Here is a 72089-nt window from a genome sequence, read left to right on the forward strand (position 1 = left end):
TTCGATGTTTGAATTTTCAATGGCTCTCCTGTCGTGCAACAATAAGGCTCCAGGGTTAGATAGAATAAAATTCAACCTGTTGAAGAATCTACCCGCCTCTGCAAAAAGACGCTTGTTGAATTTGTTCAACAAGTTTCTTGAGCTAAATATTGTTCCGCATGACTGGAGGGAGGTAAAAGTCATTGCTATTCGGAAACCCGGGAAACCCGCCTCTTGCCTCCGGAAATTAATGGAGAAAATGATCCTCTTACGATTAGACAAATGGGTCGAAACAAACGGTTTACTTTCAGATACTCAATTTGGCTTTCGCCGGGGCAAAGGGACGAACGATTGCCTAGCGTTGCTTTCTACTGAAATTCAACTCGCATTTGCTCGAAAATAGCAAATGGCTTCTGCGTTCTTGGATATTAAGGGGGCTTTTGACTCTGTCTCTGTAGAAGTTTTAAGCGCGAAACTTCATTCGCAGGGACTTTCACCAAATTTGAATAACTTTTTGCTCAATTTATTGTCAGAAAAGCATATGTATTTCTCACATGGCGATTCGACAACTTCCCGAATTAGTTGCCTGGGCCTTCCCCAGGGCTCATGTTTAAGTCCTCTCTTATATAATTTTTACGTCAATGACATCGATGAATGTCTTGCAAATTCATGCACGCTAAGGCAACTTGCAGACGATAGCGTTGTATCCATTACTGGTAGCGAGGCTAGCGATCTGCAAGGACCATTGCAAGATACCTTAGACAATTTGTCTGAATGGGCTCTTAAGCTGGGTATCGAATTCTCTCCGGAGAAAACTGAGCTGGTCGTTTTTTCTAGGAAGCATAACCCAGCTCAGCTGCAGCTCCTACTAACGGGTAAAACGATCTCTCAGGTTTTAGTCGCTAAATATCTCGGGGTCTGGTTCGACTCTAAATGCACCTGGGCTTGTCATATTAGGTATCTGACACGAAAATGCCAACAGAGGATTAATTTTCTTCGTACGATTACCGGAACCTGGTGGGGTGCCCACCCAGGAGACCTTCTAAGGTTATACCAAACAACGATATTGTCAGTTCTTGAATAAGGTTGTTTCTGATTTCGCTCCGCAGCGAACACGCACATTATAAAATTGGAGAGAATACAATATCGTTGTTTGCGTATTGCCTTGGGCTGCATGCAGTCGACCCATACGATGAGTCTTGAAGTGCTAGCGGGTATCCTTCCGTTGAAACATCGTTTTTGGAATCTCTCTTACCGGTTGCTAATTCGATGCACAGTTATGAACCCATTAGTAATTGAAAATTTCGAGAGGTTGGTCGACCTTCAATCTCAATCCAGCTTTATGACTTTATATTTTGACTATATGGCTCAAGATATTAACCCTTCTTCATACGTTCCTTTCAACGTCGCACTTTTGGATACTTCTGATAATGCTATATTCTTCGACACCACCATGAAAGAAGACATTACTGGTATCCCGGATCAATTGCGACCCCAAGAGATCCCTAAGATTTTTTCCAATAAGTTTAAACATGTTAGTTATGATAAAAGGTTTTACACTGACGGATCTAATCTAGATGAGTCCACTGGCTTCGGTGTTTTCCACGAAAATTTTACCGCCTCCTACAAACTCGATGCTCCTGCTTCCGTGTACGTCGCAGAACTTGCTGCCATTCAGTACTCTCTTGGTATCATCGAAACCATGCCCATAGACCACTACTTCATCTTCACAGACAGTCTCAGTGCCATTGAGGCTCTGCGATCGATGAAGACTGTGAAGCACACCCCGTATTTCCTGGGGAAAATACGGCGGTTTTTAAGTGCTTTAACAGATAAAAATTACCGGGTTACCTTAGCGTGGGTCCCTTCTCATTGTTCCATTCCAGGCAATGAAAAGGCTGACGCTTTAGCTAAGGTGGGTGCTATTGATGGCGATATTTATGTAAGACCAATTGCTTATGATGAATTTTATAGCATTTTGCGTCAGAGAACACTCAACAGTTGGCAATTATCATGGAACTCAGATGAACTGGGACGGTGGCTACATTCCATTTTTCCTAAGGTATTGACGAAAGCATGGTTCAAGGGGTTGGATGTAGGTCGGGACTTCATTCGCGTGATGTCCAGACTTATGTCCAATCACTACACGTTAAACACGCATCTCTTTCGTATAGGGCTTGTAGACAGTAATCACTGCGTTTGTGGCGATGGCTACCATGACATCGAGCATGTTGTTCGGTCGTGTTTTGGCCCGAGGAAAACAACCGAACGTACCCGTTAGAGACATTCTGGGAAGCGGTGATCTCCAGTACATGACACAGCTGTACGGGTTTATAAAAAATGCTGGAATTTAAATTTGATGTTTTTTTATCTATTTGTTAGATTACAATTCCCGTCATAAACTGAATGAAAATGATACACCATGTTGGAGACACTAAAACGAAGACTCGGCATCTTCATGTTCACGCAGACACCTCAGACCAAAACTGCTCAAATGGAACATCACTGCTTAGCCATGTACAAATAAATGAATCCTGTAACTCAATATAGTTAAAATCAAAATTGTAACTCCCCTCCTCTCACCTTAAATCCCCACTAGCTCGTAGTCGGCAGCGAGATATAAAAAATGTGCCTCCCTCTTTTCCCTGCTAACTTAGAATTAAAAAAAAAACATGTACTTGGCTCAGTTAAACATAATTTGTATCGTGCCGTGTCATATAAACTATTTTTAAACTAAAAAAAAACCGCGTGCGAAATTGTTGTATCATTGCCCAGAACAATAAAAAACATTGTTTTTGCCATTTTTACCATGAAAAAGGGGGGTTGTTATGTATCTTAACAGCATTTTTTCAGGCACTTTTCCCATACATTTAGAAGTCACTGACAATGTTTGTCATAGTAAAATTATTGTCGGCGGTAGATTCAACAACAAAAAACGTTGTTAAAACATGGAAATAACAAAAAACGTGCGCAAGCTTACAGTAAAAATACCATGTTTTTTATGGTTACAATAAAAACCATTGTGCATTTACTGTTCTCACCGCAAAATACATCGTAAATTTTTTTTCGGGTGTCTGTATGTACTGAAACCAATGGCTGAATCTGAGCAAACATTACTCAAAGTCCTAGCACAATGGATACGTTTGCCCTGCGTTGACGTTAGTTGGACAGAACATTTATGGGTTTGCTTTGATTGCTACAGGAAATTGGATAAGACGATATCCATAAATTACGTAACGCAAAACCACAATTTTTGGACCCCCACCCCCCTATGTAACGAAACGTAACGCCAACGCCAACCTCCCATAAAAATTACGTAACGCTGTAGAAGTTGTTTAACTAAAATGCTTGCTTTTGAAAAGTCTCTGCAGAGTTTTTTTTGTTACGTAACGCTGATCTTACCTGCCCCCCTCTCCCGTATGTAACAAATAGTAACGCTCATGGATACTCCCCCCCCATGAGCGTTACGTAATTTATGGATACCGCCTAATAGACAAGAATCTTCGAAATTTGGTCATTATTGCTAGTTTTGCTGGTCATCCTGAAGAGACATTCGTTCGGACGGATTTCGTTATAAAAAAAAACATTCAGAGGTACAAATTAAGGTGAAACGGTATTGAAGCCACAAACGGCCGACTTTGAGTCCATACTTCGAATTTTCAGACTCGCAAATAGATAATGCGGTTTCCTGTGAAAACGCTATTTTAAGTTTGCTTCGCCGTTTTCATAGGTGACGCAATAACTATTACCCAGAGTCTATGTTCATAATATAAAGTCGCGCAAATTGGAACCAAAGGAACCAATTCAACGTAAAACAAGGGTACCAATCGAGCAATGTAAATAAACAAGATGATAATGTTAGGAGTGGATGAAATGTGTTGTAATTGAGTATGATATAGAATATGAGTTTTTCCGAGATTTCAAATACACATTTGAATTCCAATATTAACCTTGTACACCGGTTCAGTGACATCACATCTGTTCAACTGAAGAACCAAAAACGAGAAAAAATCTCTTTCTTTTAAGTATCGACATCTAGCGGTGGAGAGAACGCATTTTACACTCGAAATTTCATTACGCTTATATTCCATTTATTCAACAAAAGGACTGTAAGAGCTCGCCGCTTTTTCATTGAGAGAACCAGTGCTGATAAAAGTCATTTTCCTCAGCAAAATTCTTCGAAAATTACAGCCAATCATTTTCAATTTTCACTTCCAATGATCGCAGCACTCTTTCAGATACACTAGATTTTCGTCCTTGTAACGTGCTGTTATACTCAGATGAAATAGATCGCGCACATCGTTCACGATTACGGAATAAAATTTGAGGACAAATCCAACCAAATGATCTTCACTTCAAAGCGAAAAAAAAACAAATAGTCCACTCAACCAAATTAACCTCACCGAAACACTTTTTCACTGTCACTGACCGATGCCTTGACAATCTTCGTTAACTGATGAACTGATTTTGTTGTCTTGCTTTCATCGCATGAAATATAATGAGGTGTTTTGACAGTTCACTTCCATGCAAGAAGCGGGAAGGGAGAACTCTGAAAGGATTGTAAAAAAATAACGTTTATGAATGCTTTTTTTTCACTTTCACTCAAGAGTGTCATCAAATATCAACCCTGGAGAGAACCCTTTGTTCTCCCCGGTACTGATATAGCGAGGGTGCCTTTTCATAATAAACGTACAGTACCGCCCGCATACGTGCAACGGTTTTTATGTAGATATATTTTTAATGAATTTTATTGTTGCCCAAGTTGAAAACTGAATATCTTGACTATCGACAATCATTTGTTTACATTGTACCTAATGTCGTAAGCAGTGCTGGTACAGCGCGTCTGATATGCATTTCTAGCAATGTTAGGTATAAAAAACGGTACGAGAAAAAAATATTGTCGTTGATCGAGAAATTCGGTTTCCAAGTTCAACGAAAATATTCAAGTAAATCTACTAACAGGTTAAAATAGTTTTAACAGTCATGAGGTGTACGATCCAAGAAAATTTGTCAGACAATGTTTGAATGATTGAAAGATTTTTAGTTTAATTGGTTTTATTGACGTTGATTGTGAATTGTTACTGAATTTCCACTTTAAAGATCTCTTGAATGCGATCCTGTCTTAACTTGATTTTGATAGACTATTCAAGATCACCTTTGTATTCGCACAGTGTATTCAAAGCGAGAAACACACGGCAAAACTATTTTTTCAAGTCCTATGTTATCGATATCTTCTAGAAAATTACTTCGTTTACTGCTGTCCTTTATATGCTTTATTGGAATCTAGAGAGCGCCACACTTAACTTTTGAACGTGACTTGATAGACGAATAGTTTCTTCTGCAAATTTGTGCAGAATTGTATTACAAAACTGTTTGCTGAGTAAATCGAACCTCTAGAATCAATCAAACGCAGTAATAATGACAGCTTCAAGCGTGTTTTTGGAGATTTAGTTGCATTTCGAACATAAATGAAAGGAATTATTGTGGTAAAAATTGCTTTATATTTTATTATTCGGTTGCGAATGCTAAAAGTTCATACCAATGAGTAATGTTTTATTATAAAACAGGAACTATGTAATTTGGCCTCGTCACTATTCGTGGTATAAATTAATAAGTTAAACTCTAACTAACACTAATGAGACAAATCACACATTTTCTTCTTAATCGAGCAGAATTGCAATTGCTTGTTTGATACAGAACTAGTCCATCAACACCATTTGCTGTACGGTTTCCTCTGCGTATGAGTCTTACACACTATTTTTAGCCAAGTGATAAATTCACTTCCACAGTAGTTCTTTCAGAACTAAATATTCATCTAATACTAAACCATTCAGTTTAAAGCCGTCTCCAGGAAAATATCAAGTGAAAACACCTATAAAATCCTTCCCGCGAAGTTAATGGCACACCTAACGGCATTTCTTCAGTTGAAGCTAATCAATTTTTGCTTCTGTTTCCCATTGCTAACGTAATCTCGTCAATGCTCTTTCCTCGAGTCTCCGGAATGAAGAACGCATTGAAGAAAACTCCAAACATACAGCATCCAGCGAAGGTCCACATGCAACCGTGCATTCCAAGAACTTCTACTAACACCGGAAAATATTTGATCACAACGAAACTGACCACCCACAAGAAGGTGGTGCATAGTGATCCGCCGAAACTCCGGAGCTGTGAATAGAGACCAAAGTTTATTATTTGTTTTGAAACGATTCTCTGCAGTGTGTCGACAAACCTTGTGCGGTAGGATCTCGGACAATATTACAAAAGTCAGCGGAAGCAATCCCACGGAAGCGATGAATATCACAAATGACAAGCTAGCCACGGGTACCCAGCTGATCATACTGACATCGAATCCAACCCCTTTGAGATAGGCATGCACTCCCATGGCCGATAAACCAAAAGCTGAACCGAACGCAGTGATAATGTACAGTACCTTTCGATGATAAAAATTAATATTATTAGAAACACTTTCGGTAAAGGTGAACTTTTACGCAAACCTTTCTTCGGCAGCGATCCACGACCAGCGTAGATACGTAAGAACCAGCTATCTGAATGGCACCAACAATAATGGCAGCAATGTTGGGATCCAGTTCAGAACCAGCGTCTGCGAAGATTTGCGCTGTATAGTTGATGAGAGCGAAACATCCAGAGAACTGGTTCAAGGTGACCAGAACCATTCCGATGATGATTGCTTTTTTGGTGGAAAACGGAGCTGAAATTGGTAATGAAAGATAAAAAGAATTCATTCATGGAATCAGAGCTCTCGTGATATAATTACCGAAATCCGCCCACTTGATAGACGACTCGTCGTTAGAATCCTTTCCCCGGATTGCGATCTGACTCATCAACTTGTCCATCTCTTCCTTAAGCATTCCGGCATGTTCCGTTGATGATGTGTACCCACGCAAGTACTTCAGTGAGTTTTCGGCAGCTTCAATTTTGTTGCAACGAATCAAATGCTGAGGCGTTTCAGGAAATTGCATAAAACAAAGTAGGAACAAAATTGGGAGGAATATCAAGATGTACGAGGTGATATGGTACGACAGATATGTTCCCACGACGAACGAAACCAACGTTCCCATGTTGATGAACAGGATGAAGAACGTCCCAAGTGTTCCACGTATTCTACAATGAAATAAAAATGACCCCTAATTAGCCTGTAATGTTAATTTTAATTCTTTTGCATCAACAAACCTATCCTCCGCTATTTCAGTAACGTACAGCGGCACTAGCAAGAAAACTCCCGCAGCACCTAAGCCCGCCAAGACCCGTCCTGCATAGAGAATCTCCACGTGGCCTCCAAAAGCGATACATGCCCAGAAGCCAACCAGGGGTAGGGCGGCTATGCAGAGGGAAAACTTTCGGCCGAACTTATCGGCAGACCAGCCAAAAATCACTGTTCCGAAAATGGCTCCTACACACAGCAGTGACGCAATCCAGGTAGCTTGAATATCTGTTACCGGCCCGGAGCTGAGCGGGGAATCGGTTGAGATGAGCAGCGGTAAAAACGGCGACAACCATCCGATTGCCGTACCTTGGGCAAGGGAGATTATGTTTACTGTGGATGACAAAAAATGCAGATTTGATGAGATTAAATTAATTTCTAGACAAATTTTTGCATTTTTGTTCATTAAACATCAAGTACTCAACGAATATAGCTATCTTTCATGTATGAGTATCTTGTCGCGTGTGTCAAAAACAATTGTGGGAAACTATTTCTATTGTTATGTTGTAGAACGTGCTCATATTCCGAAGCTTTCATCCGCTTGAGCAAAGTAATAATCAGTGCAATTATCGTGTTTTCCTTGAACTTGGTATTAATTTTGCAGACGTTCTGAGAGCTACTGACGTCAGTCTGCAAAAGTACAAACGGATCCGATATATTGTAAGCACGTGTCGCAAAATCTTTGCAAAACACCCTGCAAAAACATTCCATTCGACAGAAGTGCTAATGTGCTCTAATTGGCATTGAATCTTCGTGAAAAATATTTGGGCAAAATGAAGCAAAACCAGCGTACTTATTATTCACAGTCTAGCAAACAACTTTTGAGCTTTATCATTTCTGTTGTTGATTTAAGGTGTTTGTTTATTTTTCCAGTTGTTTACAGAATACCCAGTAACAGCTTTCGCTCAAAAAAGCTTTCTCCTATCACATTTGATAAAGCTTCAATAGCTGATCGAACTTGGTGGAACTATTCGACTATCTCTGTAAAATATTTTTACGAATATTTGCAAAGTGAATCGAATAATCATAAGCCAGTAACGTTTGACTATTCCTTTGCAAAAAGTACTGCCGAAAATTTTGTAAAACATATAGGGTAGGGAACATATTTTAAGCAGTCTTAGGAACCGCTTGTGTATTCAGACGAAGTACACGAAATGTGTTGGGTGAAACTCAAACAGTAGTAAATCAATCTGTTCGCTATCGTGTTCTCTACCAGAACTTGTTTTCAGATTGTGAAACTAAGTTAGCAAACTTTGACAATCGTCAATCAAAGTTACGAATCGAGGGACACTATTCCAATCACCCCGAACCTATTTTAAGCAGTTTCCATCTGTTTTGCAGGCGTTTTTTTCAGCACCCGAAGTGGCTCCTGAATAGCTGCAATATAGGTCGATTTGTTACAATTGCAATTGTTCACAGATTTCTTTATGATTAACGGTATTACTTATATTCGTAAGGCAGCTAGACAATCAAAGTTTTCGTTTCCATCATTGAAATTGTCGATATTGATCAAAATGCAGGAGTTTGAGGCCTGTTTTCTTCGACTGATTAAAATAGGCGCTACTGCTTAAGCCGTTCCTTACCCTACCTAGCTGATTTTTCTCCTGTAGAGATATCCTCTATAAGCATTTTATGGTAATATTTCTGATTCTATCCCACTTCAAGCAAACTTTGTCCATTTCGACGGTTTCCTTACAGTTATGGACTCAAATTGTTTTTGTTTTCACACATAAGTTGACAATTACATATGAGAATTCGCGTAGGTGCGAACAGCTCTTTTACTTGTGTCAGGGCCAATAGCTATGGATGGGAACATTTTTTAAGGCACAGTTCAATAGTTATTGATTATTGCAATATATTGTGATGCAATTACGACATCAACGAAACATTTGGGCAAAATAAAAAAGAATTGAACTAGTGGAGAAAAAGATTTTTACAAAATGTTCAAACAGATTTATGGCGATATCGAGACAATACCAAAATTCACTCGACTTTTTTTGCCTAATTTGCATCGGCCTACTCCCGCCGCTATCGTGCTAATAATTGTTTTCCAGAGAGTGCTGATCCTGGCAGGACTCTAATTCACGATCCGTTAACAAATGGCCGGTTTGAAAAAAATAATATTAAAATTGAAAATTGATGATGCTTGTCTCTATTCAATCTCTGTTTCTTATTTTCCTTTCTTCTTTTCATTATCTCTCTCTCTCTCTTTCTTGGTGTCTCACTTCCACTTGGTCAGCCTTAACCCATTATTTCCATCATCTCTTCATCACAACCCTACGCTCCGCCAACTATTTATTCACAGCCCTTTGTGAGATGCAGAAGCGGGTAATCGGATGGCGGCTGGTTAACCCCAGAATGTGCAGGTTAAGAATCAAGGGCCGATCTTTAACATTAGCATTATGAACGTGCACAGCCCTCACCTCGGAAGTACTGATGATGACAAAGACGAATTCCACGCGCAGTTGGAACGTGAATACTATTGCTGCCCAAAACATGATGTTAAGATTGTCATCGGGGATAACAACGCTCAGTTCGGTAAGGAGGAGGAAATTAGACCGGTAATTGGACGATTCAGCGAACACCGGCTGACAAATGAAAATGGCCTAAGACTAATTGACTTGGCCGCCTTCAAAAACATGCCCAAGTAACACACAAAACATGATAGAAAGTAAGTTACAATGATAGTAGTCATACAAGTGTACTACAAGCGCATTTCGAAAACAAGCTCGTTTTTGCTGGTTTTGGAGATATTTTCAATGACATGAGTTCAACAATAACAATATCCTCACCACGGCTTTTCGTAAGACATTGCACCATCTAATAATAACACTACGTACCTGTATAGGGCTTTTACTTGGGACAAAGATCGTAGTATTCAGCAGCCAACATAAAATTACTTGATCAAATTAATATTTGAATTATTTGAAGGATTCATATACTTATTCGAAGCGGGTCAAAATGCGCCATAGAGTTCTCCAAGCGAAAATTCACGAACACTACGACACGGCCCGCTTTACACTGTATATTGAAATTTGTGAGAGTGTGAATCAAACTCGGTAGTTTTTTATTCACTCTTTTAGATGACAGTTCTCACAGGTGACAAAAAATTCTTACAGCTAACAAAGAAAAAACCGAATACATCGCACTAATACAAGCACGCCTGGAGAACTCTTTTAGATGACAAACAAAACGCTTGCAGTTTAACCAATATCACTCCAACTCTTGTCTTCGTATATCTAACAACATTTTTTAGTTTTTTTAGATTTTATATCCAGTTAGATCCAGATAACGTTGAAACTATGCGAAAACAATTTCAATATTCAAACGACAAAAAAAAACTCAATTTTTAAGGGTTGAATTTTATTTTATATCATCAAGTTATAATCAATTAAAACTGGTGGCAGTATAAAAACTATAGTCGATCTAGTTGCACTGCGCACACAATTGCGCATGCGCTGTTTAGCAGTTGTCATAGCAACAGATTTGCGCATTGCCGTAGGTTAGTACTCGAGATGTATTTTGTCACTTCATTGTATCAAGTTGGCTTGCTTTCATATATCATCGGTACTTGTTCTATAGCAGCCTACAATTTTCACGCTTTTCTGGTGATAGAGATGTCATGGAATAGGTAACGTCAACTATTCTAGCAGATTTTGTGCATTTCTAAGAGATTTGATATCAACCGAAATTTAGATTCCGAAACTCCAAGAACTACTTTTGTGCGTTTTTTCGTTGGTCAAAAAAGTGAGTGAGACCACTGTAAGTGGAGTCTTACCAGAAGTTCGATTAAACCTAAATTTTGGATGGAAACTTTTGTCGAGAAGACAAATTTGTTAAGCCCTCACGTTCGAATTAAAAAAGTGCCAAAAATTATCGATTTTTCGTGGGTTAACCTTTACACGCGCTGACGAAACTACTAATGCAGCATAAACAATAGTAGCCCATGCAGCAGAAAAATTGCGCTCGAACTGTAACGGCACCCGCGGTTTTTGGGTTTTAGTCCCACAGGGTTCCGTCACATTAGGTGGCGTATTTAGAACCCGGAAAGAAGTCGGTTCTCTACCGGATTCTTCGTATGTTGACATAGCTTTCAGCTGTGCATGAAAGCTGGTCAGAACTTGCTTACAGTTGATGCCACGTCTTCCGCTTGGCTTGGGTGACGAAAACCGCCACCCGTAAGCACAATTAATTAAACAAGCACCCGCGACACGGTACTTGATGGGCCGGTAACTCGTCGCCGCATGCATGAGGGTGAGTAACCGGTGTTGTTTACAAACACGACGGAGCGGCAGAGCGCACGGCTCACCACTCTCGGTAGAATTAGACTAAGTGGGATTAAACCCACGAATTAATGTATTTAAATAGAGAAAGGCCGAGGAAAGGTCATGAGGGTAACAAGGATAGATGGTGGATTCGCGAGGGGAAATTGTCTCTCGCGGATTCACTCCAGGGCTAGCGGTAAGGTAATTGTCGTTAATTAAATCAATCGTTGAGTAAATAAGATTCCGCGCGGACTAACTCGGCGCGTACAGGATTTTAGTGGTTTTCTTCTGGTTACAAGTCCTGGTAGGTCCTCGGAAAGGACCTACGCAAAACATTAAACGTAATGGTGAAAATAGTGAAGCTACTTTGTTCAGAAGTCTGCGCGTTCAAAGAGCGATACCCCGCCGAGTGCTATACGGACATCGTGCGACATTTTGTAGACGCCTTATACGCCAGTTCCGGCATCTACAACATTTTCGCACTATTGGACAACAATCGGAGCATCGAACGAAAGCCCGGTTCCGGACGGCCGACGACTCTGAACGACAAAAAGCTTTAAAGGATGCTGAAGAGGATGACCGAGGGAAAAGTGGATACATCGCTGCGTGCGCTTGGCCGTATGGTCGGTGCAACCGGCCAAACAGTAAAAAAGTACCTGTCGAACATGGACATACAGCGGCAATCCCGTCCAGGTGTCGGAGCTGCAGGCGGCAGCGGCTGAATAATATGGTCTAGTCGATTTTCCCAGCGAATCACAACGTGGTGGTGGTGATGAACGTTGAAACCAATCTCACCCTGAATGGCAACGACTGGCAGAGCACTTCGTATCCAATTTTTTCCTATACATTCCATTAACATCTTATTGTTGATCCCTTGGCAACGCCTTGGGTACACCGGAGATCACCTAACCAAACAGAAACTCAAATCGACCACGTTTTGATAGATGGTCGGCTAACATCGATTTGGACCACTACCTAGTGATAGTGTAGACACGCCAAAAACTATCCGTTGTGAACAACTTACGGTACCGTTGTCCGCCAAGGTATAATCTCACGCGGCTGAAGCAACCCGAAGTCGCCGAAAACTACGCGCTTTCTCTCGAAGCTGCACTGCCGGAAGAGCCCCTCTAGAGGTCTGCTGGAATACCGTCAAGTCAGCCGTCAGCAGTGTAGTGGAGAACGTCTTAGGTCGCGAAGTATCGTAACGAATGGTTTGACAAGGAATGTCGGCAGATATTGGATGAAAATAACGCAGCGCGGGCAGTAATAATGCGAAGAGCCACACGTCAGAACGTTGAGCGGTACAAACAGAAACGGAGACAGCAAACCCAACTCTTTCAGGAAAACCTGAATCAATCCACCTAGTGGTGCAGAAACCTTTGTTATACTAACTAGGGTAACGGGGGTATTTTGGCCAGCTTTGGGAAGTGTTCGCATAGTTCATTAAAAACAAATACAATTTTTCAACATAAATACCTACTCTATTATACCATTGTTAAAAGCTAAGTGTCTATTTTAATATACACCGTTCAACAATGCAATATATTGAAAAATATCCTAGAAATATCAAAATTTCTACGAAGTACTAAATACATATTTTGGTCCACTAAATTTTGACTTTGGCCCACCACTGTATTTACAGACGTGTATGGAAATAGTTCGGACTAATTATATTTAAGATCATCATCGGTATTTTTAGAGCAAAAATAGTGGGTTTGAGGAGAACACCCTTCTGCTGTGAATTTCTGTTAATTTTAGGCATCTAAAAATGAAATGATTTGGCTTATAGCGGTTTGACAGGCATTCTCAACCAATTTCATATCGTTAAATGTGATAAATTAAGAAGTAATTACCTGTAAATTGTCACAAGCTGCTTCTTTGTTCACGTGCAACGGCCGAACGGTAATCAAAGAGGTGTCAAAACTTGGCATGGTCAAAATATGTTTGCTTCAGAAAGAGGCAAACATATCTCGACAATACGTTTAACCACTTTTTCGATTTTTTCCAACATGTTAGAGTATACAAACTGTTTCTATGACATTCTCTTGATGTTACTACAACAACGAATTGATTCTAAAGCATACATATTTGTTACAATAGCTTCCGGACGTTGACTTGTATATTACCACTTCCTCTTGACTTTGGGTTGACTCAGTCATGACTTTGAATATGTATGAACTAATTCCAAAATAACACTACCTAGAGCCAGTTTTTCGCCGAAAATTATAGTGTAGTATGATTCTTAGGTGTATTATTCAATGTTGCATGCATATTTTTCTAATATTCATTGAATTTATCAGAAAAAATGCGTAAAATGTTACCGGGTGGGCCAAAATATGCATGTGGGCCAAAATACCCCCGTTACCCTACCTATTACTTTATACTTATCAGACCAGTAAACCACAAATCGTATACCAACGTAAGTCCAATTTCAATGAAGAATAAAAAGAATTTAAAGGATAGTTTTCAGAGGGTGAACCAAAAACGATCAATGAATTAAAGCTTGACGTGGGTTTCGCAAATATTATGGATGTTGTCACTGGAGTATATGAGTGTTAATTTTTCGATCACAAACCAATTTTTAAATGCTGGCTAGAAGCAACTCAAATTTTTTCTTGAAATAATCGAACGTGAGGAAACAGTAATAGATAACAATGATACTGATTTCATACTAGAACAGCAAATATGTATGTTAGTTTAATGCAGTTTTTTTTAAATCCCCATAAACAAGGTTTGAATATTACTTTCGCTCTATTTTTAGAAATTGCAGAACCTAGATTTATGAATCAGCATCTTATATTTTTTACGAATTGAAGCAAATTTCTAAAAACCTGTTTTTGAAAAATTATAGTTCAGAATTATACAGAAAAAAAAACTATTCATGAAAGTTGTCAACTTAGTTCTATCTCAAATGCATTATCTGAAAATGAAGGTTTTGTACGACATTTGTGAATTTTGGATTTTCAGAGTGTAGTCGAGAACATTATTCTTTTCGAAGGTCTAGGCTGTATGATAAAATTCGAAATGAAGACTTTACAAAACTTGCTGCGATAACGAGAAGCGGAATAACATGGATACTCTGTTTGCACTTAGTCCTAAATTAGAAAGCAATATTTATATCTTACATGAGAATAGTGTATCATATCATAGAGGTAAGTAACTTTTCACCTGCGCACACTAGTAAACGTGTATAGCCATGTACCATGTTTGCTTCAGTTTCACCCAAACTGTAAATCATAGCATCTCGATGTTCACAATTTCTCAAAACTTTTTCCTTATTTTGCCAATTACGTTCACCATCAACTGTAGATTCCTGTAGAGTTTTGGTAAAGCTTTTCAAAATATCTGCAATTGTGTTACATCTGAACACTGTGAGATCAGGTTTTGCTACAATGTTTGGCTGTAGCTGTAGAAAATTCTTATTCTTAAATCTGGGTTCAATGTACAATTTAATATATATATATATATATATATATATATATATATATATATATATATATATATATATATATATATATATATATATATATATATATATATATATATATATATATATATATATATATATATATATATATATTAAAAAGAAAGTGAGGACGGAAGCTTCTCAAGGCAGAAAAGGAGCTAAGTTAGCGTTGCGGTTTCCTCCAAAATCTAATTCAAATTTTTAAGAAAAAGATAAAGGGTAATATTTTTACACCAATAAAGACGCACTACGAAGAGTGTAAAAATTATGCAAAGTTGTCGAAGATTGTTGTTTTCTTTTGAGAAATAAATAGTGATACGAGAAAAAAAGACATAGAGGGATAGAGAAGAAGAGAGAGCAGGGAGAGAGATGAATCATCCAAAAAGTAAAATATCCCATGTCTGAAATATACTTCGGTCAAATTTTTACAGTTCAAGCTACACTTAGTATCATTTTTAAAGAGCTCTAGGGCGTTCATTTAAGCATGCGAACATTGAAATCGGAATATGCGTTCTGTAAAATGAGCGCTTATCTTGTCATTTTTTTGTTTCGAGTTGATTATACTATACATATAAACAACATATTTACACATACATACATACAGGCACACATTCACATACATACAGAAATTGTTCAGTTCGTCGATCTGAGTCGATTGGTGTATAACACATGGCTCTCCATGCCATTCATTTTGCCTTAAAAGTTAAATATCTTATGTAAAAAATACTCTTTGATCAATATTTCGAGAACTAAGCCAATAATCAAAAATCCACTCGGTAGCATTCTTGGGGAGCACAGTAGCTTTCATTTGCATATAAAATCATCAAATTCGGATATTGCGTTCTATAAGAAAGGTGCGTTAGTATTTTGCGGCACATACATACAGACAACATACATACACACACACACACACACATACACACACACATACACACGAACAGACATTGCTCAGGTCGTCGAGCTGAATCGAATGGTGTATACGGTTCGGCCCTCCGTGCCTTGGATCTATTTTGCGTTTTTCGACCGATTTTATAACCTTTGTTTAGTATAACAAAGGTAATAGTATAACAAAGGTAAAAAGGAGGAGGAAGAGTGCGAAGAACTACAACAGCTACCGCTTTCATGAGACACGAAAGTTCTATCAGAGATTCAACGCATCCCGCAAAGGCCTTGTTCCGCGAGCCGAAATATGCAGGGATGAGGAGGGGAATATCTTGACGGATGATCGTGGTGATCAAAAGGGGGAGACAGCACTTCGATGAACATCTGAATGGCAGCTTAAGAACAACAAGGCAGCTGGAAAGGACGGTATCGGAGTGGAGCTTCTCAAGATGGGCCCGGGCAAATTGGCCCGTTATCTGAATCAGCTGATTGTTAAGACTTGGGTAACGGAATGCCTACCGGAGGAGTAGAAGGATGGTGTTATTTGACCCATGTACAAGAAAGGCGACAAGCTAGATTGTAAAAACTACCGAGCGATCACTTTCCTGAATGCCGCCAACAAAGTGATATTCCAAATAATTTTCCAGTGGCTGTCACCACTAACCAACAGATTCGTGAGAAGTTACCAGGCCGGCTTCATGGAAGGTCGGTCCACAACGGACAATATCTTTACTCTGCGGCCGATCATTTTAAAAAAATGTCGCGAATAAAGAGTCCCTACGCATAATCTCTTCATCGACTTCAAAGTCGCTTATGACACGATTAATCGTGAAGAGTTATGGAGGATACTCGACGAAAACGGCTCCTCCGGGACAGATAAAAGCTATGATGGAGGATGTGTTAGGATTTCGGGTGGTCTATCCGGCCATTCGGATCCCGCAGGTGACTTCGACAAGGTGATGGTCTTTCCAGCCTGCTGTTCAATATTGCGCTAGAAGATGTTGTGAGACGAGCGGGAATAGACACGCGGGGCACGATTTTCGTTAAATCCGGTCTATTAATTTGCTTTGCGGATGACGTGGACACTGTTGGCAGAACATTTGAGGCGGTGGCAGATCAGTCCACTAGACTAAAATGAAAAGCAGAGAAGATTGGACTGAAGATAAATACGTCTAAAACGAAGTAAATGCTAGTGGGTGGTGCTAAACGCGACAGGACACGCCTAGTTAGTGTTGTGATAATTGACGGTGATGAGTTTGAGGTAGTCCACGAGGTCGTGTAGCTTGGTTCAATGGTAACTGAAAACAACGATACCAGCCGTGAGATTAGGAGGCGAATCATCAGTGGGAGTCGTGTCTACTATGCACGCAAAAGTTGAAGTCTTGTACAATCCTTGTGTCTTCCCGATTCGCACAAATGTTGCACAGAAATCGCACAATAAATGTGTGAAACGCATAACGCAACAGTTGTACTGCGAATACATCGACATAGAATGAAATCAGAATATGTATCATATACCGACACTTTATTTCTCACGACGAGTGTATTAGTGACTAGACTAGACACATCACATACAATTTGCAGGTTGCTCTTTCGCTTCTCTTTCGGTTCGGATTGCGACGCGCAAGGCGATAATTCGTTGCTTCACGAAATGAGCGAGACACCCGTGCTGTACATACTTGATACCATAGTGTTGTTAGTCTCACTCATACTGTCGGTGCGTGCTTGCTGCTATTCAGAGGAATGCATGAAGAAGAAAAAGTATCTTGAAAGCGTGTGTGCAAAAGACTTGAAAAGCGTAGCATATGTCTCGTCCTCAAGCAGAAAGGAGGAGAATGGTTTTGCTTCTCGCTCGCTTTGCAATGCTGCTTGATACCAGTTGCCCAACACGCAATCATTGTACTGGTTCCGAATTACATCAACAATTGCGCTAAAAACGCACAATTTTGTACTGGTTTCGCACCATCCAACTTTTGCGTGTGGGTTCCACAAAAAAAACTGTCGAAACGGCTAAGCTTCCGCGCAAAGTGCACCTTGTACAAAACGCTTATTAGACCAATTGTTGTCTGCGGACATGAGACGTGGACAATGCTTGAAGAGGACCTGTGAGTGCTCGGAGTTTTAGAACGACGGGTGTTAAGAACCATCTTTGGCGGTGTGCAGGAGAACGGAGTGTGGAGACGGACAATGAACCATGAGCTCGCGCAACTCTACGGTGAATCCAGCATCCAGAAGGTGGCCAAATCTGGACAGATACGTTGCGCAGGGCACGTGGCGAGGATAACGGACAGTTACCCAGCCAAATTGGTTCTCACCTCGAATCCAGTTGGTACGAGACGAAGAGGAGCACAAAGAGCAAGGTGGTTAGACCAGGTGGAGCATGATCTGGCAAGTACGTAGTGCCCGCGGGATCGAAGGCGGGCAGCCATAGATCGATCAAGTTGGCGGAACTATGTTGTGCATGCCATGTCTTAGGACGTACGGCCATTTCAGTAAATAAGTAAGTAAGTAACGAAGAGTTTGAATTCTTAGATTCATTCGTCTCCGGTTTTCGTAACACTTTTTCACCTCACCTCAAATAGATTTCAAATTCAAGGGTACTTCCCCTCATAAGCGTAACGCAGTTTATGGATGCCGCCTTATGTTTTTCGATCGGTGTGTTCGATCAAATTTTTATTCGGTAATAATTCAGCTCCAACAATTTCTTAGAACGTACTCTCCGTTATCAAATTACGCAAGAAATGTGTCATTAAATGTGTTAAATAATATTAATATTTCACTCGCTGACTCTCCCAGAATTATGAGCCAGAGTTCATATTTTTGTTTCGAAGACAAAGATATTTTTTTCAAGTAATTCCGATAAAGAGGTTAACGATATAATAATAATATTAAATCAATTGAATTAATACATTATTACGTCTTTTTAAACAGGTTTTTTTTCAAAATTTTAGTTTTTCTTATGCTTTGAAAATTTATATGTTTTGACAGTAGGGATCTTATAACTCAGTTGGTAAGAGTACAGCATTCCAAGCTGGAAGGCAATAGTTCGATTCCCGAGACAGTCAAATATCTTTTCTCGTTCGGTTGTAGCGGTTTCTAATAACTGGTAACTTTTGTTCCCAAACTACGGACTAGACTTCGAAACAAAACCGAAATGTAGTCGAATCTGGCCGGACTTAGTACGCTTCCGATGTCTACAGATAATTTAAAATAAAACCAAATTTTTAATCTATTCATTTTCTCAATGAAAACAGAAACAGTTTTGGATCGATTTTAATCGAAACTGGACTTCAGATGAACGCACTGAAAATCGCGCCTCCCCTATATTCTAAACTACTGACTTTCTCGTTGGAAACGTATTTCAATACGCTGTGTTTTAATAATCTATCAGTATGCAAATTGCACTGAGAGAGTAATTACAGACCAGACAGAAATTGTGAATGTATTATAATTGAAACCTTACTGTTTCGCTAAGAAGACTTCGATTTTAAAAATAGATAAACTTTAAAATGATAGGTTATCTGATTAGAATCAAAACGTTAAAACTAGTAAACTAAACTAATAAAAATAATACACTAACACAATATACATTAAAATACGATTGATCATAAACCATTTTATTCGCCGGATCATAACCAGTCTGAACAAGTTCAATGGCGAGAACGATCTTCCGCGAGAGTGTTCGTATCTGTGTCGCGAATGTTACGAGCTATCAGCTAGATTTCACGCCCAATTCAAATTTCTCGGGGCCATTCATAAGAATACTCGATTGCTTCATTCAGCCAACGGAGCGCTTTGTTCGCCTCGAATGCACTTCAAGAGCATTGCGCTGGTTATGTATTCCGTACAATTCCGTGTAATAATTCCGTACATTCTTCGTCGGAGTCCAACCCAATATACAGATTAGTTGAGGCATGATATAATAACCTTATTAGTTGCATCAATGTCATCGCACCGTTTTGCACAATGGCTCTGCTGAACGAGTTTGATACAACTTTGTCGTATATAATGTGGCTTTGTGAAATGGTATCGTGCCGCGGAAATGTCACAGTCACCACTAATGAAGTGATAAGCAAACCAGTCAATGGAAGGCATTAAAAATAATATATTTTCTGTAGTACAACCCGATGAAAACAATACCTGGCTAAACAATTTTGATTTTAACAAGATATACGGTTCTAATAAGAATGGCCAAGAATTAATTGTGCAATGCAGAACATCATCAATTTCCGTTGTGCGCGCGCTAAAAAGAACACAGCAGGGCTGCCATGGTCATCTTCAACATCTATCTTCAAACGAAGCAATGAGCTTCGCTAATTTGCACTTAATTTGTTCAAGTGTGGTGATTGCGAAAACTACATTCGCGTAAAATTCTACTATCATCATAATCAATTGTGACAAATGTTTCGATAAAAATAGCGTCCGTATGACGTCACATTAGCCAATTTTTCGGACGGCCATAAAAATCATACCGCATTAAGCCCGGCCGTTCAATTGGTGCTCGGATTAGTCTAAATCCGTGAATGGCCTTTTGTGCTGCTGTTGGAGATTCCTCAGTCGCGGCGGGAGGAGAGGTTGATTGCGCGCTACTGTTTTCTCAAAGCATTGTGATTCGTAATTGAATTTACCCCCGGCGTCCGTCATTTCCGAGCGTGTTGAGGTTCACAGTTTCTTAGCATTGAACTTGCAGCTCAGAATTTAAGCATATCATCGCACGTTCCGCGCTCGGCCGTTTGATAGCGATCGTCATGAATACAGCATTTCGTGTTTGCATTTGTATCTACACTGCAGCAGGCAGGCAGCGGTGAGCTAGAAATAAATCGTTTATGCTTTTCGATCACCAAACAAAACACTGTGAACAGGTGTTGCTGACAGCGCAGTATGGTGGAAGCGGGTGGGGAGGGAATCGTTTTCGGTAGAGTTTTGGCTTAACTGAAGTTTCGGCTAGCGGTCCAACAAGCTTTTTTGCTCTGAAAGAACAGCGTGTGACACGTGTTATTTGTTTAGCTTCGATAGTAAAGAGCGATTTGTGATCTCCAGTAGAGTAGATCAGCTATAAATATCTGCTTATAAATTGAAACTGCAAATTCATTCCTAAACTAGCCTTTGAAGCTATTTAAAAAAATGCACATCATTGTGCATCCAGATTATACAGAACACAATTTCAACAATTTTTGTACGACGTAATAACTCCCTTGAAAGCGTTGCTGAGACTCAAGGATATGTGCTATGGTTTCTGAAAAAAATCTGTGCATACAACATTATCGGCATTTATAGTTCTACCTTGAAATAGTACTGAAGTTAGAAGGTCAACTTTAAATTTATTATTAAAATTGACATTCAAACATAAAACGCTACTTAAAGTCTGACGAGTGTGGTTCTAGCGCTGTTGAGCTTAGTAGCACAGCAGTTTTTGGTAGAAAAATACAGTGAGGTTGAAATAGATTCTAATGAGGATAAATTTCGTAGAGATTTAGAGGCACTTCTGGTTATACTTGGTTACTCAGAGCTACGGTTTAATTGTCGAAAAATAAAAATGGAAAAAAAGTTTTCTGAATCAACACTTTCACACAGTCACACAGTGATCTCATTGCAATAACTGTTAAATATACTAGGTTGAATGAATGAAGAACATATCTGTCGCGAATTCTCATTAAAATACAGAAATGTTACACAGTGGGTAGTGTAACATCAATGCCACACAGTAACTTTAATCAATCATTCTTTGTTACAATTGTGTTTACATGCCAGTAGCAATTCAAGAAATCTTATTACATTGTCACTAGTCGACTTATATGCAATATACATGTTTTGAAAGGTTTCATTGCAGATTTGTTTTGAAGTTTTTTTGCTTAGTCGAGCAAAAACATGGACAGCTTAATTTTTCGGATTCGTCATTTATTTTTCTAAACTGATGATGGTCAGTAAACAATTTTTCCACCATCCAGTTTGCCTGCATCACCGCACCGTCATAGTTTTTTTAGTTATCCGTGTCTGCATTTTGCACGGCATCGCTACTTTGTTTTCAAACGCTTGACAATAAAAACACCACATAGGGGATCCAAACTAGCGCTACTCTTAAGCAGGTATTAGACGACGCAAATATTCGCTATTTTTGGTACGATTTTTATTTGCACAAAATAAAATCTGTATTAAAAAATTGCAAATATTTTCTTCGTCTAATACCTGCTTTAGACATATTGTTGTAGCTTTGATAAATATGTGTGTTCTGTTCCACGGAAGATATAGCCACTATTTGCACTGGCAGTGTAAATTAGAGTGAGATGATATAAATGGTGATTATTTTGAGCGAATAAACCAATTATTTTTGCTTCATATGGAAATATCCTGCAATGATGTTTCCCAACAATAAGAGAGGGTTAATCTATTAGTTTTTGTTGATAACTAAAATACTTTTCATTAGGCTATAATTAGCGTTTATTCCGGCATTGATAAATGTTTCAGGCGAGTTTATAGAATGATGCATAAAAGTAATTGAATTATCTAATGCCTCAACATACTCGGAGCGCGTACCTTTTACGTGAGCAAAAACATCAGTTTCACCATGTGTTTTAAATTGCAAGTCAAATTCATGTATTGACTCAGAGAACCACTCACATTTAACGGGTGACAACTAAAAATCTGGAATTTTTCTGGGCTCTTTTACTCCACAACAAGGACGCTTAGAGAGGAATGAGAATATGTATATGAAAGCTCTATCTTTCCTCTCTATTCCAGTATTTTTTTTGGTTTGGTTTATGCATGCTCAGTTCGGTTCAAACAACGAGCATTCCGCAAGTGCATTGTACAGTTCACTATGAACTGCACAACAATTTTGGCAAAAAGTTCTTGGTAAATCATTTTGAAAGCGAAAATCTCCCGGTTTCTATTATGTATGGCTTCCTGCGAAACTCAACTATAATCCGCCAAAAAGGTAGTGGAAGACCGGCTAAAGCAGTGGACAAAAAAGGACTTTTTCTTTTTGTCAAATCATGGTCCAAGCCTAGTGGTTTGGCTATCAATCAAAATATACACCAGAACGAATGTTTGAACAACATTATGATTCCAAAACACCAAACAGATGAAAAGTATGTGTTTTGGCCAGCTAAAATACCATCATATAACGTCAAAAAAAACACAAACGTTTCTAAACAACCACTCGACTCCATTTGTACTTCAAACACGCAACCCAACAAATCCACCTCAGAGTCGTCCAATCGAAGATTTCTTTGGGATTTGAGTTCCTTAGATGCAAAAATACCTGGAGATCAACGAATTGCGAACAGTTGATCGGTAGAATCTAAAGATGCAATCGAAAAGCGGACGCTCTTGTTTTAGTATCATAAGAGAACTTCGTCGGGAGGTCAGTAACGGACCCTTCTCAACTGTTCAATATTTTTTGTATGTTTCTTCACCAGAAAAAAATCAATTTTTTTTTAAGTTCCTCCACCTTTTTTTGACAGCTACAGAAAAAAAATCCAAATTTTTAGTTGTCACCCGTTATAAGATATGGAATTATATTATATTCTACAATGTGTCGGTTTTCATTTCGAGGCATTTTTACTGCGAAAAGGTTAAATAACTATTTCCGAGAAATTTGTTAAATCGAAAATTTAATTTGACTCAGAAAAAGTTTCATGATAACTATGTACAATGAACATGAAACAAGCTCTTTATCTGTTTCACTGCGACTGATATGTTACAAATCATGTTAACTAATTGGTAAACAGAAACATGATCAGTAACAACTGGATGGTTGCATATAAATTTACAAATGATGTTTGTTGCAGCGACCGCTCATGATTTTTTTAATTTGTCGCATAATGCTCACTAACTGTTATTTGTAACAAAACATGTTGCTTGGGTATATACCCTCATATAAATTAGTGGGATGCTTCTGAGTATTACTCCGGTTTTGCAAGTATCCATGTTAGGTTGTACTTTATCAGTTAAGACTGTTTGACAGAGTGAAGTGGAGTAAATTCCTGGCTTTCGAACATTATCCCGATGCCGGAAATGGCCATATTAGATGATATTCGGTCACTTTAGGCTATGGAAGTTCTTGGATTCCAAAATGACGACTGGAGTGTATACTCAGCTTCGGAAATATACATATTAAATAGTATATGACAGTTTTTATCGGTTTTACAGAAACTGTAAGTAGCCATTTTAGATTTCAAAATGATATCTGGAGTTGATTCCCGGTTTTTGAATATTATCCCGAATCCAGGAACTAGGTAATGTATTATTATCGGAACAATTCAGACTATTCTTATGGTAGAAAGATTTTCATTTCACATTTTTACCATTATTATCGCATGAAATCATGAACAAAATACATTTATCAAAACAATCTATAGACCTTCCTATCTGCGCTTGTACTAGTGGTCGATTTCACTAATACAAGTTTTATTTTTGGTTGCAAATAATCAACACGCTGGTGGTAACAAAAAATTTCCTCCTGCCCCGAAATTTTATTCAAGTTGTAAGCCAATTTTTAGTTTTATTTCATCTTTTTACCTTTGTTATTATACTATTACCTTTGTTATTATACTATTACCTTTGTTATTATACTAAACAAAGGTTATAAAATCGCTCGAAAAACGCAAAATAGATCCGAAGACCAGAGGGCCGAGGGGTATATATTCGACTCAGTTCGCCGAACTGAGCAATGTCTGTTCGTGTGTGTGTGTGTATGTGTGTGTGTGTGTATGTATGTTGTCTGTATGTATGTGACGCAAAATACTAACGCACCTTTCTTATAGAGCGCAATATCCGATTTTGATAATTTTATATGCAAATGAAAGCTACTGTGCTCACCCAGAATGCTACCGAGTGGATTTTTGATTATTGGCTTAGATTTTGAGATATTGATCAAAGAGTATTTTTTTACATAGAGTGTTTAACTTGAAACATAAAATAAATCTGTTGAGGGCCAAGTGTTGTATACCAATCGACTCAGTTCGTCTGAATGAACGTTGCCTGTATACATGTGTATGTGTGTATGTACGTTAGTATTTGTAAATATGTTGTTTACATGTGTAGTATATCAAAATCTAACAAAAAAAATTAAAAAAAAATCACACCTTTCACAGAATGCATTATTCGATTCAAGTGTTAACAAGTGCAAATGGAAGCTCCAAACCCTTTTGAAAATCATACTGAGCGAGTTTTTTATTGGTTACTTGAGTTTCAGAATATTTACGAAAGAATTTTTAAACATGGAGTATTTTACTTTTTGGATCATTTCTCTCTCTATCCTTTTTTGTTATATCACTATCTCTCGCTCTCTCTTTTTTTTCAACTACTATTTATCTCTCAGAAGAAACTAAGAGTTAAGACATTTGTGCATAATTTTCATGCTATGGTAGTTCGTTCTAACTGTTGTAAATAAATGAACCTCTTATTTTTAATAGTTTTTTTACTAACAATATTCAATAGATTTCAAAGGAAACTGCAATGCTCCGGTTCTCGTTTACTTGATACACTTCACTTTTGTATAATATAAATATTGTTTTCTAAATTTATTTTAAATTTATTTTAAGGTCAGTGCAAACAGAGTATCCATGTTATCCCGATCCTCGTTTTGGCAGCAAGTTTTATAAAGTTCTGAAAGTGTTACAGATTTTACCATACAGCCTAGGTCTCCAGCAAGATTTACGCTCCCGAGTACACTTTAAACAGTCAAGTCTTGCGAAAAATTTTAATTTTGAAAAAAATGCATTTGAAATAGAATTAATTTAACAATTCTTAACAGCATCTGATGTGTACTGGGAATTGACATTTCAACAGCAGTTATAAATATTTCAATAAAATCTTTTAGCACTTGATTCTCACAGATTTTATCAAAATTTTTGTTGATTTCTTGAAATAAACACACGTATGATTCAAGCATTTTTTTATGGTAACAAAGCATTTTATGCGCTGTAAAGTTCTGAACTATAATTTCTTGAGAGCAAATTTGTAGGACTTTGCTGCAATTCGTAGGAAATCTTCGATGCTAATCCATAATCTATAATTATTGTGTTCTTTTCTGGGTTTTGCGATTTTTGAAAACGAAGCCGTTGTGGTATTGAAAATGTATGTGAGAACCTCATCGAGGTTTGATTCAGTGATGTTATTTGGTTCACCCTCTTTTAAACAATCTTTTGAATATAATTTTCAACGATTTATGGTTTACTGGCATTACAAATTTATATGTAGTAATAGTTAGTATAACGAAGGTTTCTGCACTGCTAGGTGGATGAATTTAGGTTTTTCCACTAAAACAAAGTTTGTTAAAACAGGTAACACTAATGAACTAGGATTCATAAGTGAAATATTTTCCGAAATTGAATATCAACTGATTTTTTGGTTGAAAACAATTCGATTTTATTGAAATATCGTTTTATTTGTATCATGATCAGAACAAAAAATGTATCATGATCGGAGCAGCCATTCTATTTTAGATTCTTTTGAATACAAGGATTATTATAGGTTAGATTATGCCTTAAACTATTCCTTTGCTTCCTTCAGCAAAATTGTTGAAAAATTTAAAAGAAAAAAAAAACTGAATGCTGCGATCTCCTTTCTGTACGTTGGTCACGAGAAAATAGAATTTCGTATGGTACATCCCTGCTCAACATCGGTTTTTTGTCTACAACTTTTTATAACTATAGCTTTCATCAATAACATCTTAGAACATTTTGAATAGCTTTGACAACCACAGACAACATTATAAAGGAAACTGTTTTCTAAGGAGGGGTATTTCACGAAAAACTCTATTTTGTCGTGTCCAACGTACAGACGCAGAGTTTAGCTTTTTTTATTTTAATTTGTCCACAACTTTGCTGAAGGAAAAAATCTGGTATATTGAAAATTAGAAAAAATATTATTTCTATCTAACTGTTAGGAGGATTGATCGAAAAATCGCAAACGTCAGAAGTGAGGCCTTTCTGAATGAAATAAACTTACTGAAGACATTGAGTACATAAAATGAATTAGTCAAATCTAAAACGATCACGATTTTTCCGAATTGAGACTACAGTGCACTGTGAGATTTTCTGAATAAAATCTTTTCACTGGTCATGAAATGGTGGTTGAAAAACGTGCTTTACAAAGAGTACATCGTTATTTTTATATCCCTTTTTGTAGTTTACGACCTTCAAAAAGGGCCTCACTCAAAAATGTACTGTACGACGATTTTGAAATTTCGACCAGAGATTCAGCACGTTATAACGAATCGAATGGTGTACTTAGATCTTTTGGTGCATTTTTTTTATAATATTGGTCTGTGGAAGCACCGTGGTTATTGGATGGTGGACAGTGCAGTTCTGAATTTCACCGTTATGTAACGTTAGTTTGCACGCAATTCTTCATATTGTGACATTTTTTTAACTCGTGATTTCGACTTCCGTGTTTGGTTAATGGACAGCTTAGTATGGAATTCTGCCGTTATATGATGCTAGTGTGAACACAATGCTTCGTATTTTAAACTTAACTTAACTCACGATTCCGACCTCCAAGAAAGTTGCGGCCTTGAGCAAAGTTGTTCAGAATATTAAGGTCTTCTGGACGCTAGACGGTTTTGTTTTTTGACAGTGCAGTTCGGAATTTCACCGTTATGTAACGTTAGTTTGCACGCAATTCTTCATATTGTGACATTTTTTTAACTCGTGATTTCGACTTCCGTGTTTGGTTAATGGACAGCTTAGTATGGAATTCTGCCGTTATATGATGCTAGTGTGAACACAATGCTTCGTATTTTAAACTTAACTTAACTCACGATTCCGACCTCCAAGAAAGTTGCGGCCTTGAGCAAAGTTGTTCAGAATATTAAGGTCTTCTGGACGCTAGACGGTTTTTTGTTCTTTTGTGAGCATCACTTTTGTAATATATCTTTGTTTACTATACGTGTTCACTTGCAAATAAAATTATCCCTATAGTGGAATGATCAGGCACTTGCATCGGCATATTTTTAGTTAAATAAGACATGGTTTATGAAGCCAATTATGTACCTTTCCGGGAATCGAAGACTAAATCTCTTTGGATTATAAACAGTCACTTTCAAGAAACCTTGATCTGCGTTTAAACAATGCACCACAGCTGCACACGAGGTGTACAAAAGCATCACCCTGAACGTGGCCAATGTTTCTTAAATGATATCTGCTTGATCAGTGCCCCGTTACTAGGCTTACATATGTGAGTCATTCCATGTCAAGTGTCCGAGGAAATGCATCGACCATCTCCGATTTCGACCAAAATTTGTGAGTCGATGTATTTTGGGCCGGAACTTATAAGTACAAAGTGTTGTATCGATTGGTGGACCCCTCGGCCAATGGGACTGCCTCCACTTTTTGCGAATTTAGCAAAACACCATTTTTTTATTTTGTGAATATCTCGGGACCCTGAAGTACTACAGGTGATATTGACATATCATTTTAAAGGGTTTTAGATGTAAAATCGAATTACGTGATCAATTTTTTTCTGCAGTGTTGCCAACATTGCATTTTTTTCTATTCAAAACTTAATTTGCAATTTCCTCAAAATACCCCCCATTAGATTTTGATTTTGACCACGCCAATGTGTTTAGCAGACGATTTTACATAGGAATCACTTATCAGCAAAAAACCAAATGTAGCGTTCCAGAGAAACAGCATTTTCAAAATTGCAAGATTTTAGATTTTGTCTACGCACGGCGTGGAGAATTTTCTTTGTTACGCGAAAATGCAACCTTCTATAAAATATTTAATTAAGTACGATTTAGAAGAAGTTAAACTTCCTTCTATATCTATTTGTCTTGTTGAAGTTGGCTCACTCACCGATCACAAAGCGGCACAGATGTCACATAATTTTTTTTCCTGCAGTTACAAGCTCGTAAAAAGTAGGAGGTTGTATCCGAGTCACAACCGCATAACTGACGCAATGCATTGCTGTAAGTGTTTCATTAATGAGTCATGAAGTCTCCAAACGCTTGCTTTGTGCTGCCTCAACAGTGGGGGAATAAAGACACTGAAAACAAGAGCTGTAAAAGCTGTTTCACATTCAGTAAATTGCTAGTATCCAGCTCAGATTCCTGGCTTGAGTTGTCAAAAAATGATAAACCTTCAAGTACTTGTTTATTTGCCTTAAGCTGCCTCAGTAGTGGGGCAATAACGGCAGTCTGACGACACACGCTGAGAAGTGAGAAGAACCGCTCTGTTTCTGAGACATGGTGACCAACCACAGGGAAGCGATTTGTTCGATTTAAAGGCAGCCACAGGCGTAATCCGCTGAAATCCGCTGTTACTGCTGAGTGCTAACATCTGCTGCTACTGCTGTCAACGTTGTGGACGGTCCAGTCAGCCCACCTTCCGACTAATGAATGTAGCTGATTTTACCAAAAACATTCTTTTATAGCCGAAGGTTGCTACGAAATAGGCCACGCCTTTCTGTTTAGTTTTACCATTCTCTAATGTTCTTTAGACGAATTATTCCAAAATTCGCATTTGATTTTCGTATACAGCAAATAAACACCGATGGTGCTCTCACACACGCAGCGATTTTAACCCGTGTCGTGTTGCGGTTTGTAACATCAAGCGATTTCGTTTGCTCGCTGTTGCGTGTTGCATCAGGTTGCAACTGAGCTGCTGGGAGACGACGAAATTCTGTTCATGTTGATTGATTGAATCGATTTCAATTTATAACTGTAAAGTCGAATTAATCACCTTTTCCAAGGCGTTCCAACAGAACAGGACAGTTTGTTGTTCAAAATCGGTTATGTTGATTGCAGTTTTTGTGCTGCTTCAATAGTTGGGGGCATAAGGTAAATAAATAAAGTAAATTTTTTGATCGCGACAGAATTCGATTGCTAGAACCCAGCACACAATGCTTGTGTTATTGCCAAAAAATTATAAACCTTCAATTACTTGTTTATTTGCCTTGAGGAAAAATCGGACGTTATTTTCGTTTTATAAAGCTTGACTTTTTTCAATAGTACAATAGTTCGCATAATCAATCAACAATTTTCTACATTTGGGTGGATGCGTGTACAATTTTCCAATCAACTGCTACAAGAATCAAGGAAATCGGTTGAAAACAAGCCGATTTATAAGCATTTAAAAAGGGACATTTTTCGTCACCTTTTCGTTAATAGTTTTCCTATTTGCATCCCTATGTGGTAGGCTAAAAAAAACGTAGTTCTACGTCAAAAAAAAAACGATAACGAAATACAGTTTTAGTAGAAAATAGATATTCATAGAAAATTTGAAATTGACATAGAATTTTATGAACATGTTAACATTCAATTCAGGTCAATTTAAATATTTTATCAGTATACAGAATCAATCAGAAAAAAATTATCAGTTTCAAGATACCAAAGAACAACGAAGGTACCGTATTTGAAAGTTATATGTCCGTTATCTTCGAAAATAAACTGGGCTAGATTGATGCACAACATAACCCTCAACAATTAATGTTTGCATAGCGTTGTTCAATTACAAGTAAGGTTATGGAAAGTAATATTTTCTTGCAAATGCTAACTCAAAAAAAATTTCAATTGTAAAATATAAATACTAATGTCAAAACTCTAATATCAAGATGAAATGAATTTGGTTTTCCTCTATACCGCCACCGCGGGATGCAACAAGTATTGTAATATTGGACTAAATTCAGTTAGCTAGTAAAATATAACCATCATTACAGCTCGTTTAACTACCTATTCAAAGATTTGTACGGAGCATTTTGGTTTTCTATTGTCTTTTTAATACCCTATATTCAGTTATTTAAACAAATCTGAAAAAGCAGAGTGTAGAGTTCAAAAGTAAACAACGCATTTTGTTGTTCCCGGCGGCGCAGCGTATTTTGCGGCACCCGAAAAATCATATTGAATTCTGATATTTGCTGCTATACGAAACAAGAAGAAAAAGAAAAAGAAGAAGATGACAATTCAAACGGCAATTCGATTGTGTTCCACGCCCCATTGTGCGTCAACAGCGGCAATATAGTTTTCACTTAGCTTGACTGCACAAAAATAAATTTCGAGTTTTTCTGCACTGATAGACGACGAGTAACCAGCGCTCTGTTTATACATTGCTCGGTGCAGTAGTGTTGCCTGTGCCATCATATTCTCCTTCAAAACATCAGTTTTATTAACATTAACATATATATTAACAGCAGAACGTAATACTGTCTGATAGTGGAGGTGGTTACGAACTTTCCGAAAAAGCTTCACCTTCAAGACATCAAAATAGTCTAGGCTCAAGGAAGCTGACATTCGTTGACCTATTGGGACGGGGAGATTCTGTCAATTTTTTTGCCACTACACATATCACAGCCACTACAGGATATCTCAACAGGCAGTTGGTGTCAATTCATGAAGCCTGTGCCAGGCGTGCTCGCATATGATTGGTACATTGTTGGTGAAAATTCGACCTTGAAACTTTTATTCAATTTTCACTGTTTACCAATGGAGTGATAATGAAAATTGAAGAATCACAAAATTGTCCATCATTTTATCAATCCAACGACATATTGACTATTGTGATCCATCATGTGGTTACATCACTATAACCGTTTGAAATCTTTCATTCCGTCGTTACATCTTGGTTTAAGTTTTCGCGGAATGTATCTCGATATAGTGCGGTTAGACGTAGTCCTACGTCAAAAAACGTGCCGTAATTGATTATGTCGCTTTGAAGACAGTAATTTCGATGTTGACTGTCCTCGTGAAAGGAGACCAAAAACCTTTGAAGACACTGAGTTGGAAGAATTGCTCGATGAGTACCCATGGAACTGCTGGCTTCGGTATAAGGAGTTATCCGTCGAGTCATTTCCAAGCGATTTCATGATTTGGGAATGATTAAAAATTGAGCGTCGTTTTATCGCCTGTGAATCACAGTGGCAAAAAAGGAAGGGTTTTCTTCATCGAATCATGCCGGGTGATGAAAAATGGACCCATTACAGCAACCAAAAACGAAAGGAAAGTCTTGGGGACTGCCCAGTGCCCGGTCATGCTTCTACGTCATCGACTCGGCAGAATGTAAACGCTGTGAAAGTTATTTTTCCTGTGGTGGCATCAGCTATTGTAGTATATCCCCATTGCTATACGCGCCGTATAGGATTAGTAGCCACCCACTATTGATCGAGTGTTAATTAGCCACCTTCCAAGGATTTGCAGACCAAATTTCATTGAGTTGTTTAAAATTTTGAATCTGCTCATTTACAGTGCACCACAGCTGCATAACAGATGTTCCGAGGTTCCACTTTCCATACCATAAAAGCGACATTTATCATCTTCCACCCGACCAATGATCTTTAAATGATATTTACTTGGACAGTGCCCAGCTGTAGATCCTGTGTATGTACAAAGACCTCTAAGAGCTTGTTAATATATTTTTCATTAATTATTACCCTTTTGACTGGTAACTTTGACAGCTATCCAATTGGCTATTACCTGTTGTTCTTTCCAGTAATTAAGTTTCATTTTTATTGTACAATTTGAGATTCCGCAAAAGAATTCTGGTTCAACAAATTGCGAGTCAAAACCTTGTTAAGCCAGATCGTCTGCCTTTTCATTACATTCACTGCCGCTGTGCCCTGGAACCCAGAACAAATTGACAGAATTCATAAGGCACAATCTACGCAGTGAAAAACACACTCCCAGACGATTATTGACGCTTGGAATATAGTTGACCAATTTTCCATTGCCATTGATATCTGTGCTCCAGGACCAAAGATTCCCGTGCCAGTTTTTGAACCGAATTTTTGAATTTTTGAGCCATTCGTGAAGAATATCGTTCAATCCTGACCAACCATGTAAATTCCGCACTTCCAGTCGAAACGCTTTGTTTCACGTACATTGTTGGGAATATCAAAGTTATTCAGTCAATCTTCGTTTATACTCATCTCTGGTCCTCTTCATAGCATTGCAGAGAACTCGGATGACCAATTTCAAATTTCTACTTCAATTGATGCGATTAGGCCGAGCTTTACGCGAAAAAAAAAACCGTAATACGAGCAGAGGGGAAAAAGGATTTTGCGGCATGACAGCGCTTGGCTTCATACTGCCGAAGGCGTTAAAACTTACATAAAATCACTCAAATTGGAGGTCCTACCACACCTACCATATTACCCAGTTATTGTATTCTTTTGTTTTGTTTTTTTTTTTCGAACTAAAGTTGCATTTTAATTTGAGAAAAAAACAGCGAGAAATTGAATTACCAATCATAGAGTTGATAAACTATCTAACGAAGTTGAGAAAAAGAATAAACTTCACCAAATTATAGTTACTCTCGCATTATGTAGCTGAGAACATATGCTACCGTTTTGTATGGCCCGTTTACTATGTACGACAAGTAGATGCAAAAAACAAAACTAGAAAAAGTTTATGCTCTATCGTAAGCATTCCTCGAATTTCCGCGGGCTTAAGTTTTTCTGAAAAGTTTAAACGACATGATGAAGAGTTAATTGCATTTTCGACTAGTAAGATTACCAACCGCCTGCAGATTGTAGGTTATTATTACTGAATTCGCGTTCACTTGACTACAATATAGTACAGTACTTGAAAATAACAGTTGACGAAAGGTACATGTATAATTATTGAACTTTTATTCAAATTGAGTAGCTATACAGCCTGTGTGCATTCAGTATGCCAGAAATGCGTTAAAATTTTCTGCAGCAGTGATATAAATTATAATAATGAGTACAATTTCCTTCAGTTTGTTTACATGTGCCTTTCTCTTCCTTTTTCCTAATTGCGATTGCACACGGGCTGTATAGTTAGCGTATTGTCATGCATGAAACCATCTTCGGGTGGAAGATGATAATGCATGAAACCAGTTACTATACTATGAAGTTGTACAAATGTTGAACAAGTTCTTTAACGATTCTAAAACAGCTCTCCGGCCAGGAAAAGCTACAAAAAAAGCAGAAAGGTTTTCATGTCTGGATAGGTTCTTCGAAATTTATGTGCAGATGCTTACAAATTTTAATATAAAAAAAACTGTTGAGAATAACGACAAAAATATGAAGGAAGTAATTGCTATTGTGACCGACTCTGGACTAGAAAGAAAATCGTCTACGTTTATTCAATCCAAAGGGCATAAAAACTAATTGATCGCTTTTTTTCCCCATCAAACTGATGCTAATACGTAAAATCTTACAAGTAATTGTCGCTTGCAGGTAATATTTCGTGAAGTACCTAAACTTCTTTGCACGATCAGCTTGTGCAACGTTATCAGGTACGTAACACCAGAATTAATCGTAGGCAGGTGAATTCCCTAAACAAACTGACAACATTTTTCTGTTTGTTTCAGTATTCAAGATTTAAAACAATTCACAGACAAGATTACAATAGGTAGCCGGATAGATTTGTGTTTTTCAATTAACAATTATAATAAACTATGCTCGTCGAGCTTCGTAGCCGCAAGGTTACAGAGTCCGCTTTGACAAGCGAATGGTGATAGGTTCGAAACTTAGTAAAACCAAACCATTCGTTCACAAAAAGGACTTTAAGTATGGGTTTATTCTCAGGCTCTTCCACACAAAATCTTCTCTCCAGATTTAATAACCTCTCGTCTAAAGCTTCGATAATATCATAGACTATAGCACGTCTACGCTGTTAGAGTGAAAGCTTGCAGGAGGATATGATAGAATCGATAAGGAAGTAAGTAGGTTACTAAATCTGAATGAGAATACAAAAAGTACTGTAACTTCCCTCCAGACTTAATAACCACCGATCTAAAGCTTCGATAATATCATAGACTATAGCACGTTATATGCTTTTAGAGTGATAGCCTGCAGGAGGATATGATAAGGTCGATAAGGAAGGTAGTAGGTTATTAAGTCTGAAGGAGAAGACAAAATGCACTATAACACGGAGCAGGTTACTTCACAATAAGTAGCACTGCAAAATGGTGAAAAAACAGAAATGTGCAAACAGCAAAAACGTCCGGACAATGCCACAATAAATCAAACAACTACTGGTCGCAGTGGGGTCCACACAAAAAAAAAGCTATGCTCAAACTTAAATTAAGTAGAAATGAGGCTCTTCATGGCAAACCTGAGGCTCTTCATTTTGCAATAGCGCCTCTGTCAGTGCTCAGATTTGTTATCTTTTGTCAGCGTTTTGTCATTTAGAAACACTTCTGTTTTGTCTGTTCCGCAATTTCAATCTAACTCTGAGGAGAAAAACTCTAAAGAAAGGTTTGCCAAAACCATAGTTAAAGAAGCTGTGAAAATTTAAACCTAGACAATAAAATGTAACTGTCCTATTAAATATTGAAAGTGCCGTGTTCATTTCACATATTTTTTATTGATATATCATTGTAATAGCTCAGTTCTTATTAATTTTTACTTGGTTGGCCCATTTACTTTTCCCCAGAAATAATGATAAATCAAAACAACATTTTTATCTCTATAACACTAGCACTTTAAATAATTACCACAAACAGCGGCCAAGTACTGATGCACAACCCTCCGGTCGGGTTTGATCTCAATGGAAAACTTTGTTTCTGGCATTGTTTTTCGAAGCTTGCTCACTGCTTCTTTCGTGGTTAAAAATGCTGGAGTCGAGAGAAGCCGCAAACCACAGATTACCACTGCGAACACACTTCCTTCAATAAAACACAAATTGTATGTCCAATTTCCTTTTTCTGCCTTCGGTTGCGGTTGGAAATTGTTTTCCGCGCAATTTGAAGAAGCACGTGACAAAACCGCACTTGATCAACGGCCAGCTCTCCAATCGCTTGTTTATATTTTTTGGTTTATACTTTTATCACAATTGCTCATTCATAGAGCTTTTCCAATCACAGTAATTTCCCACCTTCTTCCACCAAACAAAGTTGCTTTCACTTCTTTTAGAACGCACAGGGATACACTAACTGAAGCGACGGAAGTCGTTCAGACACGGTGTTAGGTGTTCGCGTTGATGCTTCTCGGACACCGGGCTTCTGGCGAATGATGATAATCGGACTCCCTCCAGCTGACTATACGTGCTTCTACGGCAGCCGCGAGCTATTCACCACAGCAACAATTGCTACCGCCGCGCCGCGCCGCCCTCGAGGGGGTGGTGGGTTCAGCTTAGCTCGCGAAAATAAAAGGTGAATTACCGCGATAACCAATGCCCCGCGAATACGCGGAGCGCACAATGGTGTAGCGTATCGCGTCTTCGGCTTTTGTCACCGTCCACTTAGCGGACGATTAATCGTGCTAATGATAGTTTCGACTATTGAGGACAGGAGCTACACACAGCCTGACTGGAGGCATCTAGGGGAACAAGTTTGATGGTGATTGATTTCTGTTGCTGTTTTACTGGTTCTAGAGTAGTACCGCAGGAAGTTGGCGAAAATTTATGTTCGGAATTGCATTTACGTGCTGCTCGGAAGGTATTCGTTGTCTATACTGACGGAACCCTTCTGTAAGTTTTGGATAGCAGTCTGCGGAGTGATAGTACAGATATAAGAGATGAAACGGAGAACACAAATTTTACAAGTTTTTCACTTATTCCAACTCTGAGTATTTTGAACTACGTCAGGTATTCGTCAGATGTTCTTAAAATATAAAATTGTTTACGAAGCAACAGGTTGCGTTCCTTCAAACTTTTATAAATAAACTGGCTAATGATATCAATCAACTGCAGTTTGAGAACACTCGGTGATTTTTAGTTCAGATCAGAAACAAAATATTTGTACCTGTTAATTGTAAACGAAAACACAATTCTGTTTGCTTAAATCATAGACTCGCAGTTTTCGGGCAATACAATTCGCTGATAAGTGTGAAATTAGTTCATGTAACTATTCGAAAAATTATATAAAAATATAATCTCAAATCATATTGGAAACAAAGTAGAATTTTCGGTAGTTCCACCAACATCTGTTGGATTATAATTGGCCTCTACCGCAAACAAATATTCACCACAAGGAAACTTACCTTAAGCGAACGACGCATCGTAATGTCCTCAATGCTGGAAATGTGATAATTAGGCACAATTCACCCATCTCCGCCGGCTCTCTGGTTTGGTCTATTGCCGTAGCCAGGGTTCGACATGTGATACTGAGATGGTGTCACCGATCGGTCTAAATGGGCAGATTTCGATTTTACTCAGTTGTAAAGTTTGCCTATATACACACGCTATCCAGTTTCTCTTGGATATAACTCGAGGACGTCGTATTGAGTGTGGAAGTTGATTGTTGGCAATTTTTTTGGCATGTGTCCTCGAAGCAAATATTTCTAAAATGTTTATTATTGAGATTAGTAGCGTTAGTTTATGTTTATGTTTATAGAGACTAGTAACATCACATGTTTTTTTTAGTACATTAGAAGGTTGATGAATGATTAAAGAATTGCATAGAATAACAATTCTGGAAGTAGTACACCTTTGAGAGAACAGAAAATTTTCTACATGATAACGTTCCTGTTCAATGGTAGTAAGTATAATACCAAGAAATGCATGTACACAAACTGTGATTTTAACGACACTGAAAGTATCGTCTAAAACACTCGACGCCATAATACAAACAATTCATAAACGTGATCGGCACCTTTCAATAGAGCCCTGCTTAATTAAAACCTATCTTCGCTCAGTACATTGATGCCAATCAATATGCAACAATGTGATTGGAAATCGAGATAACACACTTGAACTTGGTTGATGAAAACTAAGTTACAACTGATAGATGTTTGATTTACGGTAATTTTTTGACGTAGGACTTACTGGGCTCGAAAATTGTAAAAATGTAACCATGGAAAATGTTATCAGATTTTAACGCTTATATCGCGACAGCTTTCATCAGAATTACGAATTTTGACGGTCAATCTATCATAAAATCTTCAACGATTGGATACTTGAAAGAAATAAAAAAAAACGTATTTAAAAAATTTCATTTTATTCAATAAACTATTGAAAATTGGTAATTAGTAAAATAATTTGTTGACTTGTATTACAACTGATTGGAACCCTGTGTAGTTCGGAGCGATCAACAATAAGCAGAGTTTTATTATAATCATAGTTGCCAATGTTCCAATTTGAACTGATGTCAGAAGCAATTGAATTTAAATAAGAAAATTATGTACGTGACAAGAAATATTCAGAAGTTGTTACTGAGCAGTCAAACAATTAAATGCAAAAATCATCCAGTTTTGTCTTATGACAAAACCTGCTGAAGAAAACCACTGCCGAAGTCGTTTTTTATTCTTTTTGCCCGTTTTATCCAGATTTTTCATCAACCTAGGATAATCGCTCCTATATTCATCTCAGTACCAACATTCATCTCATAACGCCTTTTTGATCAATTTATTGTCGAATTTTACCATATTTTCAACATAAAACTTACAAACCATTTGACAAAATCGAGAAGCAAATAGATTTATTATCAAGAATTTCTAGAAATTTGACGGTAAATTGGTCAAATGAGAGAAACAAGATGAATATAGGAGCACCTAGCTGTTGAGATGAATAATGGAGCGATGACCCTAATAATTTTTGGCCAGGTCGAAAATATTAAGAAGTGTGAGGTTCGATCTTACAAGTGTGTGAAATTTAATTGTCTCACAAACCCTACTCACAGGGCAGCAAAGTACCTCTACCGGATTCTCAGATCTTTGCTAGATAGCTGGCCATCAGTCCAAAATATTTTTTTGTGTCAGATGTTTCATAATATTTTTCATTTATTGCTATATAATATTCAAGTGCTTAAATCTAAAATTTAGGCGCAATATCAGAAAATCTGATTTTTGATGACTTTTCGAAGCTTGGCCAACTGACGTATTTTGACATATTTTTTAAAAAACCTAAATTAATCCACCTAGCAGTGAGACACAGCCTTTCTCATTCAAACTTATTATTTGTTAACATAGATTTATACGAACACTGCAATTTTAAGAAAAAAATACACTTTGACAATATTTGCTGGATTTATTTTCCACTCTAAATAACAAATTTTTGGTAGTCAACAGTGAAACTAAACCATACATTTAAAACATAACGTTGAAACACACAACATACGTTAACACATGCAAATAATATGAAATAAATATGTTTCAAATATATAACGTGATTTTTTTTTCGATCGTGGTATAATCGAAACGTCACTGTACTCATATTTAGGTTGGATTTGATTATATATTCGATTAAATAACATTTTAGATTCGATTATTTATAGTAGGATTTTTTTTCTATTTCGAATATGACTTTCTTCTCACAACTTTTGAACACACACGTGTGCTCAATCATAATAATTCAATACTTAACTCTTAAGTAACCCGTTCATTTGTTATCAATATTGTACAAATCGGTTGTGTAGTTTCTGCGATAATGAAGTTTCGTGATTTTAATATTTTGATACATTTCAGACGAAGCTACCGTGCAGTTACAGTTATATTAAATATTGTGTTATGAGATAGTAAGACCTTTCATTTGACACAAATTTTGTGGAAATTGGTTCAGCCATCTCAGAGAAAAGTGAGAGAGTTTAAGTAGTCTTCGGAATGAGTTTCTTTTCAAAGTTGGATTTCACATTTTTACCCAGGCAAAGTAAAAGTCCGATTGCAAAAAAAAATAATAGGGTCTTATGGGATAACTAGACCTTCCATATGACACTGATTTTATGAAAATCGGACCAGCCATCTCTGTGAAGCATGGACGAGATTAAATAGTCTCCAGAACACGTTTCTTTCCATAACTTTTAAACTACATGTCCAATCCTCATAAAATTCAAAAATCAATGGTTTTTCAGGTAGCCCGTTCATTAATATTCCATTTTGTTCAAACCGGTAATGTAGTTTCTGAGATAAAAAAGTTTTGAGATTGCCTGGTGTTCAGATTACAGACGATTTCAAAGTATCGAAAGAAAGTGTTTTGAGTGGGAAAGAAAAGGAATTTAGAAAGGCTATTCGAAAAATTGGACGTAGACTCACAAGATTGGATAACGGGGTAAGATTTTTTTTAAAGAATGCAAAGAATAACAAATTTTGTTATACATATGCTTTAGAAACACACTTTTGAACATTCAAGTGTATGATAACAGAATTTGATATAATTCGGTTCTTTTTATCATTCTGGAATATCATGAATATTACAGGCCTTGTTATTTTTATCAATTTCAGATATATTTGTGCTATCCGTTAGTTATAGTCGTTTGATCGGGTATGTCAATATTCACCCCAGTTTGGCTACTAAATCAAGGTTTGTTACCCAGAAAATCAATTTATTGGAATGGTCAGTCTGATCTAAAGCCAATAGAATATATCTGGGGAATCCTCATAAAACGGACCGCCATTTTGAAAGCGTGGAAGAATATCGAACTGATTGTTCTGAAATTCTTATTCACTGTTGTTCACGGGCGAAAAACAGCTCGTCGTCAAATCATGAGGAACCCAAGACAAGGAACAAAATCACTTGAAAATGGCTTGATGGATAACTTCCGATGCCGTAGCAAGCTGTACCTGCGCTTGGCATGGATCCTAATCAAGCAGTTCTCCCAATTCAGTGTCTTCGAATGTTTTTTTCCTTTCTTCAGGTGGAAAGTCATCAACATCGAAATTGCGACGTGACCAAACGCAGTACGTTGTTTTATTTAGAGAAGCATTTCCGTAAACCTCGCTTAACTCTGCTTCAGCCGCTAGTTTATCTTAATGAAATGAAAAAAGTAACCTAACACTGTTGACGAATAGTGAGAATTTATGCAAAGATGCTGTTCACCGACTAAAATCGTCGTCATCATCTGCTATTTTTGAAATATACTGTCTTTTTATACATGATAGACAATCCATACTAACTTTGCCTTCACAGCGGATTATGGTCATTCTTTTTTATACGTAACAAACTTAGCGTTAAAAGAATATCTGCAGCAGAAATCCTGCTTGTCCTGAAATCCGTAAGAAATCCATAAATCCGTAATTAACTGTTATTGCAGTGAAAAATTAATAACGATCAAAATGAGGGCATGTTTTAGAATATTCTAAGCGAATTACACCGAAGCACAGACTAACAGACGTAACACTGGAACATAGCTCCATCGCCACAAAAAAAACGATCATTTCAAATGTTTCAATCGAATTGCAGTCATCGCGAGACAACGCCGTCTGGGGCGCTGTCATGCAATCTCATTCATATTTTGTGTTTTCCCATTTGACACATGCAGTAACGGTAGCGCTGATGTCGAAATACATGACGCAGCGCGAACACGGCAGCAGATGGTGCTAGTGTTACTAACGTAAAGTACTGGAATCATCCGAACGATGATTTAATTGAAAATTTGTTCGAAGTGTTTTGTCTGTTAGTCTGTGACCGAAGGTTTTGATTAATTGCACTTCAACAGGTATATATTCTATGAAAAATCAAAGTTCCATTATGTTCAATATTTCTAGCGACAAAGTGATCTCCTTTTCTATTTCTTTCTTTCTCTTTTTTTTTGAGCGAGAGAAGCGATCATCTTGACTTATGTGGTACCGGTGCTAAATTCAATGTTCTGGGGGTTTTGTTTTACAGAGAAGGTGGCGACCATTGTGTAATGTTTTCACTTTCAGCTCCAGTCACGTTTGTAGCTCTTGAAAAAGTACCGCTAAAGCTGTTCCGCTGTTAAAAGTGAAGTCCAGCAAAAAATATTTCTGTTGAACCTATTTGTTGTTGGTACGCTGGTGACCACGATAGGAGAAAATGCACGTCAAAGGAGAAGGGAATAGAATATTGTGTATCCTAGTAAAGATTCCTAATCCGGTAGAGGTTGGTAGTTAGCTACTACTGTGTATAACAGGACATAGAAAATGCATCTGTGTTCAATTGCATCACCCTAAGTCACCTGATATTCTGAGTTACTCCGTGTTAAGTTTTTGCAGTCACAATTGTTACCAGCCATTAGGTTCAGGATGCGATTGCATAATCCGACCAAGCAGTCACCGCTCGTTTCGGATTCTCATTCTCACAAACTATAGTATGTATACATTACTTTACTTTTTTACTTTTAAGGCGACAGACCGATTATCGTTCCAGTGCCGAATCCAGAATACGTCGCCATGTCCCTCGGTCTTGGGCTGCTATCCTCCAGTCGCCCCTAACACCTATTTCGCGTGCATCCTCATCGACAGCACACATCCAACGAGTGCGGGGTCTACCCCGGAGTCGACGACCTCTATCGGGATTCCTGCTAAATATAGCCTTCGCTTGCCGCTCATCCGGCATTCTCGCTACATGCCCAGCCCACTGAAGCCTGCCGTGTTTTATCCGCTTGACTATATCATCCGATTTTTATACCTGGTACACTTCATGGTTCATGCGTCTGCGCCAAACACCATTTTCTAGTTTGCCGCCAAGGATTGAACGCAAAATCCTACGCTCAAAAACACCAAGAGCTCGCCGATCAGCCTCTTTCAGCGTCCATGATTCATGGCCGTAGAGAGCCACCGGAAGAATCAGTGTTTTATAGAGTGCAAGTTTAGTACGGATTTGCAGACTGCGGGACCTTGGCTGGCTACGTAGTCCGTAAAAGGCAGTGTTTGCGGCTGCTATCCGCCTCTTTATCTCACGGCTAACCTCGTTGTCACATGTCACTAATGTTCCCAGGTAAATTAATTCGTCGACTACTTCAAATGTTTCCCCATCTAGCACCACCGCAGCACCAACCTTCGACGGACTACCACGCACTCTGCCAGCCACCATGTATTTCGTTTTGGCAGCGTTTATAACAAGCCCTAATTTCGCAGCTTCCCTCCTGAGAGGTCCGAAGGCCTCTTCCACAGCTCTACGGTTGATACCAATGATGCCGATATCGTTCACAAAACCGAGAAGCATGTGCGACTTCGTAATGATGGTGCCGCTTCTCTGCACACCAGCCCTCCGTATAGCACCTTCCAATGCGATGTTGAACAATAAGTTCGACAGCCCGTCACCCTGCTTCAAACCATCCAACGTCACGAACGAGTCCGATATCTCACCGGCTATCCTGACGCTTGATGTAGAACCTTCAAGGGTGGCAAGTATCAGCCCAATCAGCTTTGTTGGGAAGCCATGTTCAATCATAATCTGCCATAACTCATTTCTCTTGACTGAATCGTACGCTGCCCTAAAGTCTATGAACAGATGGTTCGTCTGCAAGTTGTATTCTCGAAATTTATCGAGGATTTGTCGCAAGGTAAACATTTGGTCCGTCGTGGAGCGTCCCCCTCGAAAACCGCATTGATACTCGCCAACAAAGGTCTCCTGCAACGGCCTCAGTCTGTGGAACAGGATGCGGGAGAGAATTTTGTGCACGGTATTGAGAAGAGTTATGCCCCGATAATTGCTACAGTCCAGGCGATGGCCTTTTTTTGTAGATCGGGCATATGAGACCCTCCAACCAGTCCGAGAGCAGTTTTTCATCAGACCACACTCTCAGCATGATCCGATGGATGGCACGATACAGCTGTTTGCTCCCGACTTTGAAGAATTCGGCGGGAATGCCGTCCTTCCCGGCTGCCTTGCAGTTTCTCAGCTCTTTCACTGCCTTCTTCACCTCGTCCATGGATGGTGGATCCACAGCTTGACCATCATTCTCAATAGCCATCCTGCTCCTTTCGACTCCACTGTTTCCCTCACCGTTCAACAGCACGCTGAAGTGTTCCTTCCAACGCCTGGCCACCTCTGTTTTATCGGTTATCAGGTTCCCCTCCCTATCGTTGCACATGACAGGGGCTGACACGTTCCGATTCCTGATTCCGTTGACCTTCTTGTAGAAGCTCCTCGCATCGTGCCTGAAGAAGCAACCTTCCGCCTCCGCAAGAATACGCTCCCAATGCTGTCGTTTCTTCCGGCGATGGAGTCTCTTTTCAGCGGCTCTTGCATCTCGATATCTACCCATGCTATGACGAGTCACAGCCGTGGCCAACATGTGACCCCTGGCGCGGTTCTTCTCCTCCGTCACTCGCTGGCACTCAGCGTCAAACCATTCATTGGGCGCAGCTGCCGCAGTTGTACCCAACACTTCTCGCGCTGTAGTGCTGATCGAACTGTGGATGTGCCTCCACTGTTCCCTTCCCTTCAACTCTCTCCTCAATCCGTTCATCAACCTTCTGCAGCCACTCCTTCAGTTGATAGCCGCTGGATGTACAACTGCATCCTTCTCGTTGCCTTGTATTTCAGCACGTTGGACAGCCGGGCGCGGATTTTGGCTACAACGAGATAGTGATCCGAGTCAACGTTCGGTCCTCTGAACGACCTCACGTCTGTAACGTCTGAAAAGTGCCGTCCATCAATCAGAACGTGGTCAATTTGAGAGCAAAGCTCTCCATTCGGGTGCATCCAGGTGTGCTTACGTATGTTCCGGCGTGCAAAATAAGTGCTACATATAGCCATCCCCCTAGCTGCAGCGAAATTAACAAGCCTCAGGCCATTGTCATTCGTAGTAGAGTGGAAGCTTTCCTTACCAGTTACGGGGCGGAAGAAGTCTTCCTGCCCGACCTGTGCATTTGCATCTCCGATGACAATCTTTATATCGTGTCCTGGGCACTCATTGTATGTCTTTTCCAGGAGCTCATAGAACTCCTCCTTTTCGTCATCGGGTTTCTCTTTGGTCGGTGCGTACACATTTATTAGGCTGTAGTTAAAGAATTTGCCCTTAATTCTCAACACGCATATACGGTCACTGATCGGCCTCCATCTAATGACACGCTTCATCTGTGTTCCAATTAGCACGAAACCAACTCCTCTTTCTGCTTTCACGCTGCCGCTATAGTAGATGTGGTACTTAAATTAAGTGTCCGCAATAGGATCTACTGCTCGGAATTCGCGTTCTCCCGATTTCGGCCACCGCACCTCTTGGATAGCTGCAACTTTCCGCAGCTCTCTAGCCAGGATACTTGCGCGTGCCGGTTCGAGTAGAGTCCTTACATTCCAAGTACCGAGTTTCCAATAATCGTTGTCCTTTTTTGTTCGCCTAGGTCCATGCCGATTATTCATATGTTCATATGCTTCAGGTGATTTTTCAAATTCAAACAGTACAGGCCTTTCGTGTGTTCGTGTTGTGATTTGAGTAGTGCCACTCCTGAGAAGATGGACTACTTACAACAATCTATGCTGCAGTTAATGTCCGCTTTGTTGAATTGTAATTCGATATACGAGGCTGTTCCAGTTGGTATGAAATTAGCAACTGAAATTTTTATAAATTGATTGAGTAATGACTATAAGATCATTAGATGATTTGAGTAGATTAACTGCATTGCGAATTTATCAGTTGTTTTCACCTGTATGGACTTCCTCAACAGAATCGTTAATCTATTGTGCGATATGCCCGGATGTCTGCTTTATCCCGCACAGGGATACCAGATGTGCAGATTTGTCTGCAAAAACGCAGATTTTTTAAGTCCATAGCAGATATTTGCAGTTTTTTACCTGCGCGAGCGCAAATTTTTCGGAATACGAGTAGGTTTTGTCAGATTTCAAGCAGATTTTTCCGGTTTTTTGAGCAGTTGCAAACATTTTTCAATAGTATCTGGCATCTCTGATCTCGCACTTCTTTTATTAGCAATACCGCTATTGATTATTATTATTATTTCATCCGTGCTTGTGTGTTAAGTGATTTAACCCTCCCTTTCACACGCTGTCGGCTCTACTATACCCATGCTTAAGTTGCTTTTTGACTTCGAATGGCCTGATTCTACTAAAATTCGAGTCCATGACCATCCGCTTGCCAAAGTGGACTCTGTAATCTTGCGGTTACGCAACTCCTTAACTTATCAGTTCCTAAGGCTCTAGTGAAATTTGATACACCAATTTTTGACATAAGGAGACATCAATACTAAAGATCTCGTGATCCTGCTTTGAAAGTTATTTTTGAAGGTTTGCAAAAGGAAATCAAATATAGGGTAAGGAACGGCTTAAGCAGTGGCGCCTATTTTATCAGTCGATATAAACGTGCCTCAATCTCCTGAATTTTTATCAATATCGACAATTTCAATGATGACGACGAAAACTGTCTTACGAATACATAAAATTCCGTTCAACACAAAAAAAAAGAATACATAAAATTTCGTTCAACACAAAAATCTGAAAAAATATCAAACGAAAAAAGTTGCAGTTATTCAGGCGCTATTTGGGTGCTGAAGAAAATCCCCTGCAAACAGATGCAAACTGCTTAAAAGGTTCGGGATGATTGGAATAGAGCAATTCCACAAAATAATCGGGCAACCAATTTAATCGACCATTTTTGATTGGGCTGAAACTTCGCATAAACGTTTCTAATGGCAAAAGATGCCATTTTGTGCTAACGGTTGAATTTTTTGGAACACGACTCATTTTTGAGAAGCTATTGAGAAATGCTATTTGGGGATGGTACTGATGATTCCAAACATTTTTTGGGTAAAAACGGGTTGTTTGATCGGTGTGACTTCTTCGACAAAGTTGTAGCGAATAATTTTGTCTTTCCTAAAATATATACACTCTGAGAAAAAATTATTTATTTTTTGAAATAATAAAATGGGGAATTAAAAATATTTTCACAGTAAAAACGGCTTGTTTCATTGGCATAGTATCTTTGGCATAGTTGTAGATAATAATTTTGTTCTTCCATGAAAAAAAATTTATTTTATTTTTTTAAAATTATAACTTTCTTCCTGATTTCTCCATGATCGAACCGAACCGGTTGCATTGTTTAGGTAATCTTTTGAAGTTTTTATAAAAAAAAATAGATTTAAAAAAGTTGAGCTTTTTTAGATAACTTTTTAATTTTTCTTTCAACTCTTTTCAAAAAATAAATATTTTTTCTCAGAGTGTATATATTTTAGGAAAGGAAAAAATATTATCCACAACTTTGCCGAAGAAGTCACACCGATCAAACAAACCGTTTCAACCCTGAAAATATTTATAATCATCAATACCTTCCCAAAATGCATTCTGTCCCCAGCTGGGACGATGCTGGCCTAACAAAAAGCTTTAAATTTCTTGGAGAGAATAACAGATACCTACTGTTAGCATATTTTTCTACTAATCGTCACAAAAATTTAAAAATGCATGGAGATATTCGAGTTACGCTGTACTTAATTACATTCCAACTCAACGTTACGCTGATTTATTATCAAAAATGAAAGATGTCAATTATCATGTCACAATTTTAGGAAACACTTTTTCGTTACACTTTCTACAGCATGTCACCCTGCTGAATACCCCTGATCGACGTTGCGTTACTATGAGTCGTTATGCAAAGCTCATTTCTACATATTTTCAAGTCAATGTCAACACAGTCCGACTAAACTCAGCGCCATTCGCACCAAAACTGTAACATTGTGTCTCACACATTTGCCAGTCGTAAAAGTGCACTATCAACCTGCCGATTCTCTCTCTATTGATGAATGATACAGCGAATTTATACCAGAATCGTACGAGTAGCATTTGTCTATGTCATGTTCCTGTTTGACTTACTACCGGCAGATCGAATTGATAGTGCGATCGTTGTCGTGTGCCGCCAGCCGCCAGGCATAGCAGAGTGAACCAGAAATACCACCTAACGGTTTGAACCCCCGTGTGACCTTCGTTGGCTTACCGTTTTGGAATTCCGGAAGAACTGAGCGCACGAGTGTTGTGTTTTGATAATCGTACATGCGTTTACAGAGTGGATTAAAATTTGTGACTCAAGTACTACGGACGGCACTAACAGCACCTGTTATGTGGTTCCAGGTGGAAGGTATTTGTATTCTGGCAGAGCGTAACGTTCGTATAGGATGCACAGAACGGGGGATTCCCAACTTAACATTGATCGTGATCGTTTGGTACTAGCGAAACAGATTAGTACCCAACTTAAAAGGGATCGGTCGGCTATTAAATGTGTGATGACGAATTTGGTTCGTGTTGAATTTCATTCATTCATACATTCGATTTTATCGTGGCTCGTGAATTATACCCCCTTTTTCAAGATCGTCTTTTGTGAATTTTTCTTCAAATAGCGAAATTACCCTCAAATTTATTGTGACATCCATACCGCTATAATAAATAAAAACTCCGTTTTTTGCGTCGATCTATTGCCAAGAAATTGATACCATAAAGCTTTCCAAATAATCGCTAAAACTGGTTTCGATCCAGTAGGGTCTCATACAACCGGTAAAATCAGCAAGGTCGGATTAGAACCGCTTTCGTCCGGTGCAATCCATCGGTGTGGGTGAATAATAGAAGTGGGAACGCAGTGGCCTGAAACCATTATCCACTCATACTTGATGGCGAACCCGATTCATCATAACTCTCCTAATCCCAATTGATTCCAATTTGGTTTAATGGTGTGGTTTGAATAATGCAACAAAACCTACCATCGGAATGCGTCTATTTCAGCGTCGTCACGTTACGTCAGAGCCATACAGTTTTTAAAGGTTGAAAACAATAAAATTGGAGTGTAAACAGCGTTTGTTTTGATTATAAAAATAACGACCACCCACAAATGAAATACTAAACTATGTATTTTTTTGTCATAACAGGTAAATAAATACTACTAAATCGCACTATACGGGTAATCTTGTTTACGTGCCCTGTGACTGCCTTGCTACTGAATAGTTGAGATCTTGGGATCCTCGAAAGAATTACGAAGACAGGTAAAACAAGTGTGATGGTTGTTGTCCTACTAAGTCAATTATTACCACCTGGTGATAATAAGGTCCAATTGTTTACCCACCTCATACTCCATATTCCGTATCAGGACAATTGGCTACTCGAAGTCACCAGTAGAACATCTGATAGTCACAACGATTTGCGGTCAGATAAACGACATTCTACCGTGGGAACTTCGAGTACCTACTATACTTGACTAGGCGGCAAGGTGAGACACTCTGGCTGGCATTGTGAATTCCTACCGTACGCATGGATAAATATTAGGTGTAGAGATAAGCGCAGGCGGTGTGTCTTATCGACTTGACCTAGCTGAAATTATCAAACGGTAAATTATACGGTGCAAGTAATACCTTCATGCACTGTGTGCAAGGATCAAATCAGCTGTACACAACTGTATTTTTACCGTTTTACTCGTTAGATGAAATATTAAATTTAATCATAATTTTTATCGCAAAATACGGTTCCAGGATGGCGTCTACGGAAGCTCTAAAAATAGGGAACTTGTTTATGATATACAGTCATAAATCTGCTGGATGAAGTTTTATTTTCTACTTGCCCTTCCCGTGCTTATCTGTTATCTCGTGGCGAGTGACGGAAGTTCTGCTTGATGATAAAGCTTGTATGAGCTCGAGCGTAGTAATCCCTTCAAGGTATTCTTTTAGTTACTGCGAATATTTTATACTGAAGTTAAAATAAAATTTTTCCTCGAATTTCACCACGAATCATTGTTAGAGCCTGTTTTTCAGAGTGAAGCAGATTTTCATGTTTTTTTTATAAGGGTTTGACCTAGATAACTAGAAAAACACCTATTACGGCAAAACGACTATTGTTTTCTTTACGAACTAACTACATTTTCGTCTTATGACTTACTTTTCTAGTTCGTGTCCCGGGTTCGTGTCTCGTCTGGATCAGGATTTTTTTTTCTAAGTCTAAGTCACACCTTCTGTCATTGATCGTTATATTACATGCGTTGCCCACTTTACCAGACTATTGTTTACATTCAAATGGGGTTGATATTATAAATAGAGTTTAGGCAATAGGTAAAGCAGATTACAAAAACGAAGGATATGTTTTTCTTTTAACGAATATAATAAAAAATATTTAGTTACAAATTCGTTCAAAAAAAATAAAACAATAAGCCATCTGACATTAAAAGGTAAACCTCAAACCAGACATACCTTTCCCTTGAATGTACTGCGACAATACTGAAAAAAAAATCGTTTTCTATAATTTATTGTATTTATTGAATGTTTATTCGTTTGTGTCAGCAACGTTCTAGTCTAGTATCGGGGAAAACTTTTAATCAACCAGGAAAAAGCAAATCTGTTTTGCCTTTCAAACTGTTTTTTCATTACTTCGTTGCAAAAACAATTCATCACAAACCATCTATCCTCAATCCCTTCCCTTTAACAAATCATTTGAAGAAACAACCTGATCATTTACCATAAGAAATCTTACCCTGCATGAACTGTAGGTAAACGTTAGACAAACTTCGTTCCACGTAGCAAAGAAGGAAATTCAAAATAATTTATCGAGTGCTGCCTACCGACACGAGAAGATAGTGTCATTAAATTTCTCTAAAGGGTAAGCCTATTTTTCTTATTTAATTTATCTTATATTATTTATTATTTGGAAAAACTTAGAGTATTATTCAAGGGGAATAGTTGATCTGGGTTTTGGTAAAAGTAGCAATTCGCTGGGCTCCTCCCCGTTGTCGTGAAGCGCGTGAATATATTTATTTTAATTTTGTTCTTATTTTTTCTAATAGATTGAGAAAACGCTGCGAATTTTTATGCTTATCACTGTTGTTTCGCTCAGCTGTGGAATGAGCACCAAATATATTAATTTTTCTGCGAGCGGAAGAAGCACATCACGATGCAGAAGCAAAAACTGTGGTGCAAAAACTCTTTCAACTCTTATACTATTTAATAATATAAGCATAATAATAAGCATCTAACACTGGTTTAGAGCCAAATTTTATTCTCGTATTAACGCCGTAGCTCTTAAAAAAACGTATCTGTTCAATGTGCATGCGTTATTTACTACGTCTGGTGCGACAAAACGACAGTAGAAATTTTAACAAATTACGTCGGACTTACACGTCTCTCTCACTCTCAGTGATTGCATCTCTTGATTCCGGTAGTTTTTGCTGGAGGGATAATAGGGTATCGAAATCTAGATGAACATTTCAAAAGGTCCTATCTGCTTTCATCGTTTTTCCGAAGCGTCTTTTCATTTTGCCTCCCAGTTGGTCTCGAGGTACGATGCAGGCCTATCAAGCCAGTAGTTGAAGGTTCGAGTCTCGGCTAGGGAGAGACTGTTAGTGTCAGTAGGATCGTAGCGCTAGCCCCGCAATTGTCCTGTACACAAAACAGTCGGCTGCGAAGTCTGTATATGAATAAACAGAAGGGCAAGTTCCGAATCGGAATGTAGAACCAAGGCTTTGCTTTGCTTTTCATTTTGGTAATGGTTCAGCTTTAGTAACTCTCCCAAGCGTAGTTTTTGTTCAGAAGGCTAGAGTGACTTCTCCGCTATCAACTTTTGCAAATAACGTGTCATAAAAGATGTTTAATAAGCTGTGGTGATTGAATGAAAGTGATCGATCAAATCAGATAGGACCGGTTGAAATTTTACTCTAGAAATATATTTTTTTACACTGGATTCTTTTTTTACGTGATTGATGCGTCCGTGCAAAAAAAAACGAGTAAATAGGATGTATGTGAGTGTATGTGTGTATTTGTATGTGTGTTTGTGTATGCATCTGTATGTGTGTGCGTATGTGTGTGCGTATGTGTGCATGCGTACGTGTGTGCGTACGTGTGTATGTCTGTGTGTGTTTGTATGTGCATGTGTATGTGTATATGTCTGTGTGTGGGTGTGCAAATGTGTGTGTTATATTTTGGTTCACATAGAAATATTTTGCATGACATAAACTGCGTAATTTCAAGAAAATAGCGTAGAAAATCGTGTGAAATAAAATCACGTAAAAAAGCTGCCTATAAAGGATTCAATATATTTGATGGGAAATGTCAAAAATTTTGGGAAAATTGATTTCAAAATTTACCACCCGCAAGAGATTTTAAGACAACCCTGCCGTTGAAAATTACGACACAGGGATTCCAGGTAATTTTTCCACATTTATTTACACTCCACGAAAAAATATCTTTACACATATAATTTGTTCCACTTAGTATTTTTCCTTTTCCTTTCGTTTACTGCAGTGCCTCTAGTTGTCGTACCGAGAAACTAATGACAGCGTTTAGATCTGGAAGGTTTGTTTACGTAGCTGTGAAAATTTCGTCAGGATTGGTACACGCGTTGAAAGGTTATCGAAGGTTAAACGAGAGAGACGAGAAAAAATTGTGCACACCCACGTTGAAAACCCAATATGGTCAGGAGGGATGCTCTCAAACTACCGAAATCGACTGTGAATACCCTGTTCAAACGTTACCGGGATACTTTGACGGTGGATCGCGCTAAACAAACCAAACGTAGAAGTGAAACATTGGACCGCAAACTACGAGCTAAGGTCATCAGGGCAGCCCGATCAAACGATGATAACAAACGGGTAACACAAATATATTTGAACTTGATAGAAATAACAAATCCTGTAATATTTTTGACATGCCTGAACGATAAAAAATACAGAATTATATCGAACTCTGTTATCTTACACTTGAATGTTTAAAAGTGCGTTTGTTTAAAGCATATTTATAACAAAATTTGTTATTCAATTAACAAAATATTTTACATTCTAGCTAGATCTGATCTTTTTCTGCCAAAAACCTTACAAAACTTGCTATAATTTGTAATAATCAATAAGTAATTTTGATAGGAATTTTGATATTTTAACTATTAACGAGACCAAGTTAAGAACACAAGGATACAAAAAGTTCGTAACAATATATCAAGATTTGTTACAATCCTGATATTTTTGACTGATCGGGAGTCCAGAATAATCCTGGGGTTTATCTCTGTGATTTGGCGAAAAGGTTCAATGCAGCAAATAGTACAATTCGTCGAATCTGTATGCGTGAAGAATTACGGTCATATCATGCCAGCAAACAACCCAACAGGACGCTGGAACCCGTACAAAGAAGCTATACGAGCAAGTCTTGACAAAGTACAACGGCTGTATTTTGATGGACGAAATCTAAAAATGCGTCAAAATGGACTTTGGACAAATCCCGGGTCGGAAATTTTACCTTGCTAACCGTAAGGGAAATGCTCCAGGTAGGTTCAAATTGTTGTCACGGATAAATTCGCCCGCAACTTGATGATTTGGCAAGCCATCTGTCACTGTGGAAAGAAAACTAAAGTTTTCATCACTGGAGCAACCATGAATGGACAAGTTTACAAGGAGAAGTGTTTTCAAGAGATGGTTTTGCCGTTCATCCAGTCACACGAAGGCCCCGTAAAGTTCTGACCCGATATAAAGGGTGATTTTTGAAGAACTTAGTTTTTCTTTAAAAAAAACGCATCGAAATTACAAAACTGTATGAAATATTTATTTGAGGCCGATAAATTGGTTTATGCCATTTACTTTTTGAAGATACTTTCATTCGAATGTTGGCCACGGCTACGTTTTAAATGGTCCATACGAAAAGTCCAATTTTGGGTCACTTTTTCGAGCATTTCGGCTGGTATCTCGCTAATAACGCGTGTAATGTTGTCTTCCAAGGCTGGAATTGTCGTTGGCTTATCCGCATAGACGAGAGCTCCACAAAAAATAATCTAGCGGTGTTAAATCGCATGATATAGGCGGTCAATTCATCGGTTAATTTCGTGAGATGAATTGCTCACCGAACTAATTCTGCAATATGTCCATTGATTCGCGCGATGTGTGGTTGCGATTTTGATCATCTTTGAAAAAGTAAGGACCAATGATGACTCCAGCGTGTATACCGCACCAAACCGTGCATTTTTCTGGGTGCATTGGCGATTCTTGTATTGCCTCTGATTGCTTTTCGATCCAATTGCGGCAATTTTGCTTATTAACATACCCATTTAACCAGAAATGAGCTTCGTTACTGAACAGAATTTGGCGCGAAAAACATTTTTCACAGAGGACGAGTTTTGGTAATAAAATTCGATTATTTGTAAGCGCTGTTCAAGCATAAGTCTGTTCATGGTGAAATGGCAAACCAAACTGAGTACATTAGACTTTGACAGCCGTCAGAATTCCCGCGTGAGATGTCAAATCTGAATACACGAAAAACCAAATAGCAGAAAATCACCCTTTAGGTAGCTGCCACTACGCCCGGGATGTTTTGGAATGGTACAAGCAGAATAATATTGATGTTATCCAAAAAAGGGTTAATCAACCTAGCTGCTCACAGTTTCGTCCCATCGAAAGATATTGAGCAATAGTCAAGCGTAAATTGAAGAAGTGTCGAAAATCAATCAAAACATCATCTGATATGGTGAAAAGTTAAGGAATTCATCAGAACAACAGACGAATATTTTTTCTTGTATTTTTTTCTTGAAGTTTAATAAAAACCCTGCAAAAACATATTTTCACCAATTTTGTACGTTATTTTCTCATGGAGAGATCGAAAATTGTGTGCAGCCAAATTCACACACAAAACACATCCTCAAAAATCCCAGGAAACACATTAAATCAACAACCGACTATCAGGCTTCCACCTCTTCACACGAGCTCTAATATCGTAACTGAAATATGTCTTCACAACTGGAAATTTCCCAAATGCTATCTAGTTATGTAATTTTTTGATTTAAAATTTAGAGAAAAACACTGGGCGACAAAAGAGAAAACATATGCGGCCCTAAAGATCAAAAGAAATGCCCTAAAACGGTACCTTTTCAATCATTTTAGTGAGTTTTAGGCCTTAGTGTATGCTTAGTGTTACATTTATGAAAAAAACTCATTTAATCTCTGAAAATGTTATATGTTCAAGGGGTACCAAAATTGATTAAAAAGTTATAGTCTTTCATTCAACCCTTCATTACGGCAAATTTAGTAATTGAGGTTTTATTTTATTCTTAATAAAGATTCGATTGATTTTTTTTATGTTCATAAAAATCAATTTTTTTTTTCTGAATCGAAAATGTTTATATATGTATGTGAACAACCCCATGTTTATAATACCCAAGTATTATGTAAATAATTCAAAATTCGGTTCAATAACCTGTAGGAAAATCATATTGTTATGTAGTAAAGCCTGTTTTGCTAATTTTCTGTACCAAAAACTCTACGTCAATAATTCAATAGAATGAAACAATTTTCCATAATTTTGAATTGAGAATAGCTTTTGGAAAGGACACATTTACATGAACTTTTTAAAGCTAATACAACTCTCATGTGAATCTACTCCAAGAAGCAAGTGCGCAGTGCTGCAATCAACATTTCCATTTCTAGTTATGTGCAGATAATCTGCAAAGTTTGTAAACTTATTTTGATGGATATAATTTTTATCCCCAGAGTGGTTAGAAAACGTTCAGTCTGTAACCCAAGTTGGTGATGGAAACAATATACTCTATGCCACCAATACCTCGCAAATCTTCCTACAAAGTTTATTAAAAAAAAAACAATGAAAAATAAAGTAAGGGGACAGAACGCACCAGCGCACAGTGGGGGATCGCTGGCCATCGACCCAAAATTGAAAATGCGAATTTCATTTCAATTATATTTTTCCTATAGTTGTATAATATTGAAGTGTCAGAATCCAAATTTTTAGAGTAATACAACAAATTTTGAATTTTCCATGATTTTTCAAAGTGTACTGAGTCAGCGTTTTTTTGCGTTTTTCTTGAAAAAAATGCAATGTTGCGAAATTTGCTGGAACCTCAAGGGTAACTTGAATCTCATCAGTCATCAGTCTAAGAAAAAGTTGTCTTTAAAATAGTGGAGAATAAATCCTCATCATTCGATAATGTATAATTTCATTGTAATACTCAAAAAAATTAGGCAAAATCAAAAAATTACGTATTTTTTGCATAAAACAGCGTTTAAAGTTTGGACGGCAGGGTTTGGCACTATTGGCACTAGTTTTAAAAGATAGCTTGGAAAAAATATTTTCAAATGCATCTAGTCCGATCCTGCGCAGAGTTGCGCAGAGTACCCTTCTTTTGAAGAGAAACAACGAGTGTTGGCACATATCGGATTTTATAAATGTAAATTTAAATTCACACTGCAAACCGTCAACAGAATAACAAATGGCTCGCATTAGTTTGTTAATAACAACGTTTTCAAACATGTTTCAGTATAATTGATCACACTATTTTCATATTTACAAATTAAACTCATCTATATTCCGTTTTTAACGCAGTATCAAAAACTAATTATTGTTAATGTTTTGGATCACCAGCACTGAGTACCAAAACCATGTTTTAAGTTTGTATCATACCAGTCACATGTTGAAATAATCGTGTAAACCCAAACCAAGACATAATAAATCGCCTGCTTATTTCTCAATGCAAATAGTGAATTACTATTTTGATTTTAGAAACTGCATTTTGGAAACTTTTCTTTAATGTATTAAAACTGTATTGAAAATGAACACAAATATGAAGATGAAGGTGGAAGTGATAAAAAGAAGAAGGCGATGAAAAAAGCAAAGTAATATAGTCCCTTTAAAAAAAAAAGACATAAGTGATTTTCAACACAAAGCATATTTTTCAATTGATATTTTTTTTATTTTCTTTATAACTGAATGATATTTTTATGTTTTTTTTTATGGCATATGAAAGTCTTTCAAGCATCATGCATTTTATTTTGCAAAACATTGGAACCGGCGTAAAATTTTCCTCATATAATATATATAAAAAACATTGCAATTCCACTAGCATCAAGAGTATGCATTTTCATGCAAAAATAATATCAAATTCGGACTCAGCGTCCCAAAATTACATATGTATTTTCCATGATTTAAAGACATTTTTTTGCTTGGCCAGCATTTGTATGAAGTCGCCCCACTGTGCAGCGGGGTAAGTTCGTCTGTGCTATTTATTTTAGACATTACGGTTAAAGGTGTATAGGTGTTGGTGGCATAAAGTATATACTGTCTTTGTCCCCAACTTGGGTAAAAGACTGAGCATTTTCCAATCACACTGCGGGAGAACGAATTCAAATTTTTATTGAAGATATTCTGTTTTTTTTTTTTTAGGTATAGCCGGATCTAGGGAGATGGGGTTCAGGGAGGCCCTCATATTTTGGGGGCCCCACAAAATTTCACTTCGAGGAGTATCCCAAGATCGAGTTTTGTGGAGATGTATTCTGGTTTGGACGTAAGATCTCTACGATCGGTCGCCATGGAAGTAAGTAATGTAAATAAGCTATGTAAGTAAGCTCATGCCCGACCTCCATCCAGAGATAAAAACTTTCTACCAATGAAAATCAAGAATTCTTACTGAATACAGAAAGATGTGCAAAATTTTTACGAATTAGAGATTATCTAATCTGATTGATTTGTCGGTTTGCGTTGAATTGTTCAATATTGGCAATGGTAAACCAGCTTTCTCAATCATTCTAATCTTATTATTGTTGGGAGCTCAATAAAAATAGTAAATGAAAAAAGAACCATCATCTGAATACTGAATACTGAATACTGAACGCGCCACTGATTGTATGAAAATTTGTATAAAAGGTTTCTTTCAAATTTTCCATCAGCGCTCTCTTGTTTCGAATAGCACGCAACTTCTTTAAAGTTCCTTACAGACGACGGCACGTGTTGCGGAGTACGTATACTTTAATGCGACAGCCTTGATGGGACATGTGATGAGTTTCGGTTGATGTTTTAATTTCTTGCTGTTTTTCAAAAGCGTTACGTTACGATGACAGAAAAAAATTTTTTTTTTACCATGCGAGTATAAACGATTTAAAGTATAAATCAATTACTTGCAGCTTGTAATATAATAATAAACCGGATATATGAAAATGTCAGTGGTATACGTAATGTTTGATTCATTCAAGCTAACGGCATCAGCAGGACGCACGGTTTCCGACAGTGTCTGTTTAAATTTCTTTTATGTTCCTACTAGCTGACCCGGCAAACTTCGTCCCGTTTATTTTAGTACACTAAGGTCGCATTTTAGGCGTTTTTTTTACGCGGCTTTTTTTACACGGATTCCAGAATTTACGCGGTTTTTTCACGCGGATTCCGGAATTTACGCGTTTTTTTTTTACGCGGATTCCGGAATTTACGCGGTTTTTTTTTACGCGGAATCCGGAATTTACGCGGTATTTTTTTTTGCCCGGATTTCGGTTCCCCTTCACTCGGAATGCAAAATTAACGATGGTTTTTTACGCGGATTCCGGAATTTACGCGGTTTTTTTTTACGCGGCACGTATCCCCCGCGTAAAAAGCGACTTTAGTGTATTTTATTTAATAATTTTAAACATTTCAAATTCATTGATTCCTCGCGATTTGTTTATATCGTTTGAAATGATTGGTTTTATCGGAATGACAACATCCTCGACTTTTGGCTTTTGTACATCACCTCTATTCGGGAAATATATTGGGTGCATTTCAGTTATTTTCATTGTTTTCCAGAAACTAAAATAGGTCATCTTCGAATTCATAATTGTGTCTAGGGTCAATGCTTGGCTTGTTTACATCATTTCGATTACGCAAATATCCATATGTATTCGGTTATTTTCGGCTGTTTCCCAGAAGTTGCCATTTTACAATTCATTCTGAGGTCAATTTTTAGCTCCTGGTATCATTGTGGTTCCGGTGATACTCATATTGGGTGGAATTTGGTCACTCAAGGCTATTTTTTAGAAACCGTAAGTCGCCATCTTGGATTTTAAAATGGCATTTAGAGACAATTTCTGGCCCCTGAGCGTCATTCTGGTTTAAGAAACACCCATGTTGGGTGGTATTTGGTCATTTTCGGTTGTTTTTTAGAAACCGGAAGCTGCCATTTTACACTTCATAATGGTGTCTGATGTCACTTTTCAGCTCCTTGCATCATTCTGGTTCCGGAGATACTCATATTGGGTGGTATTTGGTCACTTTAGGCTGTTTTTCAGAAACCGGAAGTCGCCATCTTTAAATTCAAAATGGTGTCTGTGATCGATATTAAGCTTCTGTGAATTATTCTGGTTGCGGAGATACTCATATTGGATGGAAATAGGCCATTTTTGGCTGCTTTCCAGACACAGAAAGTTGCCATCTTACAGTTCAAAATGTTGTCTGAGGTCGATTTGTGACTTCAGTGCATCATTACGATTCCATAAGTACCCATATTGTGTGGTATTTGGTCAATTTCCGCTGTTCTTCAGAAACCGGAAGTTGCCATCTTGGATTTCAAAATGGCATTAGGAGACTATTTCTGGCCTCTGAGCGTCATTCTGGTAAAAGAAACACTCATATTGGGTGGTATTTGGTCATTTGCCGCTGTTTTTCAGAAACCGGAAGTCGCCATCTTGGATTCCAAAATGGCATTAGAATGAAATTTCTGGCCTCTGAGCATCATTCTGGTTGAAGAAACACTCAAATTTGGTGGTATTTGGTCACTTTTGGCTGTTTTCCAGACACCGGAAATCGCCATTTTACAATTCAAAATTTTGTCTGAGGTCGATTTGTGGCTTCAGTGCATCATAACAGTTCCAGAAATACCCATGTTGGGTGGTATTTGTTCATTTTCCGCTGTTTTTAAGAAACCGGAAGTCGCCATCTTGGATTTCAAAATGGCATTTGAAAACAATTCCTGACCTCTGAGCGTCATTCTGGTTAAAGGAACACTCATGTTGGGTGGTATGTGGTCATTTTCGGCTGCTTTCCAGACACCGGAAGTCGCCATCTTACAATTCAAAATTTTGTCTGGGGTGGATTTGTGGCTTCAGTGCATCATAACAATTCCGGAAATACCCATGTTGGTCATTTTCCGCTGTTTTTGACAAACCGGAAGTCGCCATCTTAGATTTCCAAATCGCATTAGGAGAAAATTTTTGGCCTCTGAGCGTCATTCTGGTTAAAGAAACACTAAAATTTGGTGGTATTTGGTCATTGGCCGCTGTTTTTCACAAACCGGAAGTCGCCATCTTGGATTTCTAAATGGCATTTGAAAACAATTACTGGCCTCTGAGCGTCATTCTGGTTAAAGAAACACTCATATTGGGTGGTATTTGGTCATTTGCCGCTGTTTTTCAGAAACCGGAAGTCGCCATCTTGGATTCCAAAATGGCATTAGAATGAAATTTCTGGCCTCTGAGCATCATTCTGGTTGAAGAAACACTCAAATTTGGTGGTATTTGGTCACTTTTGGCTGTTTTCCAGACACCGGAAATCGCCATTTTACAATTCAAAATTTTGTCTGAGGTCGATTTGTGGCTTCAGTGCATCATAACAGTTCCAGAAATACCCATGTTGGGTGGTATTTGTTCATTTTCCGCTGTTTTTAAGAAACCGGAAGTCGCCATCTTGGATTTCAAAATGGCATTTGAAAACAATTCCTGACCTCTGAGCGTCATTCTGGTTAAAGGAACACTCATGTTGGGTGGTATGTGGTCATTTTCGGCTGCTTTCCAGACACCGGAAGTCGCCATCTTACAATTCAAAATTTTGTCTGGGGTGGATTTGTGGCTTCAGTGCATCATAACAATTCCGGAAATACCCATGTTGGTCATTTTCCGCTGTTTTTGACAAACCGGAAGTCGCCATCTTAGATTTCCAAATCGCATTAGGAGAAAATTTTTGGCCTCTGAGCGTCATTCTGGTTAAAGAAACACTAAAATTTGGTGGTATTTGGTCATTGGCCGCTGTTTTTCACAAACCGGAAGTCGCCATCTTGGATTTCTAAATGGCATTTGAAAACAATTACTGGCCTCTGAGCGTCATTCTGGTTAAAGAAACACTCATATTGGGTGGTATTCGGTCATTTTCGGCTGTTTTCCAGACACCGGAAGTCGCCATATTACAATTCAAAATGTTGTCTGAGGCCGATTTGACGCTGTTTTGTTCTGGCCTCTGAGCATCATTCTGGTTAAAGAAACACTCATATTGGGTAATAAATAACAAATACCGGTCATTTGCCGCTGTTTTTCAGAAACCGGAAGTCGCCATCTTCGATTTCAAAATGGTATTTGGAGACATGCCAGGAGAAGGAAGGGTGTCGAATCATTATGGACATGTTTTTTACATCCACATACCGAATTTGGTTCCATTTGCTTGGTTAGTTTTCGAGATGTGCAGAAATTTGTGTTTCATTTGTATGGGACCCCTTGTATGGGAGGGGTCTCGAACTATCTTAGTCACCTTTCCCGGCCCCTAGAACCCCTATATACAAAATTTCACGCCGATCGGTTCGCTAGTTTCCAAGCCTATATGAATCAGACAGACAAACAGACAGACAGACAGAGCTGAATTTTTATATGTTTAGATTTGGCTTAGAGAGGGAAATGTGGTTTTGCCACTTGAAATAAAGTTTTTTTTGTTCACATAAATGAAGCAATTTAATAAAAAACTTGTATTCATTATATCTTTCATCTAGAAACAAAAATTTTACCTGCAGAGTAAACACAAATCAAATAAAATATTCAAACGAATAAAATTATGATTATAAATATTTTAATTGAATTCTCCTTAATGAAATGTTGAACTACAAATGTAAAAATATTGCAAAAAATGTTAAAAATTTATATCTGCCAATAAAAACAACTTCGTCATTGATATATTCCTCCTTTTGCAGTTCTATGTATATCCTCTAAAATGCAGCAACACAACTTAAAAATACCACATGACTAAAATATGAAAGTTTATGTGAAAGTTCAAAACAACGTGCATTTTCAAGCTAAAGATGTTTAGATTTTTCAACAGTTTAAAAAAAAAGTGTTTGACTGTTTGGAAGCCAAAATACATTTTTTATCAATGAAATATTGAATTTTTTCCGAAGCCTGTGAAAATGCGGGTATAGGTTAGCAGGGGTTTGACTTTTTTTGACTATGTAGTTATTTAAATGTGGATATTTTTACGGAATTCTTCGAATTACGCAGAGTATATTTTAGATTTGTTTAAATACGAAACTTTTCAAGATTATAGACATCATTGTGTCTTCTTTCTCAGCCTAAGTTCAATCACAACTGAAAATAATCATTGTTTCAATATATTTAAGAATTGAGAAAACAATTATATTAGGTAACAATACACACCTATTTCACTGATGAATTTTCGTTTTTCAATAAATCATTTGTCATAAATGGTAAACTTTCGAACAGTTGTTACAAAACTAGAATTGTCGAATAGATTCTTATATTTTCTGAGTGTTTCTAACATGCTAAAATATATTTACTTATTCTATGAAAAACACTGCCCTTTAAAAAAAATCGTAGTCCTAGACAATAAAACTATTTCAGGTAGCTTCGTCTGCAGCATCAGCAGTATTTAAATTTTTCCCTTTCGTTTCTGGCACTACAAACAGTAGGAAGAAGACTGCCAGGAAGCAAATCGAGGACAGCACCCACATTGTTCCGAATAATTTGATTTGATCCATCATAATGGGAAATAGCTGAAAATGGAAGAATTTAGTATCGTATTTTACGTTGGTAATTAACAATAAATTTTACCTTCAGTACGATAAATGCACTTGACGACACCATCGAGATGCTAATCGTGCTGCCAACGTTTCTTATCTGAAAGCTTGTTCTGATTAGTGTTTCGTCGAAAAACATAAAAGAATAACCATACCTTTTGTGGCAACACCTCAGCCAGTATCACGAATGGCAAAGGAAGAATTCCTACCGATGAGAGCAAAATCGTAAACGACAGGCTAACGATTGGCAACGACTGCAGCTGACTGAGGTCGTAGCCATTCTGTTGAAGATACGAGAAAAGGCCCATCGAAAATAGCCCGGCAGCAGTTCCGATCGTCGAAATTAGCATTAAAATTTTACGACCAATGTTATCGACCAGCGCAAAGGACACTCCCGTTCCGATTAGCTGAATCAACGCAACGATAATTGAGGATACGTTCGGCGTCAAATCAGAACCGGATTCTTGGAAAATTGTTGCTGAATATGTGATTATTGCTAGAGCCCCACTGAATTGATTCAGTAACATTAGAAAAATTCCAATGCACAATCCTTTTTGGGCTGGTTTTGTACCTAAATAGCGCAATTTGTTAGGAAGAAATGAAAAGAAAAACAAATCTGACCTTACAAAAATCTTTCCACCCCAACGCGTTCTCTGCGTGCGAATTTTTCTCAACCTGCACAACCTTCTTCAGCTGTTCCAGTTCCCGGCAAAATTCGGGCGACTTTTGAAAGTGTCCTCTAATTCCTCGATAAAACATCAGTGAGCGTTCGGCTTTTTCGATGCGATTCTGCTTCAGCAAACTGTAGGGCGTTTCCGGCAGAGGGCAGGTTGCACCGACAAATAGCACCGGGAAGGCCAGCATAACGGCCGGCACGGTAAAATATTCCAGATAGTTTCCGAGAATAAATCCAACCAGAATGCCACCGTTCAGCGTAATAACCAGCATCGAGCCCAGCATCCCGCGCAGCTTGCAATCGGCAATGTCGGCTATGTAGAGCGGAATGGCCCGCAGAATGCCACCCCCGCCGCAACCGGCCAGAACCCGCCCGACATAGAGATGATACACGTTGGTTCCGAGCAGTATGCACAACCAGAAGGCCTGACCAGTGGGAAAATACGGATTTGAAATGTGCTTAATGCGATGTCCGAGGAGTAGGTAAAGTGCGATTTTACGACAAGGAAATGAAAAGTTAACAAAGCTTTAAATTGCGAATTTTTCCTTCCCCTCTTTTGTTTTGTTTATGACAGCATTTGCAGAATTTATTTAATATTTTGAATGACGTGAATTGTGAAGTAAGTAAAACTAAAAGAATTCTGAAGGACCTCTCAAAAAACGATGGCAAGTAGGATTATACAGCGAGTGGGTACATTCAGAAAAACAATATTTCGAAACAACGCCTGCACGCACGAAATCACACGATCAAATGCAAATCGTACCGTCTGCGTAAAATGCAAAATTTTGCAAAGGCTTACCAGTTGTGGAACCGCAATCAGCTGTAAACCGAGACGTTTACCGAATCGGTCGGCTAGCAGTCCAAACGTTGGAGCGCCAATTAATCCGCCGAAACAGATGGTCGAACCGATCCAGGAAGCTTGCTCGATGGTCACCGGTCCGGTCGTCAGGTGAGTTCCGTTCGACTGTAGATAGGGCAGGGACGGCGAAACCCAACCGAGCGCCGCACCATGGCCAAGGGTTATGATGTTCACTGTCGTGTCATCGGTCGGGAAATATGGAAACCGTATGAACAATTAATCCTATGCCACACCAAACTTACCGGCTATCGCTCCCAAAAACTGGTTGCAGACCGATTTGAATGGTGAATTTTCCGCCACTGCTGCCGAAACAGGATGGTGCACCATTTCGGATTCGATTCAGCCCAGTTTATTCACGTCGGAATGGTTACGTACTGCAATGAACGTTTCTGGTGTTTACGCTCGGTATCAGCGATATTTTGTAGCTTGTCCACGGTAGGAAATTTACTGGACATAATTATTGTAGCTTATTATAAAATTTGTTAGGTTTCAGTGAAAATTACAAACAGACATCAAATGAGTAATTTTGTTTAAATTTAATAATTTTAATTGGTACAATCGGTATTTATACGACTCTTGCGATAATCTGATGCATGAAATATTTCCCACAATGTCATCGTCCATAACTTACTGTGCGCTAATTTGCGACTAAGCTTTCTACGGATGAAATTCATGGCCAGAATACATTGAGGCTCCACGGTGTTTAGAGGAAACAACATCTCGCGATGGTGACAATGATAATGAGAAACAAATAACGTACACCACGGTTGTACGGCGTACCTGGGCTGATTGCACCGTTCGGCTAGGTGTAAGATTGAGAACAAATCACCGCTAAGCGTACTCCGGAGACTGGCGGCTTATCGTGAATGCAATAAGTATTATTCCAGATAACTTTCTCTAGTGGGTTTTGGTTTGAAGACATGCTTTTGGCGCAAAAAGTCACAAAAAAACACATCTTTCAAAATTTCAGAAAATAAAAAAATTTTGATGGACAATTTTTAGAAAAAATCATGGTTTGCCAATACGTGCCAACTTATGAGATATCTAATTCACAAAATTACGTATTTTTTCAAATTTTGTGTAATATTTTCACTTAAGTACTTCAAAAACTTCTGTACTCGGAAGAAAACGACGTAATTATTCAATTTCTATCGAGACAAAAGTTGTAAGAAATTAATTCGAGTGAACTCATAAAATAATCACAAAAAAACGTGAAATGCAGACATATTTTATAAAAAACACGTAGATCTCTGAAACTTGAATAGTTAGAAAATTTGTATATTCTGTAAAGTTTCATAGAATCTAGAGATCTACTACTTTTAAAACTGCAAAGCTCTAGGGTGTAAGGGAAAGAAGTTAGCATCGCAACGCCACCTTCGCGGCTAAATTCCGAACTAATTCAAACATCTAAACTGAAGCCCTTACTATAGCAAGAAACTTTGTAGAAGATCGGAAACCCGTTGGTCAAACCCTGAGAGCGCTAATAATTTCGTTCCGCTAGATTCCATTCCTGGCCCAGTATGCAGTGGAATTTCGATTTTATCACGGTCAAAAAAACATTCTCCAAATTAGTATTTTTCGTTAGATATCACTGCTATGCAACAAAAAATACTATCCTCCATTATTTCCTCGAATTCAAAGTTCCGCTAGATTTACCGGAAAGTGTTTTTTTGACCGTGATAAAACCGAAATTCCACTGTATTCATTTTTCTTTGACAATTGAAAAAAGAGAAAGGGACTAAACTATACTCGTTTCTTGTACTGCTATCAAAATAAGTTGAAGGAAACATTCTCCATTACGCTTTTAAGTACAGTCGAATCGCTTTATAGCGACATCTCAGAAGACCGTCGTAATAGAGAAATGTCGCAATAAAACGAAAAAATTCTATGTAGGTATGTGTGAACAGAAGTGACCATTGAGAATATCGCTATGAAGAGATTTGTCGTTAGTAAAGAGGTCATTCGTCACTCATAACCGTCATCCTGTTCCTGCTCTGCTCATCCGACTCTTTACTGTTTAATAGCGCCTGAAAGTGCTCCTTCCACCTGGCTGCAACCGTCGGTTTATCAGTAAGCAGGTTGCCGTCCTTGTCATTACACATGACCGGCACAGGAAAGTTCCTGCTTCTGATTCTGTTGACGCACGTCGTTTTGAGCATAGCTGTCCTCTGCGCTGGCGAGCACCTGCTCCACGTACTCGCGCTTCTTCCGACGATGGGTTCTATTTTCGGCAGCTCTTGTCCCCCTGTACCTCTCTCTGTTCTGACGCGTAGCCGCAGTGAGCATGCGGCCCCTGGCACGGTTCTTCTCATCTACCGCTCTCTGGCACTCCGCATCAAACCAGCCATTGCGCTGTCTTCCACGCGTCGTACCTACCACCTCTCTCGCAGTCTTTTCGATGACGCCGTGGATACTGCTCCACAGCCCTGCTGTTCTCCGATTCGTTGATTCAGCTCTCTGGCGAATTCTGCTGCCACGCCATCAGCTTTCAAACGCTGAATGTTGAAACGCGTCGTCCTCTCTGTGCGAGATTTCAGCACGGTCGACAACCGTGCGCGGATCTTACAAACGACGAGATAATGGTTAGAGTCAATGTTTGGACCCCGAAAAGACCTAACATCAAAAAATGGCGGACCGTCAATTAGTTCGTGATCGATCTGGGAGCAGGCTTCTCCATTTGGATCGTCTAGCCGCAGCAAAGTTTATCAGTCTCAGGCCGTTTTCATTGGTTGACGAGTGGAGGCTATGCCTTCCAATGACCAGACGCCAGAATTGCTCCCTTTCAACCTGTGCGTTTGCGTCTCCGATGACGACTTTTACGTTGTGTTTTGGGCACTCGTCATAGATTCGCTCAAGCTTGTCATTGAACTCATCTTTGACTTCATCGGATTTTTCGTTTGTCGTTGCATAGGTGTTGATTAAACTGTAGTTGAAGAATTTGCCCTTAATCCTCAACACGCATATACGGTCATCTACGGGCCTCCACCGGATGACTCTTGTTTTCTGATTTCCCAGCACTACGAAACCGACGTCCCGTTCCGCTGCTTTGTTACCACTTGTAGTAGATGTGGTACTTGAAAAAAGTGTGTGCTACAGGGTCTACTGCACGGAATTCCGTTACTCCGGAATTTGGCCATCGAACCTCCTGAATCGCTGCGATTTCGGCTCCTTGCCGCTGTAGTTCTCCAGCAAGCAAGCCAGTCCGCGCTTGTTCATTGAGAAGTCGGACGTTCCAAGTACACTAAAGTCGCTTTTTACGCGGAGGATACGTGCCACGTAAAAAAAACCGCGTAAAAAACCGCGTAAATTGCGGAATCCGCGTAGAAAAACCGCGTAAATTCCGGAATCCGCATGAATTCCGGAGTCCGCGTAACAAAACCATCGTTAATTTTGCATTCCGAGTGAAGGGGAACCAAAATCCGGGCAAAAAAAATACCGCGTAAATTCCGGAATCCGCGTAAAAAAACCGCGTAAACTCCGGAATCCGCGTAAAACAAAACCGCGTAAATTCCGGAATCCGCGTAAAAAAAGCCGCGTGAAAAAAACCGCGTAAAAAGCGACCTTAGTGTACCCAATTTCCAATCGTTTTATTTCTTTCCGTGTTCGTAGCCTAGGTCTTTGCTGATTGATCCGTTCCGTATTTCTAATTTCGTTGTTCGTGGTTGGAGAAAGGTTTCGGTATGCTACCTTACCAGGGTCGCGATACCTACATCTTACTGGGGGGGCCGCCATCTTAGGTGTGGCTGGCGGGATACAGCATTTCATATTTCGGCCGCCCGTTCCGGGTCAGACGCAGTTGTACGCCGTCCTTAATATGGACACAGCCGCGTACGACCCCCTTTCCAGTCAGCATACGACCATAGCTTCCACCGGGGGTTGGTTACCCGATCTCCGCTAAGGTCACTCGTATCCCGGTCGGCATCTCGTGGAGTTTGGGATAGGAGTTGCTGGACAAAGGTGAATCCGAGTTACACGTGTCCAACCATTTGCCAACCGTATTTTTTACCTTTCCTTAAAGCTTAAAGCTCGGCAAGTGGTATTGGTGGGAATAATATTCAGCAAAAAATCTATTTATTTATTTCGTCAATCATATATGTAGGCTGGTTACAATTATTTCTAAACTATACACGAACATAAAACAAATTAATTTTGTGTCCTCAGCCTTAAGGACTTGAAATACTGTTTTAGTTTATACCGGGACATCGTAAAGTCAATGGCTTCGCAGTGTTGATTATAAGAATTCATCATACTATTTATAGGTCCATTTTTTGCGTATTCCGTACGATGATGGTTAAGAGCAAATAAACTACGGTGTCGAAGTTTGTCGAATGGGTGCATAAAAGTTCAATTTAGAAAGTAGTGCTGCTGAGTCAACGTTCTGCGAAACGATATCGTTTACAAATGAAGCCATTGCGTACTCTCGCCGTTCTTTTAATGTTTGAATGTCAATCAACATGCAGCGTGCTTCATATGACGGAAGACGATGTGCGGTCCAACCTAGCTTACGAAGAGCATATAGTAGAAATTGCTTTTGTACTGATTCTATTCTTTCTTCATGTACGCCAGGACGAGGAGACCACACAATGCTACAGTATTCCAGTATTGACCTCACATAGGCAATATACAAAGTTTTGATAGTGTACGGGTCTTGAAAATTGTAGCAGAAGCGTTTGATGAACCCTAACATGTTGTTTGCCTTGTGTATGATAGTGTTATAGTGGTCGATGAAATTAAGTTTAGAAGCTAAGATTATTCCTAAATCCCTAACTTTATCACATTTCTTCAAATTCTGATCCCCTAATGTAATTACAATTTTGGGCGTTGTTAGTTTTCTGCTAAAGCATATTACATTGCATTTTTTTACATTTAATTCAAGTAGGCTTTTCTTACACCAGATGTAAAATGTGTGGATTTCATTCTGAAATACATTGATGTCTTCTTGACTTTTTATTTCCAAAAACAGCTTCATGTCGTCGGCATATATTAGAACTTTAATATTTTTGAGGATGAAGGAAATGTCGATAACGTACAAAATAAAAAGAAGTGGTCCTAAGTGGGAACCTTGGGGAACACCTGAAGTAACTTGAATGGGATTTGACTTTTTTCCATTAAATTTTATTATTTGTTGCCTGTTTGTTAAATATGATTCAAGCCACTTCAGGAGACCAGACTCAATTCCAATTTTTTGCAGTTTAAAAAGTAGCATTGGTATGTCAATACGATCAAATGCTTTGCTAAAGTCTGTATAAAGAGCTTCAACATGGTTCCCATTATCCATTGCATTCAATGAGTAGTAAATTTGTGGATGTAGAGCGGCCTTTGAAAAAGCCGTGTTGTTTGTCAGTTATTCGATTTTTGACTTGAGCAAATATCTTTTCATTGACAATTGCCTCAAAGAGTTTAGGTATGCAAGAGATAATAGCGATTCCACGATAATTACGTATGTCAGATTTACGCCCAGATTTGAAAATAGGCACTAAAAATGAGCTTTTCCATATATTTAGGAAGACTCCAGTATCCAACGACATATTGAACAGCCAGAACAAAGGAGATGTAAGTTCCTTCGAAAGATTTTTCATGAGTGCTGGAGGTATTCCGTCAGGTCCAGGTCCTTTGGAAGGGTCTAAATTTCTCAGACCCTGCAAAACATCCTGTACCTGAAGATGGTTGACACCAATGTTTCTTGGATATTCTGGATAAAATGCAAAATAATCGCGGTCGCGATTTTCTTCGGAAAATGTGGTATAGATTTCCTGGAAAAAATTTGCAAAGAGATTGCAATTTTTCTCCGAGTTATCACCAACATGTTCATCGAGTTGCATTATTGATGGAAAATTGTCTGATTTTAGTTTTGTTTTGACGTAATTGAAGAAGTTCTTTGGACAAGACTTAATTTCTAGTTCAGTTTTTGCATTGAATTCTTCAAATGCATCACTGATTGCAAAGTTCAGTTGATCACATATTTCCGAATAAATTGCTAGATTTTCACTGCTATTGTGTTTTTTGAAAATTTTGTGGGCTTTTTGTTTGCGGTTTTTTAAATTTTTTATTTGTTTGTTAAACCAGACTGGATGTTTAGTGTTAGCGTGGCGTCGTTTTTTCTTCAATGGAATCTCTTGAGAGATGATGTTGTACAGAATTTTGTAAAAGACGCTAACAGATGATTCGACATTTCCTTCATCTCTAAAAATTTGTTGCCAATTGACACAGTTTAATTTGTTTTTAATATTTGCATAGTTCGCGAGTTTGAAATCAAGGACTTCCTCATACTCACAGTCGTTGGGTCTTTGATATTCATGTAGAAATAAAGAATATTCAATTGCTGTGTGAAAATTTTCGTTTTTCCACAGTGGGTTAACTGATTCGGTCACAAGAAATCTTCATGGATATTCGTTAAGAGTAGGTCCAAATAGCAATTTTCACGGTTTCTTACATGGTTAATCTGGTAGTTTAGCAATTTCGTCAAACATGAAGTGCAAAGTGAGGTTATCTCCAACGACTGGGAGTAGGATGCTTTCGTTTTCAGGGTCCAAGATGAAGTCAGCGGTGTTTTGATTGAAGTCCCCATAGATGTGAACTTTCACTTCTGGGAGTAGTTCAGATAAAAAATTTTTTGCGCAATTAAAAAACTTTTCATACGTAATTTTATTAGCGTTATGTGGAGGAAAGTACACAGAGGCGAATACGTGTGTTTCACCTGCTATGTGCGATTTTATCCAAATGTGCTCGAATTCTTTGAATTTAGGTGCAGCAACAGTTTCTGAATTAAAATTCACAGAGACCGCTATGAGGACTCCTCCGCCTGACTTCTTTTCGGATTCTTGAAGATTCCTGTCATTCCTGAATACATTAAACATATTTCCAAAAATTTCTTCACTTTTGACACTTTCATCCCAGTTTGTTCCAGTCGCCAATATGACTGAAAAGGATGAGCCTAAAAGATTGTTGAAAATTTGTTTCATTTTGGCTGGGCCTTTCATGCGATTGAAATTTTGACAATAAACCAAAATTTCAGTCGCATTTTGTGTTGGTGAAGAAATTTTTGGGGATATGATGGTTGACGATGTTTGACGGTTGGTGAGTGTTACCTGTAAGTCTTCTTCTTTTTCATCGAAAGGGGTCGTTATTTCCGAAAACTCGGTTTGTAAAATTTGTCGGTGCTTTCTCTTAGTTGTTGTAGGCGGTGTGTTTGTTCACTGGATAACGATGTCCGATGAGACTGCAGGTCTGCTAAAGCGTCATCGCGTGATATTCCCAGTTCTTCATGTACGTCCAGGAAAATTTCACGTAGCAGGTTTAAGTCAGTTGGTAGTCCTTCAGCTGCCAGCATCACCGATGCACTAATTTTGGTGATTCCTCGAATGCATACCGTTATTGGCTGATCATGCAGGAAAGCAAGGAAAGTTCGTACCGTATCCATAATTTTGTGATCACGCAGCCGTGCTTTCAGATAGCGTTTGGCACCAGCAGCGGATTGCTCCGTTAGTCTGACAATCGGTGGACGCATAGGATCTAGCAGCGGAGCAGTATTTTCCGGTTCTGACTGTGAAGTAGTGCTCTGTGTTGTACCTTTTTCAGATCGATACGGGTTGATAGTTTCTCCTTTCCTGACATTGATGAGTTTTGGAGCAGAAAGTGCAGCTATCGGATGGTCGGTTGATGAGGGTGGCCCGGCGAATTAAACTTTTGCTGTGGCTAGTAATTCTTTGTCTGATGCGTTGATACGTTGATAGTTTTGCGTACCGCTGTGCTGGTTGTTTTGTTTACTGGTATGAGTGATTTGTTGTTTTCTTTTTTTACGGTTTCTTTTGGCTTTTTCGGCAGCTTTTTCTTGTAGTCTTCAAGACCGTTGCTTGGCATCATAAGTGGACCAGTCCTGCTTCCATTGCCATTTGTTACCCAGAAATCTCCATCCTGGAGATGTGTGGTCCGCTTTCGGGTAGTAAGATTTTTCAGCTAGTTCTTCCTGAAGATTTTTTTGAGGTTTTGTACTGCATGTGTTGGTCACCTGAAGATTGGAGACAGTCCCTGAGACAAATTTCACCTCCTAGAGTATTTCAGTAAGTTTTGAGTCGTTATTTGTATGAGGTTTCAATGACTCAGCCTCTGCGATTAAACTAATAAAATTGCTAGTCAGGCTTGAGAGCCGTTCGTCAAAATATTTATGTATTTTTTGTGGCATCGTTGAAAACGACTCGCTGATGCCGGTCAATGTCGTGTGCAATTTATTGTCACACGACTTTATGTGCTGCCCGACCGCACTGCACATGTTTTGATTGCTTTTGTTAATCGCTGACAAAGTTTCTTTGACATCATTAAGCAGGTGCTCAATACTGTCGAACAATTCTGACACTAAGCAGAAGTTTTTCATATCCGCGGCAATTCGATGATTGGCGCCCGTCTGTCGATGTATTGCCTCCACAAGCTGCTCCTGTTGATGAAGCAGCTTCCGTACGTCAGCTTCCTTCCGGAGAATTTCTTGACATTCCGTACACACTGGCGCCATATAAGATGTGATGAAAAGTTCGCGGTGTCGTTGTACGCCGATAAACGCAGCATGGTAAGTTCTACTGCAGAACTCGCACTTCCAAAGAAAGCGGTCGTCGTTTATGCTGCACGAATTTACACCGCACGGCATGGTTATTTACGTTAATACACTAAGCGGAAGAGTTACGACGACACGGTCAGCAAAAACACGCGACGTTGTCAAGGTGTGAAAAAAAAAACAAAA

At 38.5% G+C, this 72089-nt stretch overlaps 2 protein-coding genes across 2 annotated transcripts; both read right to left on the bottom strand.

The window, feature by feature from the left end:
- Positions 1 to 5457: 5457 nt before the first annotated feature.
- On the bottom strand, positions 5458 to 35738 carry LOC129730379 (facilitated trehalose transporter Tret1-like). The gene is made up of 6 exons (XM_055689665.1): positions 35215 to 35738; positions 7171 to 7534; positions 6755 to 7101; positions 6474 to 6688; positions 6209 to 6409; positions 5458 to 6144 (listed from the first exon to the last, which is right to left on the bottom strand). Exons 1-6 carry the CDS (start codon positions 35288 to 35290, stop codon positions 5914 to 5916), a joined length of 1434 nt encoding a protein of 477 aa, XP_055545640.1. The 5' UTR covers positions 35291 to 35738; the 3' UTR covers positions 5458 to 5913.
- A 25152-nt stretch (positions 35739 to 60890) lies between these two features.
- Positions 60891 to 63805, bottom strand: LOC129730380 (facilitated trehalose transporter Tret1-like). The gene is made up of 6 exons (XM_055689666.1): positions 63601 to 63805; positions 63299 to 63531; positions 62450 to 62924; positions 61979 to 62394; positions 61858 to 61923; positions 60891 to 61799 (listed from the first exon to the last, which is right to left on the bottom strand). Exons 1-6 carry the CDS (start codon positions 63683 to 63685, stop codon positions 61644 to 61646), a joined length of 1431 nt encoding a protein of 476 aa, XP_055545641.1. The 5' UTR covers positions 63686 to 63805; the 3' UTR covers positions 60891 to 61643.
- Positions 63806 to 72089: the final 8284 nt, after the last annotated feature.

This window comes from Wyeomyia smithii, chromosome 3 (assembly GCF_029784165.1).
Source record: "Wyeomyia smithii strain HCP4-BCI-WySm-NY-G18 chromosome 3, ASM2978416v1, whole genome shotgun sequence".
Lineage (NCBI taxonomy): Eukaryota > Metazoa > Arthropoda > Insecta > Diptera > Culicidae > Wyeomyia > Wyeomyia smithii.

Coding starts and splice junctions, on each gene's coding strand:
- LOC129730379 (XM_055689665.1), bottom strand. CDS start 35,290: ATGCCAGAAACAAAGTTTTCCATTGAGATCAAACCCGACCGGAGGGTT. Junction 7,535..35,214: donor GTACTTGGCCGCTGTTTGTG/GTAATTATTTAA, acceptor TGTCATCCACAG/TAAACATAATCTCCCTTGCC. Junction 6,145..6,208: donor CCGAGATCCTACCGCACAAG/GTTTGTCGACAC, acceptor CTCTATTCACAG/CTCCGGAGTTTCGGCGGATC.
- LOC129730380 (XM_055689666.1), bottom strand. CDS start 63,685: ATGGTGCACCATCCTGTTTCGGCAGCAGTGGCGGAAAATTCACCATTC. Junction 61,924..61,978: donor CTGAGGTGTTGCCACAAAAG/GTATGGTTATTC, acceptor ACAAGCTTTCAG/ATAAGAAACGTTGGCAGCAC. Junction 61,800..61,857: donor GTGCATTTATCGTACTGAAG/GTAAAATTTATT, acceptor TTCCATTTTCAG/CTATTTCCCATTATGATGGA.